Below are 72,089 nucleotides of genomic sequence, written 5' to 3' on the forward strand. Positions count from 1 at the left end.
CCCAGGCTCACATCAGCTTTGCATCCCCAGCCCCACATCATTCCATTGACCCTCATTTCACCTAGGAGCCTCCTGCAGCCTCAGGGGTCTTCACCTCCTCTAACCTTTACCAGTGCTGCAGAGAGGAGAAGCAGGGACCAGGCTGACCCATTGTTCACAGTAGAGGGGAGTAGCATAACCCTGAGCTACTCTTTCTGCTCAGTGCTGCCCTCTCCCCTTCAATAAGAATGGTGTCAATTGCTTCCTCTCCAACCTCTACCTGAAAACAGCTCTGGCCTCTGATGGGAGGGGTGATGTGATGTTGCACTCTATTTGATTTTATTAAAATATGCTAATGAGTGTAAATATAATGTAACTGGAATATGCTTCATGCAAAAGGTCTCTTGTAAGTATCATTACAAAGTTTATAATCTACTGAGTGTGGTCATCCTATTTGTATGAATGTATTAGTCCTGTATCTGAAATTTGAAATATGAAATATAACTCTGAGGTCCTATTGTAGTTATGCAAAGTGTGGGCCATTAATGGTGGTTTGGAATCTTAATGGCTCCAATTAACCAGGACAATTACCTGTAGATGGCTCTGTTTTACTTGTAAGTCTTCCTGTATATCTGTGGGCTGGCAAGTGGGTAATGAACATGTGATCATGTCACCTGAACTGGAATCCATCTTTAACCTGGTGCTTTTCCATTGAGAAGAGGGGTGGGAACCCAGAGGGATAAAGGATTCTCGCCTTGTCCAAAAGATATATAAGTGGGTAGACCAGAACAAAGGGGGTGGCGATCATGAGAAATCCCCTAGCTACCACCTGAGCTGGAACAAGGGCTGTACTAGGGGAAGGATTGTGCCCAGACTAGGAAGGCATCCAATCTGTGAAAGAAACTTATTGAAACATCTCTGTGAGGGTGAGATTTTATCTGTATTCAGTTTTATTACTGTACTAGACTTAGACTTGCATATTTTATTTTATTTTGCTTGGTAATTCACTTTGTTTTGTTTGTTACTACTTGGAACCACTTAAATCCTATTTTCTGTATTTAATAAAATCACTTTTTACTTATTAATTAACCCAGAGTATGTATTAATACCTGGGGGGGGGGAAGGAGACAAACAGCCGTGCATATCTCTCTATCGGTGTTATAGAGGGCGAAAAATTTATGAGTTTACCCTGTATAAGCTTTATACAGGGTAAAATGGATTTATTGGGGGGTTTGGATCCCATTGGGAGTTGAGCATCTGAGTGTTAAAAGACGGGAACACTTCTTAAGTTGCTTTCAGTTAAGTCTGCAGCTTTGGGGTGTGTGGTTCAGATCCTGGGTCTGTGTTGGAGCAGACGGGCATGTCTGGCTCACCAAGAGAGGGTGCTGCAGTCCCAAGCTGGCAGCGAAAGCAGGGGCAGAAGTAGTCTTTGCATATCAGTTGGCAGCCCCAAGGGGGTTTCTGTGATCCAGCCCGTCACAGGGGACAACTCTGTCTGACACCTGCAGCAGCCCTGGGTGGCTGCTATTTCCAAGGAGGTGGGCAAGTGGGGAAGGCAGCCAATCAGAGGGATTGCTCCTAGGCAGGGTTTGAAATGCATGAGAGCTGGAAACTTGAGTCATTCCCAGACTAGCTCCAGCTGGGGCCAAAATTGTGTCACTGGCCATGAAATCCCAGGCGTTGGGTGCTGTGCTAGGAGCTCTGCAGTGGTGGAGCAGCAGCCCCTGCTGCAGATCCCAGGATGGCATGACTGAGGGTGGCAGCACCTACAGGAGGAGCAGGAGACATCTCCCTCTAGGACTGGAGTGATGTGGGTGCAAGGGGGGAGGAGGGGTAGCACTATTGCATAGGCTCCAAGGGAGATGGGGCCCAAGCAGGAGAGAAGAGAGAGACAGACCAATAGCTAAACGTGCTGCATGACAATAGCTACCAAGGATTATTAGATGTGGCTGCATTTCCCTTTCTGACATGGTGCCATGGGCAGGAAAAGGCTATTGCAGTAAAATGCTACTGGGGCAGAATCTCCTTGCTGTTGGGTGGAGGCTGAGCAGAGGCTCTTGCTGATGTGACCATTCTGGGTGGTCCCTGGAGGCCAGATAGAGCTTGGATGCAATGATCTCTGCTCTCTAGGTCTCTGGTTTTCCTACTGGTTTCTTCACTATGTGAACAGTCATTAAAAAAAATAATTAAAGTTTCTTGCCCCGTAGCAGTAAAGGAAACCTTCCAAATGTGGCACCTAGCGGTGCTGTCTGTCTGGGTCTGCACAGACAGCTTGAATCAATCACTCTGAGATGGGGTCTCTAGCCGAATAAGGCATTAAATGTGAACCTGGTGACTATAGAAATTTGTCTATAGTTAACAATGGCACCTCTGATCATTCCAGCAGAAACGTCCAGCCCATTGGAGTTGTGGGGAAAGTCCTAATTGTTACCAAATTATAAAGAAAAAGCAAAGTAAAGAAGAGACCAGGTGCAGATCTCCAATAATGAGAAGATTTATTGAAGAGAACTAATACATGTTCAGGATATGGACCTGGAGAAAAGCTTCATGGAAGGAAGCATCAAGCCTAAGTTCAGGTAAAAATGACACACGTTGTCATGGATGCCTGTGATTAGAAGGGTGAAGTGCAATGAAATGGTCTTTTTGTGACTGAACAGAGGAATCACTTGTTCATCGTTCACCACAGTCCTGGAGAAAAAAGCAAAGCAGAAACATCAGTGAGAACAAGGCAAACACATAATTCATAGGTTCTAGGAGAGAATGGATTCAGTCTTGAATACTGTGTACAGATATGGTCGCCACATCTCAAAAAAAAGATATATTGGAATTAGAAAAGGTTCAGAAAAGGGCAACACAAATTCTTAGGGGTATGAAGCGTTTGCCATATGAGGAGAGATTAATAAGATTGGGACTTTTCAGCTTGGAAAAAAAAAAAAAAGCTAAGGGGGGATATCAGAGGTCTATAAAATCATGACTGGTGTGCAGAAAGTAAATAAGGAAGTGTTATTTACTCCTTCTCACAACACAAGAACTAGAGGTCACCAAATGAAATTAATAGGCAGCAGGCTTAAAACAAACAAAAAGAAGTATTTTTTCATACAACGCACAGTCAACCTGTGGAACTCCTTGCCAGAGGATATTGTGAAGGCCAAGACATAACAGGGTTCAAAAAAGGAATTAGATAAATTCATGGAGGATAGGGCCTTCAATGGCTATTAGCCAGGATGGGCAGGTATGGTGTCCCTAACCTCTGTTTGCCAAAAGCTGGGAATAGGCGACAGGGGATGGATCACTCGATGATTACCTGTTCTCTTCATTCCCTCTGGGGCACCTGGCATTGGCCACTGTCAGAAGACAGGATACTGGGCTAGATGGACCTTCGGTCTGACCCAGTAGGGCCATTCTTATGTTCTTAATCTCTTGAACTCTGGGTTAGTGGCCCAGCTCACTTGTGCTGCACAACTATACTGAGGGCAGAATTGTGAAGCTGTACCAAGGAACCCAGCTGTTGGATACATCTGCAGCCCCAACAGCCCAACCCTGCAGGCAGCAGCCAACCTGGAGTAAGAATGCTCCGTTTCCAAAAATTGAACCGGGCCTCACATGTGAGCCGAGATGTCTCCCACCGAACCACCAATACTCCAGCTCCAAGAATGAAGTTAGTATGAGCCAGCTTTCTCTTCAGAAAGCATTTCATTGATTCACTGGCTAGAAATGGAATTTTCAGGAGTCCCAGCTCCCTGTGAAATGGCCAGGTGGGTACCTGGAAAAGGCAGGCTTTGAAGGGCTGATCTCAGTGAAACAGCTAATACGAAAAGCACTGCATTTTGGAAGATGGTAGCGCTTATATAATACTCTTCAGCCATTTTCCATCTATCTGATTGTATGCACTTGGGCTCCAATGCTGCAGAGGGCAGAGTTCTCCCTGGGAACTGCTGAGTGCCCCCAACTCCCATCAATTTTGGGAACTTGACATCCGGCAGGATTGGGCTCTTAAATGAAAACAACCTTGTCTCCCTACTCTTTGATCAGGCTGGTGGAGACTAGATACCCTAACCTACAGGAATTTCTATCCACCTGTTTACCCCACCTCCGTTCATCTACTCAGTGCAGCTCCCCACTTACCTCACCTTTCTTCTTGCTCTCCACTCACCACATTCTCTTTGTATCTGCTCAGTGTCTCCAGCTCTCACTTACCTTTCCCAGGCTATTAGATGCTTTCAGGGGTAGTCTCATTGCAGAGTAACTTGTATTCTGCAACAGCATTCTCGTCTGGAAGAGATGGGAACATTCCCATTGCAGTAAGAAGTCATTCCATCTCTGATGCCCATCACACAAACCCTCCCCTCCCTGTGGAGTATCCCTGATCCATAGAAGCTCAAAATGGATCTACTTGAAATCTTCCCAGTTCTAGTCCATCACCTATTCCAGAGCAGGCTTATCATGCACATTCAGCACCTATGGCCTGAGCCAAAGCTCACTGAAGTAAACAGGTGTCTCTCCATTGACTTGAGTAGGTTTGGCTCAAACCCCTATTGAGTTCCAAGGCCCCATCAGCCTCCCAATTGTAACGGCCCTCCATCAGTTTTAATAAATGCAGTGACACTCCCCGCCTCCCGGTGTGTGGTCTAAACAAAGCCCTCCTACCTGTTTCATAGTAATCGTAGATCAGCACTGAAGCTGGTTTGATGTTGGACACAGGAAGGTCTTGTTCAACTGAGAAAGAGAAACTGATAGTCTTCCGTGAGACCTGGGAACAGGGGTGGGGGGGACAGAGATGGGCATCAGCTTTTATTCATAGAACACTGACTCCTCTGTAGAGGGTCAACCCCAGAGACTGCTGAGCTATGGTGGGTTCCCAACACACACATCTCCTGTGTGTATGATGCACTCCAGCCCTGGCACCCATCAGTCATTTTAGAAACAGTCTTAGAAAGTTTTTTAAAAAACGTTATTGGTTCTAATTTTCCTCTCCTTCCTGTATGGCTGGGATCCTCAGTCATCATGAGTCCCACTACACAGGGCTGAGAGGAAGCAAAACCAACATCTAAAAATGACCTTTCTAAATCCCAAATGGTCATGGCATTGAAATCTAATGCCGTGCAGTCCCTCCAAGTATAGCAGGGAGGGTGTGCATCCCACGGAGAAGCTGGGAATCTCCCCTTTCCAATGGTGTAAACGCTCCCATTACTAGTCCTGCAGGGCCTCAAGGGAATCAACTTTAAAGATGCAGCATGTTTTTCTGACTAGAAAAAGCTGCTTCTGGGGCAGGACTGTGTCCTGCTAGCTCCAGTCCTCAGACAGGTGCAATCTGATTGGAGGGAAGGGGGAAATTCTCTACGCAGCAATTATGAGGAGGAGAAGGGACATCAACATTTCCAGACCAGATAAAACTAGTGCTCCAGCTAGTGCAGTATCCTGCCTGTGCTGGTGGCCAGAACCAGCTGCTTTAGGGGAAACCCCCTAGTGGAGGTGTGTGCCCACTGGGGAGGTTGCTCCCTGGCCCCCAGCAGTCAGTGGCTGAAAGGAGGAAACATTTTTAGTGTGTTTTATTTGGAATAAAAGAACAGGAGGCTGCTGGAAGCTGCTGAGGGGTTTGGAATGTTAGAATAGTTTCAGGGTAGATGGATTAATGGGCAAAGGTGCATGATCAATGCAGTTTATCACATACGTAGCCACTCCACATATGTGTATCTTCTATGCAAAATTAAAACCTGCTAAACCCAAACCAAAGAATTGATTTTCCAGAACTCACATTCTCCAGATAGAGGAGGACGTGGTTTTGCTTGGTTTCTACCTGCATCACATTCTGATCCTCACGGAGCTTTAGGCGAGGAAATGGGGGAAACATTCAAATGTTAATAATCACTGAAAGCAAGACACCCCAGAATCTGCAGTAAATGACTGAGCCAAAGTGTTATCTAATGGCTAGCATGGGTCAATCAAAATAATCACTTGATAGAGACCCATGTGTTCAGTGGCTTTGTCGGGAAATGCACATATCTAGACAGTTATACAAGAGACAGTCAGTTTGGAATTCCAGTTGGTTAATCTAATCCAGTGATCCTCAACCTTGTCCATGTTAGGACACCTCCCTCCCCTGAATCTCACTCCCATTTAGCCAGGCTCTATCTGGGAGCTCCCTCCAATTTAGCAATACAGGAAACAGGGTAGTTGTGACACCCTGACCCCTGTTCAGGACTCCTGGAGGGTGTGACCCCCCAGACTGAGAATCCATAATCTAGTCAAGTGCTACAGACACATTAAAATCCCTAGGAAAGTAGTTTTTTCAGTGCTAACCAGGCCCCTCTTTTTATCCAGTCCATATTGTAATATTCTGTAACCCCCTCCTTTCCCTGAGATGGCTTATTCATGTAACTGCCATTCCTTACCTTCTGCAGGGATGAACTGACAGGTACGAAGCCGGAGAGCATCTTGACGTCAATAATGGCCATGTTGGAGATATTGCGGTTCCCGGCATAACTGAAATGAGAGTGACTGGGTCATTCTGGACCATGAATGTGGAGGAAACACAACACCTTCGGCTCCAGAGTGCACACAGCCTGCAAAGGCCTTTTTGAATTGCATGTAATTGCTAATCATTTATTAACATGGAAGAGGTGCAGAAATGACCAAAGATAAATGTCCAAGAAGGGGACAAGTATCTCCAGGGAGGGACAGTTGTCTAGAAAGAGGGGGTATCCCTGGGGTTTGGGATAAGTGTCTAGCAAACCAAGGCGATTAATACCCGGGGGAATTTTATACAGACCATCTAACAGCCCTTTAATATTTGTAATCTGTTCTTTCAAAAGCCATCGCTTCTTAACCAGCCAGTTCTTGTCATCCAGGCAACTGAAAGGAGGTTACCTGGTTGAGAGGACGATGTCAAACTTTGCCCGGAAACTGTCTGCACAGGAAGCATTTGCCGTCTGCACTGAGAGAGAGAACCCAGAAGTCTTCTTGGGAAGAAGGATGTTGTATCTCAGTGTTGTCTGGAACAGATGAAAAATGGTCATGAAAATTAGAAATCAATTTGAGCTATTGACCCACCTGTTGTGGTGCCTAACAACCCCTTTTTTGCTCCATGGACTGGAGAAATCCTGACTGAATGCACCAACTCCCCAAGCTCTCCATCAATAACATTAAAAACCTTCCCTTCCCCACAACTGAACAATGTAAGGAATAAGTGTGCCACCAAGTGGCCAGTCAGAAGTGTGGGGAAAAAAAACCATGTCAATCCCCATTAGCTTTTTTACCTGCCTAGGGACTTATAGGGTTCATCACCAATGTATCTGCATCTTATAAATTCTGTGAAGTAGGGAAATGCTATCACTGTGACTGAGTAGGATATGTCTGGATCAGATTATGAATTCTATTGCACACTATGTGTTGAACACTAGTCCGGACTTGTGCAAGGGTAGCCTGTTGTACTGCATTCCAGACAGCTGCCCCAGCTCCTTGCTGAAGGACCATTGCTGAGAGTCATCTGGGGCTACTGATTCTGAATGACTGAACTATTGGTCCAACCCCATGGAACAATGGTTTCTCTACGCTGGACGTACAAGGGTAGGGGGCAAGCATGACTGGGGAATCTGGAGCATCTCAGTTCGAGCATATGGCTCAGAGTCATGGCCCTATTTAAGAGAAAGATTCTGCTCTGTGTAGGGGCCCATCCACTGCAACATGTAAGAAGGGCTTGAAAGAGAGGGCAGGAGAGACTCTGCTTAGCCTGAAACTCTGACAAACCAGGGATGAGATCCGACTAGGGACAGTGCATCTCAGGGCTTCTGTTATTTTCAAAGATCTGTAACTCTTGAATGCTTTAAAAGTAAAGCCATGATGGTTAAGTAACATCTTTGCTAAGCCTGTGTTCCTTACTTTCCTGCCAGAGACCCAGTAGAAGCCCAGAGAGCCTCAGCCTAGCTGGGACTCTGACAGAGTACAAGTAAGCACTTGGGAGGCGTGAGAGGTTTCAGGATCTAGGACAGCTGGACGGCAGCACCCCATGTCCCAACAGATCTGAGCTTCTGAATGTGCTGCGGAGTCTCACAGCTAGAAACAGTGACTAGACTCTACCCAGATCCAATTGGCTTGGCTTGGGCCCACGCACAACAGGCTGATGACTATACAGGGTACTGCACCAGGTTGTAATAATACCCATTTTACAGGTGGGAACTGAGGCACATAGAAATTAAGTGACTTGCCCAAAGTCACATAGACAGCTTTGCCAAAGCCAGGAATTCAACCCAAATCCCCCAAATCCAGTGCATTAATCACATCATCATCCTTCCTCTCATTGATTGTGTTGTCTGGAGATGGCAAAGTAGGGTTCAAAGTTTGTTCGCCTTTAGTCTGACGTTTGTCTAGGAGGATCCTTTCACCATGACTAGCACATTATATGGGTTAAGATTCAAGGTGCAGCCACTCAGCAGGAACAAAAGGGGCAGTACTATTCCAAAATGCTTCTGTTGTTAACCTCTTGGCAGCTGCTATTTTAATGGATGAAATGTTTCTAAAGAGAGGTGCACAGAGTTTTGGCCTCTCAGAGTTAGCCATTATAAACTGTAGCAGCTCTTTGGGTTTTGACCTCATAATGCTTGTGCTCCCAGTTCTGGCTGCATCATATGGCATTTTTCCCACCCATTTGATGCTGCACTGCTTCATTAGAGCTTTTCCTGTGGATGATCCTTGTTGCAGTGATTTACTCAAGGTCACTCTGTGAGTCAGTGGAAGAGACAGGAAGAGGACCCAGCTCTTCTGCCTCCCATTCCTGTGTTGCAGTCTGAAGACCACAGCTTAAGGACTGAATTCTGATGTGTTTTCTGCTGGGAAGATGGGCTCCTCTGGGAGGATGCAAATCAGAAAAGCCCGGAGTGAAGGATGTGAGAGCTGGGGACAAGACATGGTCAGTCAAAGGGAACTGGCTCTGGGATAAACTGCCAGAGGAGATCAGGTGAATCTAGAGCCTGACCATCTTTAGGAAATCCTGAAAAACCTTCCTCTTCGAAAAAAGAAATCTTTCCACTATAGCAACAGTGACACTCTCAACACGGATAGCCCTCATCTACCAAACAAATGCCTACCAAAAAAAAATCCCTGAAAATACCTAACACGTTTACCTATCCAACCACTCAAACTAAAATATTCCAGGCAGATTTTTACCCCAGATAGGAAGATTGCTATTGATTTGACATAGAAGCAGTTGGATACTACAAAGACGGGCAGCAGTATAAAGCCCTATGACTGACAGATAGACAAACCATACTCCTTCAACTGGAACTCAAGTTTTACAAATAAAGAGGAGGATGTTTGCATCTGACACATCTCCAGTTACTAGTCATCACCCGAGAAAAAAACTAATCACGTGTGATACAGAGAAAAAAAACACCAAGGGCCAATTCTTTCTTTCTTTCTGAACTGGACTTTAAGAAGTTGATATATTTGTCCAAAAAGAGTCTTAAGAAAAGAAACAACTGGAGAGGTGGGGGAGCGGGGAAGAGAGAGACACACACTGGACAGCAGAGACGGACACAAAAGAAGAAAGGCTGTATTATGTGCTGAAGAAGCCACACACTAAAGGGTAGGGTGAGCACTTACCTGCACAAAGACACATCCATTGCCATTCACTTCCAGGGTATAATTCCCCGGGACATCAGGCAGGGAACTCTGCTGCAACAGTAGCCTGTTCTGGCTATTCACCTCAAAGACCTTCTCAAAAGGCTTGCTGGAGCTGATTTTAACTGTGTTTTGGCCAATCTCAGAGTAGGTTGCTGCACCATAATCAGCCAGTGCTTGAAGAGCAATAACCGTATCCTGAAAAAGTGTAGAATAATTGTGAAGTACAGACACTCTGTGTTGGGATACTGCATTGGGTTATTAAACACATGGTTTCAATACAGACCACAGTCATTTCATGGCTCAGAAGATTTCAGTGCAGATGACCTCTAGCCAGAGGTGAAAGTAAGCTGGTACGCCCTGGTAGGGTGTACCAGCAAGAGCCGGTGCGCTGTACTGGGGTGGATTGGCTTCCCCAGGTGCAATTTAAAAGGGCCTGCAGCTCCCAGCAGCAGCTGGAGCCCCTGGCCCTTTAAATTGCTGCCAGAGCCGTGCTGCCAGAGCCCTGGGGTAGTGGCGGCGAGGCTGGGGAGGTGATTTAAAGGGCCTGGGGAAGTGGCTGAGCCCTGGGACCTTTAAATCGTCCCCGGAGCCCTGCCGCTGCTTCCCCAGGGCTCTGGCAGGCTCCGGGGACAATTTAAAGGGCCTGGGGCAGTAGCGGCGGCTGGAGCCCTGCTGCCAGAGCCCTGGGGAAGCGGCAGTGGTGCTCCCGGGACGATTTAAAGGGCCCAGGGCTCCAGCTGCCGCTACCGCCCTGGGCCCTTTAAACCGCTGCCAGAGGCCCCGGCTGCTGCTGTTACCCCGGGGAGGAGGAAGGAGGCACTTGCCGGTATAGGGTGGGCCGGGGCTGGCTCTGACCTCCCCCAGCCCCGTCCCTTCCGCCCGAGGCCCCGCCCCTTCCAGGAGCCAGAGCCGGCCCCAGCCAGCCCCATATCAGTGAGTCCCAAGACTTACTTTCACCCCTGCCTCTAGCCCAAACCCATCCCAGTTCGTCTTGGAAACGGAGTCCTGTAGAGCATTAGGGCACACCTCCAGAACGCTTCACTGCACCAGGTGCGCCTGATAGCAAATCATACACACATCAGTAATATGCTGAGAACCAGGGACGAATGGAATTCTCTGAACTCCTACCCATGTGAAGATCTAACTGTACCCGTTGCTATTCAGTTGCTGCCATGTGACTTTCACCCTTGCACATTTAGAACCAGATTGTCTTCTGGACAGCAGAACTCAACTCTGACGTTCTGCTCCCCCCACAGATGACATTTACTCACCTCACACACACACACTGCAACAGGCTTGAGTGCATTAGCACTATGTATGTAGAGCTTGAGGCTAGGGGAACAGATCATCAAACCCCTAACCAGCTGGCAGGGTGTGGGGAAGCCTGCCATCCCTTCATAGCTGCTACTCCAGCTTTTGGAATAGGGCCTGGACTATCTGTGGGAGAAAGTGGCCAATGGATCTCTTTAATCACAGTCCCATTGGCTCTCTCTCAATCTCTAATGCAGCTGGCTTATGTGAGCAGCTGCCTGAGATTTCCTGGGTGTGAGATTAGAGGGCAGAAAGTAGCTGCTGTACCTGAGTGGAAGAGAAGCCCCCATTGGAATTCTGCTGTCTGATGATCCACTTCACAATCTGGGAGGCGAATGTTAGGTCCTTTGGAGCTCGTTTGGGTTTGTGGAGCACTGCCAGCAGCCCATAGCTAGTCATCTCAACCTCAGCAGAGGGGGCACGGGAATAGAAAGAGGGGAACGTTTCTGCAGGAGGCTTTACCTCCCGCTCCCAGTGCACTGAGCCACCTGAGAACAGAAAGGAGATTGTGAAGAACCAGAACAGCAGCTTAGTAATTAGTAGTGTGTGCTGCCATGCAGAAGATCCAGTCCCAGTCTCTTTGGGTATGTCTTCTTTTGGCGGCATGCAGAGTACAAAGATGGCTAGCTCCCCTAGCATAGAGATAAATAGCGGTGCAGGCAGAGAGGCACTGGTTACGCGAGCAGAGTACAGACACACTTGAAAGCTATGGGTACGTACCTGCGTACTTACCCTACACGGCTTTCTACTTGCCCAAGCCGTGCCTCCCACAATGCAGTGTTCCACTGCCTCTCTCCCTGAAGTGGGGAAACACTCCAGCAGCAAAGACACAGGCAGTGGGGAAAGGTTCTGGCAGGGGCGAGGCAGCAAAGAAAGGCTCTTCCAGCTACCTGTTGCTGGTGCTTTTCCTCATCATAAGTGAATGGATCTGGCTGCAGGGAGCAGCGCCCCCTACCCCCACTTCCCCAACCTCACCATGAGAGCCTTTCACTGACACATGTAACTACACACTACAGTGTGGATGCAGCCTTCTTTTCACTGTGATATGCAGCTGCACACACACACACACACTACACAAACACCAGCAGTAGTGTATAGTGTAGACCCAGCATTTCTTTCTGCAGAAAGGGCCGTGGAGAACAAACTCAGTGCTGTGCACTCCAGTAGGGGGCATAAACGTTTATTTCTCAGTCCTCTGGCCAGATCTGTTTATGTACACTGGTGTAACTCCAGAGAAACTCCACTGAACATAGGAACATAAGAAAGGCCATACTGGGTCAGACCAATGGTCCATCTAGCCCAGTATCCTGTCTTTTGACACTGTCCAGGGCCAGATGCTTCAGAGGGAATGAACAGAGCAGAACAACTATTGACTGATCCATCATCCCCTGTCATCCAGTCCCAGCTTCTAGCAGTCAGAGGTTTAGGGACACTCAGAGTATAGGGTTGGGTCCTTGCCATCTTGGCTGATAGCCATCAATGAACCTCTCCTCCTCCTTTTTCGTACCGTTATACTTTTGGCTTCTACAACATCCCCTGGTAACACATTCCACAGGTTGACTGTGTTTTGTCTATAAATACTTCCCTCTGTTTTTTTAAACCTGCTGCCTATTAATTTCTTTGGGTGATCCTTGGTTCTTGTGTTATGTGAAGGAGTAAACAACAAGAACACTTCCTTATTCACTTTCTCCACACCAGTCATGATTTTATAGTTCTCTATCAGAGCTCTCCTCAGTGGTCTCTTCTCCAAGCTGAACAGTCCCAGTCTTTAATCTTTCCTCATATGGAAGTTATTCCATACCCCTCATCATTTTTGTTGCCTTTTTCTGTCCCTTTGCCAGTTCCAATAAATCCAGTTACTCCTGATTTACAGATGTAAAGGAGGGCAAAATTTGGTTCCTGCTCCCTGGCTCTCTATAGGACTGGTAGAACTGCAAAGGCTAGGTCTGGTGGACCAGGTGCTAAATCCTGCAAGCTCCATTCCTGATTCCAGCATCGTCCTTCCCTGAGGTGAGCAGGGAGTCAAAGGAGGCTGGCTTTGGGGCTCTGAGGGAGATTGCTCTGTGCAGTCAAACTTCAACTATTCATTATCTGATAGTTGGTTAAATCTCCTGATGTTTCACTGAAGCTCTGGTCATGGAGAACAGAGGAACTGCTATGCCACACCCACCCAGTGGTCCATCTCGTCCAGTACCCTGTCTGACCGTGACCAAAGCTAGCCACCTTCAGAGGAAGGTACAAGAAAATTTCAAATTGGGCAGTTATGGAATAACCTACCCATGAAGAAGTTTTTTCCTAACCCTCCTTAGGTATGGGTACTCTTACACCCTGAAATATAACAATTTAATCCCTTTCAAACGTTGGGGATTTTTTTAAATCCTACCTAATGTAACTGTGGATATTCTCATTGTCCATATACGCTTCTGATTTTTTATGAATCCTGATAAGTTCTAGGCCTCAATGGGCTCTAGTAGCAATGAGTTCCATGTACTAATTATGTGTTCTATTAATAAGAATTTCCTTTTATCAGTTTTAAATTTTCTGCCTTTCAATGTCATTGAATGTTCCCTTAGTCAGGTATTATGAAAAAGTCAGAACAGAAGCACACAATCTACCTTCTCCATTTCATTCTTTTATTTCTCCTCTTTCTGTCTCTGCTTTAAATACTCTGGTTTTTTTCAATCTGCCTTCTAATGGAAATCATTCCATTCCTCTGGTCAGTTTTGTCTTTTATCTCTGAACCCCCTGTATTTCTGCTAGATCCTTTTTGAGACAGGGAGGACCAGAACTGAACACAATATTCCAGCAGACTACTCTGCAGGAGCAGTTACTCATCCATCTGGCCTTAGGGATATTGGGATTAGACTGCAATTATATTTGTATGCCACAAGCTGTCACTCTTTCTACAGGATAGTCACATAAAAAGATAAGACAGATAGATTGAGCGGAAAGGCTAGAACTAAAGCAAGAGAGAGAGACACTGGTCCCAGTTCTCTCCTTCCAGCTACCTTTGATTTGCATCAGTGAAAGGGAGGTCCGAATCAGGCCCAGTAAATTCTCATCGTTGATAACCAAAAAGTTTGGTGTCAAAGTATTACATAATACTGGACATCTAGTGTGCAAACAGGTGCATGCAGGAGGGGAGCTTGGGAAGCCTGGTTGAGGTAGGGAGGTGGACATGACAGTCAAGGGCTCCTTCAATATGAAGGGAGGAGGGTCAATCTGGGTTGTGTGTTAAAAACAAAACCACAGATCCTCACAGCATCCCCATTTCAACTGGCCTACCTCTGGGCCTGCCTATCTCCCTATGTATTTCTAATGAGTCAAACTCCATGACAGATAGTTACCGTGGTTTCTAGATTTGAACACAGTTAAAGGTGGCAGTATCATCTAGGTAGGCTCATCTGCCATCAGTGCCAATGTCCCAGAAAAACTAGGTGACACTCACCAACTTTCTTAGCTGATTTGTCCAGCTCCTTCAAGAAGAAGTCACATTTCCCCTCATTGCCGACCAGGCAGAAGATATAGGCCAGGAGTGCCTGGATGTAAACTTTGCTGATTTCCTCTCCAGATGCAGCCTCCAAGCAAAACAGGCCATTTCGGACCACGGGGTGCTATAAAGAAATAAATTAGATGCGTGTGTGTGTGCGCGTGTGCGTGTGTTCGTTCTGTTCCAGAATATTCCAGGCTCACTTTATCTGGCCACCATCACTGCAGAGAACATGGAACCTTCTAGGTCCAAAAGGACTGCAGGAGGGGCAGCATGAAATCTCTGAAACAGGGATTTTCAGACTAGGGAAGCATCATAAAACAGTCAAGTATCAGGGGATAGCCGTGTTAGTCTGTATCTACAAAAACAACAAGGAGTCTGGTGGCATCTTAAAGACTAACAGATTTATGCCCAGATTTAGCTTATGCCCAAATAAATCTGTTAGCCTTTAAGGTGCCACCAGACTCCTTGTTGTTACCATAAAACAGGAGTGTCTTTGGTTTCATTATTGACGTTAAAATTTGAGTATAAATGAGAGCTCATTCTATCCCCCTTCCAGCCCACTGCTTCTTCTTAGCTCTAAAATAAGTTATTAAACTTCCATTGGTAATATCACATTCTATTGTAATGGACAAACTCAACATTTTGGGTCAGATTCTGGTCTGAGTGCCTTCAGTGTCAATCCATTGACATCTGTGGTGTTGTCCTGAATTTACACTGAAGTAAATGAAGTTACCCCAACATCATGGAGATCACAATTTGACTCCATGTCTTCACTGCTGCAGAATATAGGCCAGGAGGAAGCAAGCTCCTCAGACAGAAACAGAACACCTGCTACGAAAATGTATGGAAAATACAAGTCAGGAAGTCTGACATGTTAGGGTCTAAGGCCCAACCTCTGCTCTCCCTTACGCCAACCACTGTAAAGCAAGACACAACGGGTCCCTCACTTTAATGGACTTTTACATTTTTAACTGGTTGCAGCATGTGTATCATTCATCAGAACTGGAGCTTATTCCACCTCTGCACATATTCAGAGATACATGAGATAACAGGCCCATTTAGATGTTTCATGGGTCTGCCCTGAACTTTCTCCTGGTCCTGAGTGACTCATGTTTGAGGCTGAGATATAATACAAGCACAAGAGCCTGGCGAGTTTGTAGGCACATCTAGCATTTCATTTAATCAGAAGTTACACTGAGCCATATCCTGCCCTAGACCCTATTGAGTGCAGTGGAATTCCTGCTTGAAGACTGTGGATAGTATGTAGCCCCTTTTCTTTATTAACAGCGGTGAATGCATACACATTCCATGCAGACATGTCCCTGTGGGTCATCACTTCCAGTACCCAGGCAATTTGTAACACATTCTGGGGCCAAGCCAATTGACTGAAACAAATTACAGCAGGACAATCATAGCGAAGGGATCCTTACCGAGCTGGGGTGTCCAGCCTCAAGCAAAGCCGTGGTGATGTAGGCTGTGAGTGAAAGCTCGTCGTCAACTCCTCCCTGAATAAAACACACAACAGAACTAGTCATTCCAGGGGGAGGGACCTCCTTCTCCTCCCCCTGGACTGTTTCACTGACTTACTACACCAAAGTGGTTCCCATATTGTGTTATTACCCTGTTATGCCTGGACAGGGAGTTCAGGATAACAGTTCTCAAACTGATCACCAGTGTTTGCTGGTCACATCGGACTGGCTCTGCTTCTATTGCAGGCCGAGTTCTTCTTTACAATGAAGAGCCTAGCCAGCTATGGAAGCAATTCTTAAGGAAGAAGAACGAGCCTAGCAACATCTCATAGGGGCAGCTGCTTGCCTTAGAGGATGTGGGAGAGGAGCCCCTATCTGCCAGCAAGCAAAGAACTTCAACTTTGCACATCCGTAGTGGATGGGACAGAGTGTAGGAGCTGGGAGATTGGGGAAAGAAAACAGATTTGTGAGACCAGAGATATGCTTTGGAAAATGAAACCCATTAAATTTTGACATTATTACTTGTGTATGTCTGAAGAGTTATCCCAGGGGAAGGGACAGAATTGGGGATTAAGGATGCTATTTGGTAGTGGTAAGAAAGTGCTTTCCCAGTGGCAGGACAGGAAGTTTGGCAGGGAGTAGAAATGTGTCACCTTCAAGGCATTGTTGAAGAGTTTCCCAACACTTTGGAAGCAACCATTTGTCTTCTGTTTGCTTGAGAGCCAGATCAGAGTTTGGGACTGGACACTGTCATCAATAAAGATATAGCGCTTGGCTTGTGCAAATGACTTGTATACGAATGCGGTGAGCCTGGGAGGAGAACAACACAGATATGAGCAGTCACTTGGAGTCTACAGCGTCAAAATGCAATGCAGGTCCCTTCCCCTCCTACACACAGACCAGGAGGGGAATGAGCGACAGATGATGGGATAGAACATTTTCTTTAATCTGTCTGTAAAATGTTGGCTTTGTGTGCATGTGTATGATCATGTCACCTCAAGTGGGTGAATCTACAGAGAAGAAAAAGGGACCTGCTGCCAGTAGCAGCTAAGAGAGTTCTCCTTTAGCATCACTGGTAGAGATGGCTGTACTTAGAGCTGTAGAACTAAAGTTCTAGTCCATGCTCTTTATGTGTGTGATTGATTTATTTAGTGTGTGTCTTTCATCTGCAGCTCATGTATTCATTACCAGCCTAGGCCTCAGCCAGCTTCTCAGCTCTCACCATGTGTTTCCTTCCTTATCTCTGGTCCCAAAGACACTGTAGGATCCATCCGGGTGTTTGTATGACAGCTGCTTCTGGTACCCTGAAAACACACAAGGAGGAGGAAATGTTCCCTGATTAACACCAACAAAATCCCATTTTAATTTGCCATCAAATAAATCCAGAACCCCAATTAAAGGAATCAAATGCGGATGAGTCTGAGGGACTGAGGGGAGCAGAAGAACATTGACTTGGCATCAAAGCCTGGGGGAAAGGAGCAAGGGGAGCGTACTAAGGACTGAAAACAAAAAACAGCCATGTGGAAGGGGCAGGAAGACAAGACATAAAAGGAGTGAACCTCAAACAAGGTGAAAAGCTGGGTGGGGAGGGGATAGAAGAGGCAGGATGATGCTAGTTACAATTTCAAGCAGAACTACCAATTGTTTTGCAGGAGCAAGCAGGTCAGCAGGGTATTACAAGGCAGCTACATGGTTCAGTGTGCTTAGTTAAATGAAAAATGTAGAGTTACCAGGGTAACTTTGTAGTGCATGCTATCAATGGAGGCAGGAGGGTGTCACAAGTTAAGGAGAGGCCCCTCACCACTGACTAAGTATCCAATGGCCTTGGATTTGGTCTCCTCACTCAGCTGCCCCGTCTTATTCAAATAATCCAGGACATAGATGTTGGGGGCAAACAGGACCATGTTCTGCTCCCCGCAGCCAAAGGGCATCTGGAGGAGCTGCTGCAGGTTCTGCATGGCTGTGCCCAGGATATCACCTGGGAATAGAGACATAGGGAGTGAGTTTCACTCAGAGCCAACATCAGAATCTGCAAAGTTAATATGTACTACAGAACAGTAACATCAGTACAATAGTCAGGGCCCCTCAAGACCCTGGCAGAGATTCTAGAATTAACCCCTGGCTGCAGAGATTCTACCACTGCTTTTCTCAGTAATCCTTGAGTCCCGAGCACAGGAGGACAGATTTGTTCTGTTCTAAAGTAGAAGACAGCAAAAAACCCCAAACAAGAAACCCCCACACCTCATGCCCTTTTGCCCGCCACACCTGCACTTTGCCAGATAATCTGCACCAGAAATATCTTGAACACGGCAAATGCCTGCAAAGCTTCAAACAGCTGGTTTTTATTTAAGAACAAAAAGAACACACCACCAAGAAAGGTTTCTTCCTTATCCCAAGAAAGTTACAGTTGTCAGTACAGCCTGGGCAAAAGAGCCCTGGGCAGGTTTAAGAACTTCCAACCCAACAGCGCTAGAAATGGGCACTTCAGAGCGCAAGTTTCCAAACTGTGGTCTCCGCAGCCCTTGCTGATTGTCCATAAAGAGCTGGCTGGTCACATGCCACAAGCATTTTCTCTTTATTTCCAGCTGTTAAAATGCATTAAGAGAAAGCTGAAATGCATCAAGTACTTTCCCAGTGTTACCTCGCCATGTGAGAAACTGCTGTAGCTGCCACAGGGAGGGCATGAGATGGAGAAGCGTATCTCGGCGATCAGGAATCAGGTAAGGGGGAAAAGTGTCCAGGAGGCCGTCTCTGTACTAAAATATTACCCCCACTATGAAAAACTTTGGGAACCCTGCTTCATAACACTTCAGGGGAAGGATTTCTTAGTTCCTCTATGGGACACCCATCAATTGTTTCTGAGGCTTGGTACACCCCAACGTATCAGGCTTTAACTGCAATGCAATTATTTAGTTCCAAATGGTATTTGGGTGAAATATTTAGTGGTTTCTAAAATTGTATTAATTTCAATTTGTTCTCCTTCCGTGGCCTGGATAACTGAACTCACAGAGGGATACAAAAGAATTTTAATAAAGCTTTAAAAAAAACCCTTTGCTACAACATTGCTAAAATAGTATTTCTAGAAAGTCTGGCACATACAGAGCACATGATGGGGTGCGGTGACATAATGGGTTTATTGGCATGATTTTGGGAGGACCAGCATAACTCAGTAAGGGCTCTGTCACTTGTGAGTCATGTAGCTTGGGATATAGGATGGTGGGGCACCAAGGTTTTATTGGCATGGGTGCATTAGGCATGAGTGGCAAAGAATTGGGTCAACCCAAACAAGTGCCAATAAACACTTTATACCAAAAGAAAGGAGTATCCCCACCATTCAGAACCTGGGTTCTGGCAAAGAGGGTGTCTTCTATCACTGCAAAGCTGGATGTTTACTTTCAAAGAGGCAGGAAGAAGCCTTGTTGCTCAGAAGTTTGCCTTTCCTGAGATGCAAGAATCTCAACACAAAACTGAATAGATTTACCAGTGACAGAGCAAAAGGCTCTGGCTGATCCTTCCACCAGGTTTTCAGGCAGTTTCAGAGACAGCTGTTCCGTGGCTGCAGCATCTGTGGGGACAATATTAGATTAATTTTGATCATAGCAACTAAGCACTTCTTGTAAAAATGAAAATGAATGAACATCAGAAGACACCCACAATGGGGAACAGCAGATGGAAACTGCTGCTGTTGCCCCCATGAGCTTAACAATAGGCTGCAGTGAAGGAGACAAAGTAAAATGAATACAGTGAAAGCTAGACAAAACAGGGCAAATCCTCAGCTGATGTAAGTTACCACAGTCCACAGAAGTCAACGTATCTAGGCAAGGCCAGTGCTCACAGGCTGCGATGGCACTTGTCGTGGCCAGGAACCCAGGTTGAAGGACCCTCCTTGGCAAGACACTTGATGTGGGGAGTTGGTGTGGGTCAGTGTCCTATTTTCTGCTCCCTCCATTAGCAAGTGGTCTTCCACAGCCTCCACAGCAGCTTGGCTACTGACCACGCTTCATGGCAAAATCCAATCTAAGGCTCCCCTGTCTCTCTCCCACTCCTAGCCCTACCTTACATCCTCACTGGGAGAAGGAAACTAAAACATTAAACTCTGAGGGGAAGACATCAATCAAATATGCCTTCAGGGGGGCCAGCACATGCCTGAAATGGCCCAGTGAACTACGTATCTTAGGTAGCTATATGGCCCCCTGCACTATTAGAAAGTGCTGTTATGCCACTAAATGAACTGAGACACAGAGACACTAGGGATAGGTCTACCCTGCACACTAAACTCGGCTCCATGGGACTGTGCTAGAACATCCACCCTGCGTTGTAAGCCTGGGATTACAGTTGGCAGACCTGGGTCTCAGCACTGTGCTAACGCATCCATCCTGCACTACTCTGACCTGGGTTTGCCGCTTGACCTGTGCACTGCACGCTGCAAATGGACCCAAGTCACAGCAGGACTCAGGCTCTGACCCACCCCTGAGCAGGGTTCTAGGAGCCAGGTCTGAGTGCTTGCTGTACCCAAGTCAGACTGATTTGCATGTGAACAGAAGGGGGGCTTGGGCCCAAATCTGAGTCAGAGCCTGGGCTTAGTATGCAGTGTAGACATACCCTAAGTGACCTGCCAAAGCTCACACACAGGAGGTTAGTGGCACAGCAAGGTATTGAACCCTCATTACCCCACTGCCAGACTAGCACTCTAACTCCTGGACTATCCTTCCTCACACATCTAGGTACCACCTGTACAGTGCCTCAGTGAAAGGGGGATAGGTCAGGGAATTACAAAATTATTAATTTGTGCTGAGGGAAAGAGCTTTGGTCCCAGTCAACAAGTACAGAATTTGGAGAGATGCCCTTACCCTTTGTGCAGATGAGGGAGCTCTGGGTCACCTCCTTTTCGATGCCTTCAGGCTGGTCGGTGGAGGGGAGAGAGGAAAACACATACAGCATGTCAGAATGAACATCACAAAAGAAAATGGTCCAATGACAGTAATGAAAAGCCATCCCAGTATCCATACTGTCAAGTAACCAGGGTATTATACCCAGACTCTAGAGGCCAGACACAGCCATGATGTGGCTGCAACTTCAGGGGAGCTCTAGACAATTGGTTCTGGGTCTGTGGAGTCTTTCCCATTCTCCCTCCCCCTATTACACAAGGGGGTGGGGGAAACTTACTGTATTTCTCTTCCATCTGCTTCAGTCCTCCCCTCTCTTTACTTCCCCCAACGTAACTCAGTAAGGGCTTTGTCACTTGTGAGTAATATAGCTTGATATATAGGGTAGTGGGGTGCAAAGGTTTTATTGGCAGTCCCTGAATGTCCCAGTTTAAGATGACATACAGGATAGTAATATTCCTGCCAGCCAGGGGACAGCTGTCCTAGACGCAGGGCTAGTGATTGAACATGGTGCTGGATGCCCTATTAATACCATTGCTTGCTAGTTAGATAGAGTCAGATGTAGTTTTTGGCTAGGAAATGCTGAGCAGAGCTCTGACAGGCCTGTGAGAGATTTATTTTAACTCTTCTGGTGGATTTGCATTCTGTGGACCATACCTATGCTGGTCCCAGTCTCAGCTCTGCCGAAGTGCAGAATGCAAACATAGTGAATGCATGCACAGGGTATTTTGGTAATGGAGAAGGAGTCCTGTCCTACAAAGTGGCTACATCAGCATGGCCAGTCTGACCCCAGGCTGGCTAATGCAGCAGACAGGACAAACTCTCCAGCACTGCAGTTAGAAGTAGGGAGAGGTTTCAGGATGGGCTGGCTCACACACTCTGACCTCCATCATGTTCTCCAAACACTCGCCACTGCCATCAAGAATGTTGTTGGGAGGGCATCATTTGTAAACTGAACACCCAGCCCTATCCCAGCTGGCTGACACTGGACCCAAGCCTGGTGCGCTTTAGGGCACTTCAAATACTCTGACGTGCTTTCACGCATACTTGCTGTACTCTTCATGGGAGGGAGGGATGTTCAGACACAGAGCCAGAGCTTTCCACTGTACCTCAACCAACAGGGTTCTGATCAGGGTGTCCTTCCACCCTATCTCCGGCTTCCCAGATGTTCTGTTCCCACACTTCCCACCACTCTTCTTGGTCTCAGCAGTAACACTGAACGTCACATCACCTGGAGTAACACCCAATAAAGAGAAAAGGGTACCTCCATTGCCCAGCGTGATGGCTGTTAGCAGATTTCTTCTGGCAATTGACCTCTACATGTGACAAAGCTGCAGTATGGGACTCTGTGGGTCAGCTGGTGTGATGACTGTTTAGTCACCAGTGTTTCACCACCCTCCTAGTGAAAACGTTTTTCCTAATATCCAACCTAAACCTCCCCCAATGCAACTGGATACCATTACTCCTTGTTCTGTCATCAGCTACCATTGAGAACAGTCTAGATCCATCCTCTTTGGAACCCCCTTTCAGGTAGTTGAAAGCAGCTATCAAATCCCCCCTCATTCTTCTCTTCCACAGACTAAACAATCCCAGTTCCCTCAGCCTCTCCTCATAAGTCATGTGTTCCAGTCCCCTAATCATCTAGGGAGGTGGTGGAATCTCCTTCCTTAGATATTTTTAAGGTCAGGCTTGACAAAGCCCTGGCTGGGATGATTTAGTTGGGGATTGGTCCTGCTTTGAGCAGGGGGTTGGACTAGATCTCCTGAGGTCCCTTCCAATCTGGATATCCTATGATTCTATGATCAGCCATGGGGTGATGGAGCTCTGAGCTCTATACATGGAAAGAGCAAGGCAATGCAGCTTTCTGTAGAGCACCTCCCAGGCAAATGAATTTGGGGCAATGTAGGTTCAAGCTCTATGGACTCAGGAGATGGACTGGTTAGGGATGGGCTTTTGGTGACACATGAATAGACCAGCATCAGTCACAGGACAGAAAGTTGTGCAGAAACTTACCGAGTTTTTTGGAGATAATGTTCCAGACATAGGTTTTCCTCTCACTGGCGCACACACATCCATCATCTCTCTTTGGGGACAGGAGCTGAGCCTGGTAATCCTGGGAATTGGCCAGCAAAATACCAACCTGAAAGCAAGAGAGAAATACTGATGTGGCGCAGGCTATGTCTGACAGAAACAGGGTGAGCATTACAGGAACTCCCTTCTACCAGTCTCCAGTGGGTATCCAATGCCAACACTATGGGGCAGAACCGGGACAGGGGATGCTGTGGTATTGGATGGGCCACTCTTCAGAGGACACCTTAAACAGAGCTCCCTTCTGCCTGTCTCTAATAGCCATCCATAGGGACATGAAATATACCATGGCAGTAAATAACCTAATATACTGACCAGCACCCATGCTCTCACTTGGTACAAAAGGGGTTAATGCCTTCCAGGTGATCTGCATATGAAACCACTGCCTGGGCTCTTTTTTGCTGCTTTACGGGTTATATTGAAGGCCACCAAGGGTTGTTACTTTTTCTTCCAAACATTTTTCTGATTTCTAGATTTCTATGTTTTGTTGCAGGACTATTAGGAAAACTGGAAAGGGATTATGACATCACAAGAGATGGAAAGGAAAAGGATTTAAAACTCTGGGGTCTTTTTGTTTGTTAACATCTATTTAACATACTGATTGTTAAGAGTCTAAGGAGAAAAGTATTTTTCCGATTATTCAAACACACCTCTTTAATTAAAGTCTAAGAAAGTTCCCACTGTAGTTCTCCAGTTATCCTTTGAGACCTCCACCAAAAAGGAGGATAAAATGAGACTTGATGATTTAATATTAAAATCAAGCAGAAAAAAAAAACAGGGAGGAAAAGTCTAGCTTTTTAGATACAATGCAAAAAAGCAGGGTACAAATATTTTTCACAGGTCCCCTTTAAGCTGTGTGTAAGCTATTGAGGAGTGTGGGTGCACCCCACTGTTATTGGATGGGTTCTGCCTGAGGGTGGTGAGGTAGGCAGAATTCCCCTATGGGTAACTGGAAAGAACACATTCAAACACAGCTCTTACACCTCCTGTCCTGAAGGGCAGAAAGCTCTGCCCCACGCTGCTGACTGGGGCACAAGAAGTGCAGGCTATTTACCCCAGCCATCAGAAGTTGTACAGAGCCTCTGCCTAGGCAAATACTCCACGGATACAAGCACTGTGATTCTGATGCTCTCTGTACCTTGCACCCCAGACAGGAGTCAGGATCTGACCAGGCTCAACTCCTCACCTGCAAGCCCCTTTGTTTGCACTTTGGGAGGCCCAGGTCCTGCCTGGACTTTCAGCCTCTGTAGCCCCACTAAAGTCAACAGAGCTGTAAAGAACCCTGAAGCATGAATGATGCTACATACACACCCACATTTCTGGTCTTTTCAACTCCCAGCAGAGGTTTGCTTAGATCCCACTCCCAGAACACAATTCAGCAAGCTCTGTCTCTGCTCTGTAGTGGCCCACAAGGATTGGCACAACCAGGCTGATTTGCCGTAGATAGGTCTTAACAAATTTGCCACATTGCTGCTTGTTTTAGCCACGCAGACAGGTGTCCTGGAAAGGATGTGGTATCTTCCAGGTTGTGGGGGACACATTTAATCGAGAGAGAAGAAGAGGACATACCTTGATGCACATGTCCAGGTAGTTGAAGATGTTGGCTCTAAGGAGGAAGTCTTCCCCCCGGATGATGGAGTAGGGCAGGGTCAGGTCAACAAAGAAAGGCTGGAAGGCTGTCAGAGAGGTGGGTGCAGAGATACCAAATCCAGACTCCCTTTCCAAACAGAAGACGCTGGCTTTCCATTCAGTGATGGTGTCAGGGATGGTGAACACAATGTTGGCCTTGCCAGTGGAACTAGAGGGAATGAGGCAGAGTGTGTATGTGGCACTCAGTAGAGACAACAGAGTGAGCACTGCCCATGTTCTGCTTGGAGAATTCCCCTTGTTGTCTGAGTGCCCAAAATTCATCACTCAAATCCTCTGAAGAGAAGCCCCTAGAAAATTCTCCTGCATGCCACTTGCCTGAGGTAACAGAACAATTGGTGGCAGAGCATGGAACAAGACCTTAAGTTCTTGACTCTACCTTAGCAACAAGGCACTCGTTCCTTTCGCTAGCCAAATCTGACATGCTGGGTGCATTATTTCGGAACATGAACTGACAGCCTTGAACAATATCACCATGCGGGGTGGGGGGGGGGAGGGAAGGCAGCTATCTATAGGAAGTGTTTCATGCCTTGAAAGGCAACAGGAAGGTCAATAGTGGGGCCTTTAAAAGAAGATGAGAAGACAGAATAAGCAGTACTCACTCTACTGAAACGAGATCCCAAATCCATGTCTCAGGGAAGAATTTTCGAACAGTCTCAATCATGACTCTGCCTCGAGAAGCATCTGCAGAAACAGTCTCTGTTAAGGGAGAATGGGGAACTTGGTCAAACCCAGTGCATTTAGCAAAGGTGCAATGGCAGAGTGGCCTTTGCATATACATTATGGATCAAACTGATGCCACCGTGTTTATCCCCAAAACTGGCAAAGCAGGGGCAATGGCAAGCAAATCACTGTCCCCATCCCCATGTTTCTCAAACTTGTTCAGGAGAGAAAACCTCTAGGACTAAGCAGGGGATTCAACCGTTGTTCTCTATTGAGCTACAGTTGTGGTGGGGAGTTTTTGAATGTGTCCACCTATATCCCCCAGAACTGAATTGAGACCCACCAGCTCACTTCATCAGGCCACCCAATGGCGAGCTGGGTTAGAGATGGGCGGGAAACAGTTTTCCCATCCCTCAGATATTTTCAAGAGATCAACTTTTTTTTTTTTTTAAACTTTTTTTTATTAAAGGTCAAAGTTAGAATGAAATGTTCACCTACTAAATCATACACTACTTATCCCTTATTCACGATCAGGTTAATGTTCAAAGGCCAGGACAAAGATTCATCTCAAACTGGGATAAAAAGTTGAATTCTCAAAAAATATTTATGGTCCTGAACCAATTATATTTCCAGTTCAACTGAAACGATTCATTTAAATATTGCAAAATGTCTCATTTCAGTTTTGACCCTTTTTTCTCTCCTTTTTCAGTACACCTATCTTAAATTTTGCAACAGAAAGTAATTTCAAATTGGGAAAAACAGATTTAAAAAAAATGATTAAATGAAACATTTTGACAATTTCAAAATGTTTCATTTCAATGTTGTTTTCAAGTCAGGAGATCTGTTGAATCTGAACCTGTTTCACAAATGGTTTCATTGAAAAAATTACCAACCAGCTTTAGAGATGGGAGTACCTTTGGACAACGTGGTAAGCCTTTGCATTTATGTAGCCGCTTCTATCTGAGGACTACAGATCTCTGCACATACATTAACCAGTCCCTACAACACTCCCATGAAGTATGTATTGCAAACCCAATTTGACAGACACAAAGGAGGCTGTTTGACTTGTCCATGGTCACCCAGGGAATCAATGGAAAAACTGGTTTCAGAGTAACAGCCGTGTTAGTCTGTATTCACAAAAAGAAAAGGAGTACTTGTGGCACCTTAGAGACTAACCAATTTATTTGAGCATAAGCTTTCGTGAGCTATAGCTCACTTCATCAGATGCATACTGTGGAAAGTGTAGCATATCTTTTTATCCACACAAAGCATGAAAAAATACCTCCCCCCACCCCACTCTCCTGCTGGTAATAGCTTATCTAAAGTGATCACTCTCCTTACAATGTGTATGATGATCAAGTTGGGCCATTTCCAGCACAAATCCAGGGGAGGGGAGGGTGGGGGGGAGAAAACCTGGATTTGTGCTGGAAATGGCCCAACTTGATCATCATACACATTGTAAGGAGAGTGATCACTTTAGATAAGCTATTACCAGCAGGAGAGTGGGGTGGGGGGAGGTATTTTTTCATGCTTTGTGTGGATAAAAAAATATGCTACACTTTCCACAGTATGCATCTGATGAAGTGAGCTGTAGCTCACGAAAGCTTATGCTCAAATAAATTGGTTAGTCTCTAAAGGTGCCACAAGTACTCCTTTTCTTAATGGAAAAACTGGAAGTAAAACCCAGGTGGGACCCTAAACACCCCTGAATTCACACTCTGCAATTCACACTACTGCAATGATGTTTGTTCAAAATATATCTTATAAGGTATCACTTGAAAAGTAATAGCACACTGGTCATTTATATCATTGTAAAATGCAGGCGTTAAACTTATTTGTGAAATTATGAATTGAATCTGTATAATGTTACTAGAAGATGTGTAAGGAAACAGCCTAGCCTAGGTAAAGGTGATAAACAGATCTGCCCTAGACCAAGGAATGTGTGTTTACCTCAACTTAAATATTAGCCATGAATAAAACTATCAAGCAAACCAGCAGGAGCTGTCTTGAGCTTGAATTTGAGAGACGGAGAATTATCATGGCTCCTGCATCCCAGGGAGACACAAGAGACTGAATACACCTTCCTAACTTTGAGAACAGAGACAATTCTTGGAGAATATAAGGGACAGAAAGAGACTTCATATTTATCTTAGACCTAAAAAGACAGGGGAAACCAGCACCTTGTACTTCTATGGAAGGTCCTGACTGAGAGACAATCAACCGAGCTGGACTAAGAGTAGTTGGTGGGCGAAATCATCTTAAACAAAGACTGTGCCTTGTTAGTTAAGATTTAGACTTTTAGGTTCATGTTTTCACTATCATTTGCTTTTAGCCATCTCTACGTTTATTTCTTTTACTTGGCATCACTTAACCCACTTCCAGTTGTTAATAAACTTGTTTTAATTTAAGCCAGCCCCATGCCGTGTCTGAACTGAAGTAATTGTTAACTCCAGTTAATGTGGCAAGCTCTTAGTACTGTCTCTTTAAAGGAAGAAACAAACCTTATTATATCTCCGAGTAGTCCAGCAGAGGGCTGGTCACTTCAGAGCACATGTTTTTGAGGAAATTCGGGACTGGGGATGTGCTGTGGTCACTTGGCTAGTAGTAACCAAGGCTGGTGGATACCAGAGTCTGACTGTAGTATAACAAGCAGGCTGCTGAAGTCCGAGCTGCTGAACCAGGTTTGCTCAACACACAGACACCAGTGCATGCTTGTCTGCTAGCTGGGAGCATCCAGACAGGGAAATCACGGCAGCAGAGCACTTTTAGGCACCCAGAGGTACAGGGCAGATCAATGTCTCACTAGTGTCGCTTGCACCCCATAACGTGACACCAGATCTCCTGACTCTCAGCTCTGTGCCCTAATCCCAGTGCCATGCTGCCTCTCAGTACAAACTGGTCATACTAGAACCAAGAGCCAGCCGGTCCAACACATCTGTATTACATCCCCCAAAATATCTGCTATCAGCCTGGATTGGAAGCAGTAGCTTAGAGTTGACAGTCTTCCACTGGCATTACCTGAAACCCTGAATGCTTTGGTTCCACACTGGACTGGGATTTCAGGTAGAGCTGTGTGTATCTGTGACTGCTAACATGCACACAGGCTTGTACGTCCACTCCACACAGTGCCCCTTCTCCCCACAAGTGTTCCTAATCTCACAGATCCATGTAGGAAGAAAACAACCTCATCTTTTTTTCTGCCACCCGCTATTACCTGACAATTTGGCAGTAGTCATAGGTGTGGACAAACTTCCACCAAAGCCAGGACGGCCAAGGAAATCAGGGCGTGGTCTGACACTTCCACACACCACGGGCTGCCGCAGCCGAGAGTTGGTAAAAACCTTCATGCCCATCTCCTTCAAAATCAAAATGAAAAGTACATCAACCACCTCTGCTTCCTAGTACAGCTTTATTCCACTCTGCCCTCCTTCCCCATCCACAGCCTTCTAGTTACAAGAGAGTGGATAATACCACAAGTGAACAGTGCCCATCTAAACTCCAGGCTCTTCTTAGTGGCACTATTTCTCCCACTGCCCCATCCTAGGGCCAGCTTCTCTCTCTTCTCCCCTGTGGGTGTCTATGGCATTTTCTGTGCCAACGTCAATGGGAGTTCCATGCATGTTAGAGATGCAGAATATGCCAAAGGAATCCATTCAGAGTATGCACTACAAACACACAACACTCAGGACAGAGGAATTTGGTGGTGAATCTCTAATGTACGACAGCGACACCTGCTGTACAGTCAGGAACTACATTAATGGAGCTCTGAAAGGGGCCTCACTTCAGCATCTAGAGATGCAAGAGATCCATCACGGCCCATCTAGCCCTTTACATGAGGGCCAGTGTAGGACTCTTCCTTACTGTATATTAGGAAATGTAACTGGGTTTCAATCACTTCCCTTGGGAGACCTGTCCACTGCCTCTCAGATAAAAAAAATCTGAGTCTACAGCTAGAAAATAAATTGAGCCATCTCATCTCACCCCTCTGTTACTGGAGGACAGCCCTCATGTTGTGAGGCTCAGCTGCTCCAAGGGGAGGCTGGATATATGACAGCAGGAAATAAGATTGCACCACAGTGCAGGATTGACTCTGGCCCTATCCCCCGTCCCAGACTACAGACTTCATAATAGAGCTGGGGGTAAAACCTTTTAAGGTTTCAAAATTCTTCCCATTCCACAATGGGACAAAACTAACATATTTCAAAGGTTTTTTGTGTGAAAAAAAAACGAGGGAGAAAGAACTCCATTCCAGAATCCCCAACAGCTTAGGGGTTAGCATCCTCCCCTGGGATGTGGGAAACCTGGGCTTGAGTCAGGGCTCTGAATCAGTGTCAGTCTCTCTCTCTTTCTGGTGCAATGAATATTTAATCACTTAGACTAAGTGAAACAGCTTCAACAGGAGAAACTCTTCCTATAAATGGCCAACAGCCTTGTGGTAGGAGCACTCAGTGGGTATACGCAGACGTAGGTTCCAGACCCTCCTCTGAATTAGGCAGAACATGGACTTCAAAGTGCATCTTCTACACTCCAGATGGGTGCTGTAACCATTGGACTATTGGCTACTCTGAGGTGGGCCTCTCTTTCTGGTTTTGACCAGAAATTCCATCCTGGACCTGATCAACCTTACTGACAACAGTTTTGTCAAAACCAATCCTTTCCGCTGAAAAGTTTCAGTTTTACAAATTGGCATTTTCTAATGAAAAAGTTTCATCGAAAAATTCCTGACCAGCTCTACTTCAGCACTCAAACTGCTTTCCGTACCAATAAGGGTAAGTGCAGGAGGACATGTCAGCGGAAGAAGTTATATACCCGACACCAGGTGCCAGCTGCATTTCATGATTTGCAAGGGAGAAAACCAGGGAGGGCACTTAAATTTCACCTTCATCACCCCCACCCCCTTCCCTGCTCTCCTCTTCCATTGCTAACCAGGTGACAGTTCATTGTGGGCTAATTTAAAGAAATTCCAGCATGCTTGCCTTGAAATATTGATAGACATCTGGGGCGAAGTCAGAGGACACAGGCATGTAATACAAGCCATTGTGAAAGATGTTGTCAGCCGGGACACATGGCTCTTTGCTGTCATCTTCCAGGTTCAGCCCGTTGAAGTAATAACCATATAACTCTTGCAACGGAAGTAGGTTGTACACCTGTGAGAGGGGAAACAAACACAGACCCTGTATGTGGGGAGAGATCTGTACAGGGACATGCACCAGGTAATGGCTGCTGCTAGGGGTGGGATACCAGTCTGGGTCTCTCATCCTTTGCCTCATCCTCTCCTGAACTCTTCAGTCTACCTTGCTCTGTTGTGATGTGTGGTGTCCATGAAAGAGCACAGACCCGCAGGCAATATTGGCCTGTATTAGGACTGTCACACTGCTGGCTCATGATCCTCCATTGCAGCCTTCAGAAAGTTTTTTTGTTAACTCTTAGAGCACTGCCTAATCCTAACACATTACACACCTTCCTACCTGGGTGGTTCCTAAAGTTCAGAAGGGGGTGATTAATAGTTGTTGTGGCAAGAGGGTTCCTGATGGTGGGGAGGCTGAGATTCTTGCCTAGAGCAAGCCTTGATTGGCTCTTACTTTCTCCCTGCTACTGGGAACCTCGCTCCTGCCCATAGTGCAGTGTTCTTCATTGCAAGGCCCGTGAGCCAGTGGTGGCTCCCATCGACACTAAGTGCGGCTCACTAAGTTCCCTCTAAGCTGTGTGGCCACAATGCAGGCTATAAATAGCCATGCAGCAGCTCTAAAGGGTCACACAGCAGGGACATGGAGAGGAGAGAGGTAGGGGAGCAAGTTGAGGCTTGCAGGGCTTCTGTGGGCCTCTCCCCTGGCCCTGGAGCTCATTGCTGCCAGAGGTGAGTGAGAGGTCCCTTCCCGCAGAGCTCCATGCTGCCTGCTGACAGGGAGAGAGAGGTCCCTTCCCCCAGAGCTAGCTGCTGCTGGCAGGGGGAGGGCTGAGGGGAGGGGGCCTTTGGCCCCAGCACCGGGGCAACCTGCCTGCACCCCAAACTCCTCAGCCCTGGCCCCACCTGCACCTCCAGCCAAAGCCCTCACCCCCCGCCCCTACATCCCAACACTCTGCCCCAGCCCTGAGCCCCCTCCCACATCCCAAAACCCTCTGCCCCAGCCCCACCCCAGAGCCCACAACTCCAGCCCAAGAGGTGAAAAGAAAACAGAGGAACAAATTGACCAATGAACATTTGGACTGCCTTACTAGGATTGCGGTGACAGATTACAAATACTGCATGAACAAAGTCAAGGAGGAACAGGCATGCTTTCGCTCATTCCATTTTTAAAGTAAATTTTGCATTATTTTGCTCTTAAAAAGTTTACTCATATAGGTGCCTTTTTAATTCCATATATTTTCCTGCTTATTATTTTATAAAAGGAGTATCGTTTTATTGTACAAGTAGACTTTGTTTCAGTTACACGAGTGGCTCTGTAACATTACATCATTAAGGAGTAGTAAGCAATCTGTTAATTTAGTAGTTGATGTGGCTCTCACACTGAAGGTTTTTTGCCGAAGTGGCCCCCACTTCAACAATAGTGAAGATCACTGCCATAGTGTGATCTGCCTCCACCTTCTGCTGCTCAGGCTGCAGCTTAGCAGGAGGGAGGGGACATGCACTGGGAGGGCAGGTAGAGGCAGAGACAATCTGACGTAGAATTGTAGAATCATAGAAATGTTGGGCTGGAACAGACCTCAAGAGGTCATCTAGTCCATTTCTTGTGCTGGGGCAGGGGCCAAGTAAATCTAGACCATCCCTGGCAGGTGTTTGTTCAACTTGTTCTTAAAAACTTCCAGTAATGGGGATTCCACAACCTCCCTTGGAAGCCTGTTTCAGAGCTTAACTCCCCTTATTGTTAGATTTTTTTTCTTAATATCTAACCTAAGTCTCCCTTGCTGCATGTTGAGACCATTACTTCTTGGCTTACCTTCACTGGACATGGAGAACAATTGATCCTCATCCTCTTTATAACAGTCCCCTTAACATATCAGAAGACTGTTATCAGGTCCCCTCTCAGTCTTCTATTCTCAACACTAAACATGCCCAGTTTATTTAACCTTTCCTCATCAGTCAGGTTTTCTAAACCTTGTATCATTGTTTTCCCGCTCCAGATTTGGACACAGTATTCCAGATGAGGACTCACAATTGTTGAGTAGAGCAAGACATTTACCTCCTGTATCTTGCATACAACACTCCTGTTAATACACCTCAGAATGATATTAGCCTTTTTTCGCAGCTGCATCACAGTGTTGACTGATACTCAATTTGCGATCAGCGAGAACCTCCAAATCCTTTTCAGCAGTATGACCACCTAGCCGGTTGTTCCCCATTTTGTAGTTGTGCATTTGATATTTCCTTCCTAACTGAAGTGCTTTGTACTTGTCTTTATTGAATTTCAGCTTCCTGATTTCAAGCCACTTCTCTAATTTGTCAATATTGTTTTGAATTCTAATCCTGTCCTCCAAGGTGCTTGCAACCTCTCCCAGTTTGGTGTCATCCGCAAATTTTATAAGCTTAAAAACACTCCATTATCCAAGTCATTAATGAAAATATTGACTAATACTTGACCCAGGGATAACCTCTGTGGGACCCCTCTGCATACCCCCTCCCAGTTTGACAGCAAATCATTGATAACTAATCCTTTAGATGTCTTTCAAACCAGTTGTACACTCACTTTATAGTAATTTCATTTAGATCACATTTCCCTAGTTTGCTTATAAGAATGTCATGTAGGACTTGTCAAAAGTTTTGGTGAAAGTAAGCTATATCACATCTACTGCTTCCCCCCATCCAGTAGGCCAGGGACCTTGTCAAAGTAGTAAATTAGGTTGATTTGTTCTTAGCAAATCCATGCTGGCTATTCCTTATAAACCTATCATCCTCTAGATGGTTACAAACCGATTGTTTAATAATTTGTTCCAGTATCTTTCCAAGTATCAAAGTATAATTTCCCAGGTCCTCTTTGTTCCCCTTTGTAAAGATAAGTACTATATTTGCCCTTCTCCAGTCCTCTGCATCCTTCTCTGTCCTCCATGAGTTCTCAAAGATAATTGCTAATGGTTCTAAGATTGTTTCAGTTAGTTTCTTCAATACCCTAGGATGAATTTCATCAGGCCCTGCCATCTTGAATATAACTTATTAAAGAATATTTAAGTATGTTTCCCAGAGTGGCCGGTGGAGGAGGGAGGGAGCAGGAGGCTCTGCCCATGAGGGGATGGTGTGGTCTTTTGCCTCTTATAGAGTGTTTTTAATAGGGGAGAGAAATAAGGGATCAAACCACAGAACCAGGAAAGACCAGGCATGGGGATGAAGGCAGCAGAGCTGCAGGGGATGGGAGAAGAGTGAGGAGAGATAGGAGCCAAGTGAATTTGAAAGGAAGCAGCACATTAGCCTGGACAGTGCTGGGTAGAGGACTTACAGTCTCAGCAGACAGCTCTCGCTCAGGCCTCAGGAGGAGCACGCTCTCATCCACAGCCCGGAGGGCGCAGTGGGAGTTGGCTGAAGCTTCAAGGTGGAGGCTGACATTAGAGGCTGGGAGCCCCTGCTTCTTGGAGAACTGCAGCTGGACCTGGAATTGAGCAGAGGTGTCAGATGGGTTAAATCCTGCCCCTCAAGGGACTGCTGTGTGTGAGTATAGGTCCTGTGGCAAGATGGATGGGCCTCTACCCATTGCCACAACCTCATTCTTCTCCCTGCAGGATGGAGGCCTCCTCATCAGACAGAATCTCCTAGGAGTCCCTGTCCCAGGGCCAGATGTGACCATGAAAGCCCTGCAAAGGCTCCTGTGTGTTCTTCTCTACATCTCTGGCAATCCACACAGTGCCTGCCATCCAGCGTATCCCAACTCGTACCTCTTGCCATTTTTTTTTTTTTTTTTTTTTTTAAAAAGGAGTCTTCAGGACAAGAGCCCTGGAAAGCCAGAGTAGTTAGAGGAATAATGTAAGCACTTACTGTTCTATATTCGCAAAAATAAAAGGAGTACTTGTGGCACCTTAGAGACTAATAAATTTATTTGAGCATAAGCTTTTGTGAGCTACAGCTCACTTCATTGGATGCATTCAGTGGAAAATACAGTGGGGACATATACATACAGAACATGAAACAATGGGTGTTACCATACAGCACTGTAACTGCTGGTAATATCTCACCTTAAGTGATCACTCTCGTTACAGTGTGTATGGTAACACCCATTGTTTCATGTTCTCTATGTATATAAATGTCCCCACTGTATTTTCCACTGCATGCATCCGATGAAGTGAGCTGTAGCTCACGAAAGCTCATGCTCAAATAAATTGGTTAGTCTCTAGGGTGCCACAAGTCCTCCTTTTCTTTTTGCTAATACAGACTAACACGGCTGCTACTCTGAAACCTGTTCTATATTGTATTCCCATGGGATTTATTTATGTATCTGCAATAAACACCTTGTGTCTGCTGCGAACAAACCACGGCTTTATTTTTTTCCTCCAAGAATAGACATACCCAGCTTCAGTTTATGGACTTTGGGTAATGTAGTCCAGCAGGAAATTTCCTGTATTAAATCACACTGTAATTAGAATTGCAAACAAAATCTTATTAGCCAAATTGTTCTCTCAGTTATACTGGGATGAATTAAGTGTAACTCACATCAGAAGCAATGTAAGATAAAACACAATTTGGCCCTAATGTGCAAATATCACTGCACTACAATTTCCTTTAAACTGAAATCCTGAAAAAAAACAAACAAATAAAAAAAACACAGATGAGCTGTGAAAGTTTATAACATCCAAACTGATCTATAATTAGAATTATCACAGCCATTTTAAAACTCTACTCCCCAATAAATTCCCAGGTGACGTAAATCTCTCTCTCTCTCTCTCAGCTGAGGGAATCACTGATATTTTTGGTTTGGTGGCTGAACCAAACAATGAAAAAAATTGATTAGTTTTCAACAAAAACAGATTTGTTTTTTTCCCCTCACTGAAACAAAACAAAAACAATCTGAGGGAGTCAAATGAAATGTTTTGAGTTGACATTCAAAACATTTCCGAATGAATCTAATTAAAAACATACGTACCATTTTGATGCTTCCGAAATTTGTTTCTAGTCAAAAAACTATTCACCAAATTCAACCTGAATTCACAAATAATGTCAGTGCTCTGAAAAATGCATTTTTTTGGGCAAATGTACTATTTGCTGAAAAATATTCACTCAGCTGTAACTACATAGAAATATAGCATGGCATTAAAATATACTGAGTACCTTGGGATTTATCCAACAGAGTAACACATGTTCCCTACCTTGAAGAATTGACTATTGGATAAACAAGACATGGGGTAAGAGTTGAGGACAGAGAAGTGCCGATCAGTTTAGGAAGGATTCCTTGAAGAAGTGGATTTTAAGAAGGAATGGCCACTTGGGGGGCAGGAAATGAGAGCCAGGTGTAAGCAGGGTGGGGCAGTATAGCAAAGGTATGAGGCTGAGAGGAAAAGGAGATCAATAGCACAGTAAGAGAAGATCAGAAACAGCACAGGGAATGAGAGGGTAAGACTGGAGCAGAGATTTAGAGGGGGTGGGGGGAGAAATAAAGGTCTCCTGTAGGAGGAAAAAAATATACAGTCATAGAAACATCTTACATTCACTCACCTTGTTCTTGAAGCACTTCTCAATCTGGAATCTGGTACTGTCAGCCACTAGCTCCCTGGCAGGGTGCACGGTGTAGACCAGCATCCGAGCAGCAGGAGCCAGCTTCTCACTGACAGTGAGTGGGATGGAGAAAGTGCCTTTTAGAGATGCTGGGAGAAAGGGACAAGTCAAAAGAAAAATCACAGAGAACTGTTTTAGAAGCTGCCATCCTAGCTGGCATGTATGTAAAATGGTAAGGGGGTTGAGATGGTATAGCGAGGAAATACTGTGGAGATGGACTGATGTGGTGGTGGGTTTGGATTCAGATCCAGATTCCACCAAAAGTTAAAATTAGAGTTTGAAGGCATATCCAACATCCAGTCAGATTCCAGATCAGAATTCAGATCCAACATCCCAATGGCAGACATCTCACAAGATATGTGCTATTCCCTTAGCCACACTCTGCATCTCCTCGGGAAATCCATTTGCTCCAGTTTTCTTCTGGGAGGTCCTCCACAGGCCATTACTTCCCCAGGGGTGACATAGGCTGCTTTCTCCTACTGCCTCTGTGGAGAGTTTGATGGGTTGGGCAGCCATCCTTAATTCAACAGGGGTCTTCTAGGTGGTGATTACCAGCCTGACTGCACCCCCCCCCCTACACACACACACACACACACACACACGGGGAGAGGTGCTGTGCTAGTTCCCTCGTTCTCATTATCTTTGCATCAAAACCCATCATACTTACCACCACTGGTGTTGACTTGCTGTTTGCCACTGAGGACAATCTTGCCCTTCGCCATCACCTGTGCACAGAAAGGCACCATGAGATGGGAGACAGGAGGGAAGGGGGGCGGGGGGACAACCCAGTCAGAGAACAGGACGTTTGCAATTAGGATTGTTTTAACTCTTTGGCTCAATATGAAGTCAGGTATAGCATGTCCAAGGGTAGATAGGTCCGATTCCCCACACACAGACATCGTCCTGCCAAACCACCCCAGTCCTGTCCCTACTTTTGTAGTCCTGTTTGCCAGGTTGTGCAGCAATGTGAATCAAGGAAGAGTTCAGCCTAGAAAGCATCTCTGCTATCCATAACTCAGTAGATCAATCACTTGAGATATCGGTACTTGGGGTTTTGCTGGGCCAATCCCAGACTGAGTACTTTTAGGGGCACAGAGAAGCCACCTGACACTTACCACATAGTAGAATTTCACACTAGTGATCTTCTCATACCCGTTTTTGTTCAGGACATAGTACACTGTGATTGACCTCTGCTGGCCACAGCTCAGCTCCCCCGGCTCCAATTTGATTTTCACAAAGCTGTTAGTCCGGGAGTAGAAGCGCTGGACGGAGTAATAGGCCTCAGGATAGTAGGGTACCAACCAACCAACAGCGTTGCAGTTGTCGTTGGTTTTATATATTGCCTGACAAGAAAAGGGGAAGGGGAGAAAAGAACAAACTGATGTTTCACTGGGGAGGCAGTGGAAACAGCAAGTCACGGCCACAAATAAGAGACTGAAATTCACAAGCCATTGATAAGGCATTTTATCTAAAGCTAACTGCCCAGGTAGTGTGAGTGACAGCAGACCATCTCTAGCAACCTGGAGAGAGGTGACAGAAAAAGCAGAGATGTGCCAAAAGGAAAACAAACCTGTGAAAGTCACAATCATTTTGTAGACAAGATACAAAGAAAAAGAAAAAAAAAGAAAAAGGTAAAAAGTCTAAATCAAAATCAATTCCCTTTTTTCTTCCCATCCCAACAGTTTGCCTCACGGCTCCTGGCCAGCATGTCCTCTCTTACCAAAGTCAGCTAATGCTTGAAATATTGCAGAGCACACAAAAGCTGCTGTATTTACTTTTAAATATCTCAGTTATTGCAATGATAATAACTCACTGCTTTAGAAGGTGCTTTGTGATCATTGGGGCATGAAAGGAACCAGAGAAAGTACAGTCCATCACCAGAATACAATCTTCATCCCATCCCAACTGTTGGGGATTGGTCCTGCTTTTAACAGGGGGTTGGACTAGATGACCTCCTGAGGTCCCTTCCTACCTGATATTCTATGATCCTCTTTGGACACGGGTTCTAGCCAACAGGTGAAGAGTAGCACGCCCTCTCCCCAACATAGTGCCTCTCATGGGAATACAACCCTTCCCCACTAGCTCTTCAGGTACTTACCCTCAGGCTAAACTGAGGATTGAACATTTCAGAAGTGTCAATTGAAAACTGAACAGTGCCATTCCCATCCGTGGTGTAGTTGCCCACATTCTTTTCATTGAGGAACAGCTGGACAACCTCATTAGCGATGGGTGAGTCATCCTCATTTACCAGTTTGACCTAAAGGAAAGTGGAATGTCATAGTCTCAGAGAGGTAGAAGACCAGTGTTCAGTTCCTAATCCATTTGAATATGGACATGTATGTTTTGCCTGTGTTTGTTTTCCATCCAATACAACCCTACCCCCAGAAACAAATATCCAAGTGGCCCTACCGTACCCTCCACCCAGATGTTCTTCTGTGCCCCCCTAAGGCAGTGCACCCCATAGTTTGGGGACCACTGTCCTAGGCTATAATAAAAACCACCCAGGGAGCCTGGGCAGCTGTGGGGAGCCCCAGACCCTCTACCTGTCCTGGGTGGGGACCACAGTACCCAAGAACAGCCCCTGTCCCAGGCTCCCCACTGCAGTGCAGGCTCTGTGAGCAGCTCTTACTATGGTCAGGCCAGGGGGTGGAGCTTTGGGAGAATGGGAGGAGTGGGGCCCCATAGCATGGGAGTATGTGGGGGCCCCCCCAAATGTTCTTTTTGCCCAGGGCCCCCAATATATCTTAATCCGGCTCTGGCTATGGGGAAACTTTGGGGCTGTCTGCCACTCACCACCCTCACAGTGCACTCTGCCCAATACACGCAGCTCCAGGGGGGCCTAGGAGCAAGGGCCAGAGAGCAAAGTGAGGACCAAATGCTGCCCTGCAAGGATGGGGAGTGGCAGGGCTCCCAGCTCAGGAAGAGATGACCCCCAACATCCCGGCAGCTGGAAGCTGCCTCCCGCCGTCAGTTCTGCTCCCTGCTTGGGGCAAGCTCTGCAAGCAGCGAGGAGGAACCGGAGCAGGAAGGGGGAGCACACTCGGACAGGTAGTAATAGCACTTCCAGCAGCCATGCTGGCTGCCTGCAGTGCTGCTCCTCTGCCGCCTGGAACTCTGGGATACATCTGGAGGACTTCCAGAATCTGAGTCAAGCAGGGGCTGCATGCCCACAGGAAAGCAATAGGGCTCAGACCTGAGGTCCCAGCTTAACATGGGCTCGGACCGTCCAGCCCTGCAGGTTCCTGTGACCATGGGTCTGAGCCTAGGTTGGGCAAACATTGCTCTGTAGTCATATACTGACCCTGTGCCAGTGAAATAAAATTTTTTTTAAAAAAAAAGAGAAAATAACTAACTATTTTTCCCCAATAGTATCTTACTTTATTCCCCGCTTCCTTCTTCTAGTTGAAGAAAACAGAATTGTAAAGATGGGGCATTTTCCCCACCAGAATAAAATGAAAAACAGAGATGAAAAATTGCTAAGTGAAGTATTTTTGTCCAAAATAAATAAATAAATAAATAAATGCAATTTTTGGTGAATTAAAACAAAACCTGTTTTCCAACATTAAAAAAATAAAAATAAAAAAAGCTTCAATTAGCTCCAGTTAACTGGCCATAGCCAAACCTGTGGGGTGGGGGTGGGGGAAACTTAAATCACATTGATCGTGCAGTTAAAATCATGGTTAGTTACCCTTTTTTTAAACACAAAACATTTCCCCTCAACATAGACAAGACGTCAGAACAAAGGCAGTAAATTCATGGGTAATCAGAGGTCCCTAGCGACTAGCTGAAGAACGGAGTTGTAGCCAAGGATGGACAAATGTTGTTTAAGAAAATAATTCTTTTGTTCTAAACTGTGCAGTCTAAATAGAAAGAAAGAGTGAAGCTTTGGGGAAGAAAACCTCCTTTGGTGAAAGATTTTTGGTCACATTGCTGGACCCCAATACGCAACTCCCCTACCTCACAGACCCCTTCTATCACCCAGGATACAGTAATTTGTCCTAGAGGGTCCCTCGCTGCTGGCCTACCTGTCCAAAGTAAGGAATTCCCCTTTTGTAGGATTGATCCATGTTCTCAAACCGCACACTGCCCAGCACCTGGGTTATGGAAATGTAGGCAGAGCCTGTAAGCTGCACACCTGCAAGACAGGCGCAGGGTGAAGATGAGACATTAATTAGTCTTGAATTTAACATGGTTTAAATAGAGACAAATGAACCAACTAAGTGTTTGCCTTGGAGATAGTTTGCCACTGTATTTATAAAATGGATTTTCTCTGGGAATTGAACCTTGTGCTGGGCAGCCAAAGCTTTGACCCACAGAGCAGTCTCTCTCTCCCCAACACCCTTTTCCATCACTGTACCCCAGTCTCTGACTGATTGGAAGGTGTTACCTGTTCCTTTCTCTGTCACAACTGCTTTCACATCAAGGTTCATCTGGTACCCCGAGCGATTAAGCTCAAAGATCTTGGAGCTGAAGACCTGGGAGACGCAGCCATCCTTTCCCAACTGAGAAGGGAAGGAAACAGCCAGTGAGCAGGGAAAGAGCCCAGTTCTGTGCAGGGTCAGGAGAACTGGAGATCCTCTTGCGAAAGGGGGCAAAGAGGGTGCTGGCTTACTCCCTTGAGCAAAGATAACAGTAGAGTATTCATACAAAAGACCATTATGACATAATTGTGCCTGGCTTAGCTGGTAGGTCTCTTGGTCAGCGGAAGCTGGGAACAGATTCCTCACTAAGACTTGGTCACATATCCATTGCTGACTCTCTGGGGCTATGCCGAATGCCGGGAAACACTGCACTGTTAGAGTCTGCTCTCTAGACTTTAAACAAACTCCCTGCCATTCTGCCCTGTATTGAGGAAGGCACTGCGTGTTAACACTGCAGGACAGCAATGCAGGGTGGCAGACCGTGCTGTGTTAAAGGTCCTGTCTTTTCAGGGAGAGGTTGGAAGCAGCTCTCACTCTTCCTGAAGGGAAGGAATCTTATGGTACTTTTCCCAAGAGCTGGAGAGAACCCAGTGTCTTGGTCAACATTCCTTCTCCCCATGAGACAAATTCTAATACTGCATGGAAGCTATTATTGAATGTTTAACTGGTGCACACAACCGTCCCCAATATTATTTTGATGAAGGATATTTCCTTTCTGATTCTGGAAGTACCTTTATCTAGGTTATGGCTAGTTCCTGTGGTGCCTGGAGCCCTATAGATACTGGCACTTTAGATTAGATAGATATTTAGCCAGGAACTTCCATGTACCAAGGACCCCCATCAGCCCCAAATAAATTGGGGAAATGCTCTGTGATTCTACCCCAAAGCTATCTGCCCACCCAAAGGACCCACACCCCCTCTTACAATATAGGGAAAAAGGGTCAAAACTAGTTAAAATACAATTTATGTTCAAAGATAAAGAGGGGATTGGGGAGAGGAGGCAAAGATAATAATATAAAGATCATCTCTGGTGCTTTTTTCCATAGATCTCAAAGCAGCTTACAAAAGGAGACCAGTATCATTATCCCCACCTTATGGATGGGGAAACTGAAGCATAGAGATGTGAAGTGACTTGCCCAAGGTCACCCAGCCGGCCAGTGGCAGAGCAGGGATGAGAACCCAGGTCTCCTGAGTCTCAGTCCTGTGCGCCCTGCATTAGAAGGGAGGAATGAAGGGGAGAAAGGAGAGAAGAAGAGGAGAGGGAGGCATGAAGGAAGACCGAAGGATGGGAATCTTTTCTAAATAGCTGTTGTGCATCATACATCTTTGGTAACAGACTGACAAAGTGGGTCTCTCTTGCAGTTCCCATACAAACTGAAATCTCTGCACACACTGAGTTGGACTCTCCCCTCGACAGGCTGGCCATAGGTGTACCTAGTGGAGGAGAAAACACAACAGTGAATTGGGGCTTAAGAGGCTGACCTGAGCGAACAGACAGCTACAGACCCTGGACCCACACCAGGCCTGAGAACCCAGAGATGGGAGTAATGTTGTGTGCTTTTTGTCTAGATTGCTGAATACTCCATAAAGGTTAATTACTTGTGAGCAGCGATGATATGGATTTTCATGCCAACCTCTGTACCCTGGTGACACCTCTCATTGTCTGAGGACATTGCAGCTGAGTTTCTTCCTCAGTATCTCCATTGCCCCATACTCATTTGTCCTAATGAAACACCCTGTCATTTCCTTAAACAGGGCAATCTGTGCCCCATGAAGGGGCCTCCGAGTTGCTCTTAGAGCAGCGATTCCCAACCTTTCCATGATGCAGCCCTTCCCCTCCATGTCCCCAGGCATCTGCCATCTTCATTTCTCTGTCTCATTTCTCCTTTTCATCTTGCCTTTTTTCCTTTTCACTGTATTTAACATTTTCTTCGCTTTCCCTGTTTATTGCCAGCTCCCCTCTTTTCTCTGAAGTCCTCCAGCAGCTCCTTCCCTTCCTCACTAGATGCCGCAACTTGATGCCACCTGAGGTTGAGCCGACTGCCACACCAGCACAGCAGAGATGTTAGAGCTGCTGCATTAGCCTGTTGCCACATTCATGTGAGTGGAGCTGGGTGAATAAGGGATTTTTGAGTTTGCTGGTCATTCCAAAAGAATCGGGGGTGAGAAATCTGCATTTGGTAGAACCGACAATGAAAATTTTCACTTTTTTTCTGGCAATTAAAAAGTCAACAAAAATTGTTTCAATTTCAAGAATTTACTAACATTTTAAAAAAATAAAAGGAAATTTCTAAACAAAACATTGTTTTGGAATCAAAAATAGAAATGTTTCATTTCCAAAGTGTCAAAAAAAAGTTTTAATTTTGTCATATCTTTGAGTGAATGGGGGGGAGGGGGGGAGTTTGGGTCCATTTGAAACAATTCTGCAAAACTGACATGAATTCACAAAATGTGTTGGTGTCTTTGAATTGGCATGTTTTACTAGGAAAAAGTTCAGACGGAGCTATTTTGCCAGGCTCTACTCAGCCAGGACCACAACCAGAGCAAGAAAGGAAAATGGCTGGCTGTCAAAGAGCTACTTGCCATTTGACTTGCAGACTCAGCAGCATGTTGCAGAGTGTGGGGGACATGGACTGGGGGTCCAGGATCTTTCTCTGGCCATGCTGATCCAGACCTCTGCCCTATGGGTCCCCCCTAAACTAGTTTAGCATCCCCCACATTAGTAAACATTGTTTTACAGCAGAGGTAGGCAAACTTTTTCGCCCAAGTGCCACATCGGGGTTGTGAAATGGTATGGACGGCCAGCTGGGAAGGCTGTGCCTCCTCAAGGGGCCTGGCCCCTGCCCCCTATCCACCCCCTCCCACTTCCTGTCCCGACTGCCCCCCTCAGAACCCCTGACTCATCCAACCTCCCCTGTTCCTTCTCCCCTGACTGACCCCTCACCCCTAACCACCCCCCCGGGACCCCACACCCTATCGAACCCACCCTGATCCCTGACGCCTATCCACACCCCCACCCCCTGACAGGCCCCCCAGGACCCCTAACCCATCCAACCTCCCCCCCACTCCCTTTGATGACGGTCGGGCCAGGATTTCACCTTTAGATTTGACGTAATAATCTCCTTGTGTAAGAGTTACTTAGCCCCTTTAAAGGACTGAGCCCAACTGTTCTCAGCTACACTGAATAGAATCAGCTCAGGGACCCACGGCCCGCTTGGATGCTGAATCCCTTGCTGGACTTTAACTCCATGCTACTGGCTGGCTTAGCAGAGCCTACTCCTAAAATAACCTTTGGGCAGGGGTGAGCCCATCCCAGGGGGCCCATAAGGAAGCAGATAATGTGTACAACCCACCATACACCTGTGCAAACAATAAAATTCCCATCCACCCACAAGTCAGAGGAACACAAAAAAATGGAGGCCGCTATCCTCAAAGTCAATGGCCTGATTGCTTTGTCCTCCTCCACCTCCATCCCCCTCCCCATGCTGATGAGACTGCCTTCTTGTCAGTCTCTCTGGCAAGGTCTCACCCTGCCCCCAGTCTCTCTGCAGCACTGTATCAGATACTTACACACCACAAACTTTCACTGTCAAATCAGGATTCAGGACTGAGACACTTTTTGGTGCATTGACCACAACTTCAAACTTTGGTAGCACTAGTGTGGGAGGAAAAAGGCACATTAGCTCCTAGGCGAGAAATGGACCCTCCCAATTGTTTAGTTACTACTAACACACAGCAGGCAGGAACTAGAGTGCTCTGAATTGGGTTGGTGAAAGAGACCAAGAAAATGATCTAACACTTGGGGATCATGGTGAAAATGTTCCACTAGCTATCAGTAAACCCGACATAGACAAGTAATGATTTGCTCTGGGGTGCTCCTTAAGGAAGGACAAGCCATGAAACAAGCAGCGTTTAGACTCCTCACGGTGTGCTGAGGAAGCTAGTGAATGCTGCTAGGATAAAGGTTAGTGCCAATCTTTGTAACAAGTTTCATAACCTGCCTAGGAGACGTTTTTTCCGCAGCCTGCACCTAGAGGAGATGTTTAACTTCTGTTCTTTGGCTTTTTACTATTTGTTTCTTCTCTCTAGTTCTCAGATGGCACATTTATTGAAGGCAACTAGTGTCAGAAGGTCTCTGGGAACAAAAAAGGGGAGAAACAGAAGAGAAGCGGAGTTCAGTGGCTGAAAGACACCTAGAGACATATAGCATACGCTGCAGTCACGGGATGCGAATGCAGCCCGTGTAGATCAAAGCTAGCCAGAGTAACAATAGCAGTGAAGCCTCAGCCGCGCAGAGGTAGTGGGGGAGTTGCCTGGGTTAGCCACACCCATCCAAGACCCTGGGTCCATACTCTAGCAGCTGCAGCCCCTACTGCCATGGCTTCGCTGCTCCTGTTACACAAGCAGGCTTTGATCTAGCTAGCTCAGATATGTCTACACAGGCTGCAATCACACTTCCTGAGTGCAGAATGAACAGTCCAAAAGAGGGACTCATGCAGGGCTGCAGTCTTGGCCCAAAGAGCTGGCAAACTGGGGTCAGTACCTTTGGCAGGTTGAGTATGGTGCATTAAATGTATCTCTTGTGAGAGACCTTCCCAATGCAAAATCCTTAGCTCCTAACAACACAGACTTGGGGTTGTTCAAAATGCAAACCCTGGATCTAGATGGATTTCTGGATTCTGCAAACAGACTTTGTCTTTGGAGTGGGCTGAACCAAAAGCCAGAGCAGAACACCCTGGAATTCGCAGTGTAACTGGACCACAAGTTCTTGTGCAGAAAGGAGTGCGGGCATGTTCTGTTGAGTCATCCCAGGCTCAGGCATTCAAACCTTGTATGAAAATCCAGGATAATTTCTGGTGGCTCTAGTTTGGTTGAGAATGTCCCTCTGGGCCAGAATGAATTAAGAAGACGTGGTCCTAGAGACAAAGGCATCTAGATAGTCTTATGTGTAGTGCTGGGGAGGAGCCGGTGGCCGTGGTACAGGTAGGTCCCAATGACATAGGGAAGGGTAGGAGAGACGTCCTGGAGGCCAAATTTAGGCTGCTAGGAAAGAGACTGAAATCCAGGACCTCTATGGGAGCATTCTCAGCAATGCTACCAGTTCCACACGCAAGGCCAGGTAGGCAGGCAGAGCTTCAGAGTCTCAATGTGTGGATGAGCGATGGTGTAGAGAGGAAGGGTTTAGATTTATTAGGAACCGGGAAAACTTTTGGGATAGGGGGAGTCTGTACAGGAAGGATGGGCTCCACCTAAACCAAAGTGGATCCAGACTGCTGGCACTTGACATTAAAAAGGTTGTAGAGCAGTTTTTAAACTAAGAGATGGGGGAAAGCCGATTGCTGCAGAGGCGCACGTGGATTGGACAGAGACTTCTCTTAGAGGAGAGAGTCTATTGATAGAGATTCTCTCGGTTTTAGTCAGGGGGAGGGGATGAAAGAGGATAAAGTATGGGCCAGATCAGACGAGAAACATTCACATAAAGAATCTGACACATCAGAAAAGGACAGACAAATAAACAGTGACTTGTACACAAATGCTAGAAGTCTAAATAATAAGATGGGTGAACTAGAGTGCCTCGTGTTAAAGGAGGATATTGATATAATAAGCGTCACAGAAACCTAGTGGAGTGAGGACAAAATCAATGGGACACAATCATTCCAGGGTACAAAATATATCGGAAGAACAGAAGAGGGCATAGGAGTGGGGAGGGGGAAGAGGCACTATATGTGAAAGTAAAGGTAGAATCAAATGAAATAAAAACCTTAAATGAATCCACATGTTCCATAGAATCTTTATGGATAGTAATTCCATGCTCTAATAAGAATAACACAGTTGGGATCGATTACTGACCACCTGACCAGCACAGTGATAGTGACGATGAAATGCAAAAGGGAGATTAGAGAGGCTATCAAAATAAAAAACTGGGTACATGTCGCCTCAGGACAAAATTTCTCGATACTTTAATGACCGTTTCTTGGAGCAGCTGGTACAGGAACCCACAAGGGGAGAGGCAACTCTCAATTTAGTCCTGAGTGGAACACAGGATCTGGTCCAAGAAGTAACTATAACAGGACCACTTGGAAATAATGACCATAATATAACAACATTCCTCTGGTGGAAGAACACCTCAACAGCCCAACACTGTGGCATTTAATTTCAGAAGGGGAACTATGCAAAAATGAGGAGGTTAGTTAAACAGAAATTAAAAGGTACAGTGACTAGAGTGAAATCCCTGTAAGCTGCATGGACACTTTTCAAAGACACCATAATAGAGGCTCAACTTCAATGTATACCCCAAATTAAAAAACACAGTAAAAGAACTAAAAAAGAGCCATGGTGGCTTAACAATCATGTAAAAGAAGCAGTGAGAGATAAAAAGGCATCTTTTTAAAAGTGGAAGTCAAATCCTAGTGAGGTAAATAGAAAGGAGCATAAACACTGCCAAATTAAATGTAAAAATGTAATAAGAAAAGCCAAAAAGGAGTTTGAAGAACATTAGCTTTTGAGGTTTTGGCTAGCTAACAACATTTTTTTTTTTTTTTTTAAGTACATCAGAAGCCAGAAGCCTGCTAAACAACTAGTGGGGCCCCTGGATGATCAAGATACAAAAGGAGCACTTAAAGACAATAAAGTCATCGCGGAGAAACTAAACGAATTATTTGCTTCAGTCTTCACGGCTGAGGATGTTAGGGAGATTCCCAAACCTGAGCCGTCTTTTGTAGGTGACAAATCTGAGAAGTTGTCACAAATTGAACTGTCACTAGAGGAGATTTTGGAATTAATTGAGAAACTTAACAGTAACAAGTCACCAGGACCAATGGCATTCACCCAACAGTTCTGAAAGAACTCAAATGTGAAATTGTGGAACTATTAACTATGGTTTGTAACCTGTCCTTTAAAACAGCTACTGTACCGAATGACTGGAAGATAGCTAATGTAACACCAATATTTAAGAAGGGCTCTAGAGGGGATCCTGGCAATTGTTAGGTAAGTCTAACGTCAGTACCGGGAAAATTAGTTGAAACAATAGTAAAGAATAAAATTGTCAGACACATAGAAGAACATAAATTGTTGGGCAAAAGTCAACATGGTTTCTGTAACGGGAGATCATGTCTTACTAATCTATTAGAGTTCTTTGAGGGGGTCAACAAACATGTGGACAAGGGGAATCCAGTGGACATAGTGTACTTAGATTTCCAGAAAGCCTTTGACAACGTCCCTCACCAAAGGCTCTTACATAAATTAAGTTGTCATGGGATAAGAGGGAAGATTCTTTCATGGATTGAGAACTGGTTAAAAGACAGTGAACAAAGGGTAGGAATAAATGGTAAATTTTCAGAATGGAGTGGGGTAACTAGTAGTATTCCCCAAGGGTCAGTCCTAGGACCAGTCCTATTCAACTTATTCATAAATGATCTGGAGAAAGGGGTAAACAGTGTGGTGGCAAAGTTTACAGATGATACTAAACTGCTCAAGGTAGTTAAGACCAAAAGAAGACTGTGAAGAACTTCAAAAAGGTCTCACAAAACTAAAAGATTGGGCAACAAAATGGCAAATGAAATTTAATGTGGATAAATGTAAAGTCATGTACATTGGAAAAAATAACCCCAACTATACATACAATATGATGGGGGCTAATTTAGCTACAACTAATCAGGAGAAAGATCTTGGAGTCATTGAGGATAGTTCTCTGAAGACGTCCACACAGCGTGCAGCGGCAGTCAAAAAAGCAAACGGGATGTTAGGAATCATTAAAAAAAGGATAGAGAATAAGATGGAGAATATCTTATTGCCCTTATATAAATCCATGGTATGCCCACATCTTGAATGCTGCATACAGATGTGGTCCCCTCATCTCAAAAAAAGATATGCTGGCGTTAGAAAAGGTTCAGAAAAGGGCAACTAAAATGATTAGGGGTTTGGAATGGGTCCCATATGAGGGGAGATTGAAGAGGAGAGGACTTTTCAGCTTGGAAAAGAGGAGACTAAGGGGGGATATGATAGAGGTATATAAAATCATGAGTGGTGTGGAGAAAATGAATAAGGAAAAAAGTTATTTACTTGTTCCCATAATAAAAGAACAAGGGGCCACAAAATGAAATTAATGAGTAGTAGGTTTAAAAGAAATAAAAGGAAGTTCTTCTTCACTCAGTGCACAGTCAACCTGTGGAACTCCTTGCCTGAGGAGGTTGTGAAGGCTAGGACTATAACAGGGTTTAAAAGATAACTAGATAAATTCATGGAGGTTTAGTCCATTAATGGCTATTAGCCAGCATGGGTAAGGAATGGTGTCCCTAGCCTCTGTTTATCAGAGGGTGGAGATGGGTGGCAGGAGAGAGATCACTTGATCATTACCTGTTAGGTTCACACCCTCTGAGGCACCTGGCACTGGCCACTGTAGGTGGACAGGATGCTGGGCTGGATGGACCTTTGGTCTGACCCAGTATGGCCATTCTTATGTTCAAACCTTAGGAAGAGCCATGCTTGAGGATGAAGTTTAGTCTGAAGTTTGGGTCTGCAGGTAACTCAAGAACAAGTTTGTCTTATTCTTGAGTTACTTGAAGATCCAAACTGCACAGATGAGGTGAGTCTGGACACCAGCTCAGGTCTCTAGACTCTGCTGAGGACAGGGCAGAGACTTGGTCCATTCACAGTGGGGTCAGGAGACCCACACATAACAATACACACTTTTCGGGGCATGGGGGGGGTGTTGCAATTTGGGTCTAACTATTTTTTCCCCTAGTACAAATAATAGCAACAGCAGGTGTTTACCATATTCCTCCACAGAGAATGAGTGACGAGTGCTAGATCCCGATTTCTTTTCCACAATGATTTGGTAGTTGCCCAGGATTGGCTCTTTGATTAACTGGAACGTGAGCTGGACGATTGCCATCTGAGCTGTCACGTTCAGCCACTGGAAGATCCGGTTGCCCTGAGGATCCTAGGGGACAGAGGGAGCAGGAAGATAAGCACAGACACAGCTAGTTTCTTTTTCTTAAAGAAAACCTGGTGCGTTATTGATCTCCCATCTAGCTGACATCTCCTGCTGACACAGACCTTAATGTTTTGCTACTAACACATGCGCATAAGCGGTTGTCATACCTATATGGGACACTAATCAATGTTGTATGCTGTCTATAGTAAATATCAGAGGGCAAGTGTACACTACAAGGCTACAGCAGCACAGCTGCAATGCTGCAGATGGCATGCTACAGCAGGGCTGGTGAAGATACTCTATGTCAACAGGAGAGCGCTCTCCCAGCAGCATAGTTATTCCACTTCTGCGAGAGGCAGAAGCTATGTCAGTGGGAGAGCATCTCCTGCTGACACGGCACTGGTGTGGATAGCGCTTAGCTCAATATAACCTACGTTGCTCGGGGGAGGGGTGGGGGGGAGTGTCTTTTTTCACACCCCTGAGCGACGTAAATTACATCAACTTAAGCAGTATAGAATATCAGGGTTGGAAGGGACCTCAGGAGGTCATCTAGCAGGACCAATCCCCAACTAAATCATCCCAGCCAGGGCTTTGTCAAGCCGGGCCTTAAAAACCTCTAAGGAAGGAGATTCCACCACCTCCCTCAGTAACCCATTCCAGTGCTTCACCACCCTCCTAGTGAAAATGTTTTTCCTAATATCCAACCTAAACCTCCCCCACTGCAACTTGAGACCATTGCATTACTGTAGACCAGCCCTAAGTCTTCTAGTTCTTTCCACCTGACGAATTTGGTGCATGTTGAATTTAGCCTGACTTTCCCCACACTTCCCCCCCGTTTCATAGATTTATAGATTCCAAGGCCAGAAGGGACCACTGTGATAATCTAGCCTGACTTCTGTGTAACACAGGCCATAAATTGTACCCAAAATAATTCCTAGAGCATATTTTTTAGACAAACATCCAAACTTGATTTAACAATTGTCAGTTGTGGACAATCCACCACAAGACTTCATAAATTGTTCCATTGATTAATTACTCTCACCATTATAAATTTACACCTTATTTCTAGTGTGAATTTGTCTAGCTTCAGGTTCCACCTGCTGGATCATGTTATACCTTTCTCTGCTTGACTGAAGGGCCTATTATTAAATATCTATTTCCCCATGTAGTTACTTATAGACTGTAATGAAGTCACCCCTTAATCTTCTCTTTTTGAAGCTAAATAGATTGAGCTATCTGAGGCTATCCTTTAATCATTCTTGTGGCTCTTCTCTGAGCCCTCCCCAATTTATCAACATCCTCCTTGAATTATGAGCACCAGAACTGGACGCAGTATTCCAGCAACGGTCTCACCAATGCCAAATACAGAGGTAAAATAACCTCTCTACTCCTACTCAAGATTCCCCTGTTTATACATCCAAGGATCTCATTAGCTCTTCTGGCCACAGCATTGCACTGGGAGGTCATGTTCAGTTGATTATCCAACACAAGTCCCAAATCTTTTTCAGAATCACTGCTTACCAGGATAGAATCCCCTATTGTGTATGTATGGCCTACAGTATTTGTTCCTAGAAGTATACACTTTCATTAGGTTATATTAAAATGCATATTGTTTGTTTGCATCCTGTTAACCAAGACATCCCTGTGAATTAGGGAAGTATTGCTATCCCGTTTCACTGATAGATAAACCCTACATTCTCCCACCCTGCCCTATATTCCAGAAGGTTCCAGTTTTCCATGCTGTTATGAAGAAGGGGTGGGAGAGGGAAGAAAGGGTGAAGAAGGGGGAATCTATCTCATCACACACACAAACCCTTCCCCCCCACCCTGCCCCTCCATTGTCCTAGTTTTCCCCAACTGGAAGGAGAGGGGAGGAGGGAAGAGACAGGGTCAGGAGGGCACTCTACAATCCTATCCCCCTTATTTGGGCTCCCATAGCCTTTTGTTATATTTCATTTTACATTGGTTAAAAGAAAGACTTTCTAGCAATTGCCTTGTGCTTGTTAGTGAACAATGTCAAACTCTGTAATGTTTAAATTTCACTGTATGCAACAACTAATGGCTGCACTTCACAGTACAAGTGAAATCTTGCAGGCACGTCTGCTTGGAAGGGAACTGAAACTTTCTCACTTATTAACAAAAGCACAACATGACATATAATGTCTAAAACACTTCATGGTCCAAAGCAGCTAGTAATTGCATCCACTATCTCCAGTTGTTCCTTGCTTTTCAGCAGGGCAAGTTGTGCAAACTATAAACCAACGCAATTGGAACTCTTGATAGGAAGGAGGGGAAACAGAAAGACCATAGGAACAGGACAATTTTAAGTATTATTGGGCTGAACTCTGCTTGTAAAGCTGGACTTGCTCCACTGGATTCCATAGAAATACTGGTATCAGAGGGGTAGCTGTGTTAGTCTGGTTCTGTAAAAGCGGCAAAGAGTCCTCTGGCAACCTATAGACTAACAGACATACTGGAGCATAAGCTTTCGTGGGTGAATACCCACTTCGTCAGATGCATGTGCATTTCTACTAGTGGATCTGAGAGCAGAATGTGGCCAGTTAAGTATATCACACACACACACACTCAGGATTTCACCTTTATATGTGACACATTTTAAAAAGCAAGTCTCTTACCTGAATGGTGATCAAGGGATACTGAAAGAGAGACCAGGAAAAGAGATTGTAAGTGTTTGAGGAAACAATAATAGTTGTTTCAGCATTGAATAAATAACAATTTTAAAAACTATTTTAGATATTAAGGGCCCAAATCTACAGTGAGTATTCAAGCAAGATTTTCACTGAGTTCAGTAGGAATTTTACCTGAGTAAGAACCACAAGGTTTGACCCTAAATGCTGAAGATAACATTTTTAAAAAGAGGAGATGAGGGCATAAGACACCCTGGGAGAGATTCTGATCTCACTCATACTGGTGCAAACCAGGAGCAGTACAGTTACTGTTTTCAATGCTGTACCTAAGATCAGAATCAGGCATCCTATCGGTCTCATCCATCCATACTCTCAGATTATCTAGTACCTTTCAACAGGGCAAAGACCTGCTCTCTCCTGCACAGATAGGGGGTGAGAATAAGGTGCAGGAAGCCTATTTTCCTCAGCCGAGAAGCTAGCCAGGACCCCTCCATGTGTTGCAGTAAGTATCATATCCCCAAGACAGATAGTCTGTTGTTAGCAGTATCTAGATTCTCTCCCCTTGCAGATGGCGAGTGAGCCTGTAGCCACTGGCGGCACATGCTAAATGGGAACAGTAGGAGTGGGCCAAGTGAAATTGCTTGTTGGAGCAGTAAAGATCACCTCGCATTGCAAGGCACAGACTCTCCTTGAAGCCCTTTGCCCAGCAGTAGCAGGAGGGCTCTTGTGCCAGGCACACATCTGCCTACACGCTAGTGCCGCTCTGTGTGGCTGCTGCATGTAAGGGCCGGACTTTGTACGTGCAGTGTTAAGGTTCCAGTTCAAACTAATATTTCTTCTTCGGTTTCTGCAGAAATTCAGCTCCAATTCTGTCCCAGATAAGTGTGTATTTAGATGTTGGACTGGGGCTGATGAGGTGACACCCACCAATTTACCATCCAGGTGGGGCTCCTGGATAATTCCGGTCTCTGGTCACACTCACCGTCTCCTGAACAGGCCTAAAATGGGTATCGAGAGCGACAACTCGAAACAGCACTGAAAAGACATGGGCAAGAGATCAACGTTAGCTCGCCTCTATCTTCTGAGCTCCAGTTTGGTCCATAGCCCCTTCAAAACCACTTCAGCTGGTTTTCCAGCACTCCCCCTTTGAAAAAGGAACAGGTAAATCACAGATAGGATCTGTACCCACAGCGAAGAGGGTTCCAGCTCCATCCTCTCATGCGAGAGACTTTCCGTGGTATACCCTTCCATGGGACTGAATTCCCTGAGCTGGCCTAACAGCAGGGAATGCTTTTCTCTAGAGATTTGTCTAGCCTACTGAAGGAAAGGGAGTGTGGTCCGAAGGAATAGGAACTGGGTTGGGAGCCAGATAACCTGAGTTTTGTTACTGAGTCCCTGTGTGGCTTTAGGCAAATCCCCTTTTCATCTCCATTTCTCCACTGTAAAATGTGCCCACCTCCCCCATAGGGGTGTGTCAGCATTAATCTAGTTAATGTCTGCACAGGGCTTTGAGCACATAAAAGTGCAAGTGTTAAGAAGCAGCCATTTTGGATTAGAGCAGTTTGCTCGATTCAGAAGTGATTCCCCAGTGTCTGCACAGCAGGTAATTCTGTGTGAGGACCTTCCCTCACAGCCTCTCCTACTGGGTACTTGCCATGTCCTTGAAGCTGGAAAGCCCAGCCATTGTCACAGATATGGAACTATAGCTAGAAAGCCATTGGGAAGTGCTCTAACCATCTATTCATGGCTACGAGTCCTTGGAGCCATAATGAGGCAGCAGCAGTGAGAGCAGGGGACAAAGGCAGTGACTGTGAAAAAGGAGTGAATAAAGACTGGGGAGTGAGTTGGGATTTTGACAGTCACCCACCAGATGCTGTCCTGTGTCTGAGGGTGGCTTCCTCAGCTCCGCTGCAGACATTAGCAATGATTTTACTGTAAGGTGCTGAGCAGTCAGCCCAAATCCACAACATTGTCTGTTCTGACTTGCATTTTGCAGAGCAGTTCGCTCTCTCACTCTAGCTCTGGATATTGGTTCCCAGAGGAAATGACATTAAGTAAAGCAGTATCTACATTCACCTGTCTGTCCTGGCTTGTAGATGGGTTTGTCTGTCTGGACAAAGACGACGCTCTCCACATTCTGAATTGCCACCGACCTCCTCTCTGCCAGCCTGACTGTGGCGCCTTTGGCAGAGAAAGTGATGAAAGCCAAGGGGGAAAAGGTGGCATGAGGAGCCTGGGAGGGATGCAAAATATAAGGGGGAGAATGTTCAGCTTAGACCATTCTCTCCTGGAGCGGTCTACCTGCAGCATGGAGTGTACTATAGATTCACCCCACACCTCTGTTTCACTGCCAGCTCTGTCTCTTTCTCAGATCTTTACTGCTTGTCTCTTCCCATATCCCTCTCTTCTCTCACAGTGCAGCTCTCCCCTGCCTCCTTTCCCCCTCTCCATTTCGCATTCCTTCCAGCTCTTATTTCTCCCTTAGTCTCCCTCCTCTGCTTTACCCTTTCCTCTTCCATCACTAACTCTGTAAGATCACTTGTTTGATCGTGCACATTTTCCATGATTACTTTTTCTTTCTTTATTAGAATGTAAATTAAAGTCTGTACCGTGAATCTGATGCACTGGAAGAAGTAATTTCCTCTCACAGGCTGCTCAAAAATAGTGGTGTTGGAACCACTATACTCCAGGACGACACTCACAGACACCGACTCTTTGAGGTTGTGGAGCTGCAGGCAGGCCTGATCCGGAGAGCTACTCTGCAGCACTGACGGCACCATCAGGACATACTGTCTACGGAAATCAAACACCACAAATTAATTCAAGGGACAAGGGGGCAGACAGGAAGGAACAACCTGTTTGGCTGAGGCCAGACAATGGTTATTGAGAAGTAAAGGACATTTTCATTATAGGTTCAGATATAACATAGGACCCCAGACAGCTCTGCTAATTGCCAGCAATCCCTCACAGCCACTTTGCTATTCCTGGACTTCCCACACAACTCTGCCGATGCCCCTCAATCCTGCTCTGCAGCCCCCCCATGTTATGAATCCTGGAAGCCCATACCTATCACACCACACCTGGCTATTACTGTTCCCTTTCCTATGCATGTAAGCTCATACATTTTAAATTTTGTGGTAGTTTAGCAAGGTGTAAAAAGTGTGTTTTGTGCTCACATGTGAAGCACTCATCCCATTTCATAGAATCATAGAATATCAGGGTTGGAATAGACCTCGGGAGGTCATCTAGTCCCACCCCCTACTCAAAGCAGGACCAAGCCCAACTAAATCATCCCAGCTAAGTTAGAATTCACCCTAGGCTTCCAGATATAAAAGGTGGGGGCAGCAGCAGTATTTCTAACTGTGCCTCCAAACCCTTCAATAAATGAAGGATTCCCAGCAAACACATATCATTAGTAAAGAACATGGTATTTCTTACAGTTCAGGAGCATATGCAGCTGTTAGGTGAACAGCGAGGGCACTCAGAAAAAACTTCAGCAGCATCTTTGTCCACAGAAACAAGGGAAATGCAGAGATATAATCACCCAAGGGACAGCACGTTCTCTGAGATTTTAATAGCCCTTGGACATTCCTTGCTCAGAGTTGCACACTGAAAGAGCCTGTTCCTCCACTCCTCCCTGACTCCCTTTCTCCCACCTCAGTTGCTGATGGCTTTATAAGCCCAGCAAGGGGTGGGGATCCTAGTCCATCCCACACTTTCCAAGACCCTCCCCAGAACCTATCACAACCCACTCCAGCTCCCTGCCCTCCAAGTTGCATCACTTGTTGTAATTTTCTTATCATCGATGCAAAATGTCTTCCGTGACTTGGCTTGCTTCTAACACTGATGCTTGGCACAGGGAAGCAGGAAATGACCCAAAGCAGAATGAGCCTGTTAAACTAGTTTAAGGCTTGGGTTCCCCCCTGCCCCTTGATTCTGGAGGAATTCACCTACCAGGTTGACAAACTGCTTGCAGTGGATTAACTTTACATGCATATTTTGATGCTTGATCTTTGCTGAAATCACATTCCTGGAGTAGAAAGTGAACAGAGTAGAGCACGTCTCCCTCGCTTCACCACCATCTTGACTTTTGAATATGACGACGATGATGATGAGACTGAAGAATAGGGAAACCAGAGCTAGAAACATATCTAGGTCACTCACACCTAGTCTCTATCCCTGTTGTAGACAATGCTGGATGTCTGCTGCAGTCTATTCTCCAAGGCTTTATCTATTACTCAAACAATGTGCTTCCACCAAGTCCCTAGATATCTGCTAGCACTCCTGGATCTCAGTTTTTGCCCAGTCAGGATACAAGTAATGTCAATGGAAGTTACTCAGATCCTGAAAGAGGAAAATAGGGTCCCTGCTCTTTAACTGGAATCCCCTCCTTTTGTTTTGAAAGAGGACACAAAGCCCAACTCTCCCCACCTCACCACACAAAAACAAGAGGCAACACTGGAAAATAGTTGTTTGATGTTTATGATTCCTGTACTCCAGAGTTATCTTAACAATTGGATTAAACATCATCCTCTTGGAGCCACATTGGCATGGTTTTATCCCTGACCAGCTCTAGTGCCAATAAATAAAGCTGCAGAAGACCTGTCTGCTCCCTGCAGCCAGTGCAGGATTGTGCTGTTTCAGAAACAGATCAAGCAGCTCATCCTCAACATTTCACTTTACACAAATTTCTTAGCAAAAGGGTTATTTTCATATTAACAAATTACAAAAATACACACTTTTGTGTTTTTAGTGCAAAGTCTCTTTTGCAGTTGAATGGCCCCATTGTTGCATAAAAACACACCGCATTTCACTGAAAATATTTATGGAAATATTTGTGGAAATTGCCCCAGGTGGGAGTTTTGCTGTTACGTAATACAAGGCCAAGAGGCAGCAGCTGATGTTCAGTCCTTTTCCCTGTCAAACTTTGGAAAGGGAATGGCAGCAAGGGTGGAGTTTTTACTGACCCAGAAGCTTAGAATTACTTTGTGGAGTCAGTTTGCAGCAGACGCAGAATTTCAACATTCCTAGCAGCAGAGTAACAGGAAGATTCAGTCTAAAGCCTGAGCTCCTTATAGCTTCCTTTTCCATCATACAATGCTGTATTGTTTCTGATTCCTCTGTTTTCTTGACAAGTTTGGTGTTGGTTGTTAATGTTTGAGTGTTTACTCTTTGTTAAATATGAGTGTTTACCTCTTTGTTAACCTTCATGTAACCCTCTTAGGGTGTGTCTTCACTGCAGCATTAACCCAGGTGTGGGTGGTCACACTGCAAAGCCCTACAGCATGCCTGTGTGCTCAGTGGTGCTGCACTCACCCACCTGCATCACTAGGACTCCTAGGGGCACATCCCAGGGTTCTTTGCACTGCAATGAGCTGAACCACTCTATGACTGTTTCTCAGTGAATTGTGGGTGAACTTGTCTGTCCTATCTGGGCACACAGAAGGAAGGCATTGGAGGACTATCAGCACTGGAGTGGTTTAACCTGTGTCCTCACTACAGAATGGGTAGGTTACCAGCCCGAGTAATATTAGCCTATAGTCCCAGATAGGTCAGATAGCCTGGGTTTAAGGCAACAGTGAACTTGGGTGAGAGGGTTTTGTGTGCAGATGGGGTGTGGGGTTAGGGGAAACACCAAATTCAGAGCTCAGGCTAACTCTGCAGTGAAGACATCCCCATAATCACAGAATCATAGGACTGAAAGGGACCTTGAGAAGTCATCTAGTCCAGTCCCCTGCACTCATGGCAGGTCTAAGTATTATCTAGACTATCCCTGACGGATGTTTGTCTAACCTGCTCTTAAAAATCTCCAAGGATGGAGATTGAACAACCTGCCGAGGCAATTTATTCCAGTGCTTAACCACCCTGATAGTTAGGAAGTTTTTCCTAATGTCCAGCTTAAACCTCCCTTGCTGCAATTCAAGCCCATTGCTTCTTGTCCTATCCTTAGAGGTTGAGGAGAATAATTTTTCTCTCCCCTTCTTGTAACAACTTTTTCTGTACTTGAGAACTGTTATTATGTCTCCCCTCTTCTCTTTTGCAGACTAAACAAACCCATTTTTTTCAGTCTTCCCTCATAGGTCATGTTTTCTAGACCTTTAATCATGTTTGTTGCTCTTCTCTGGACTTTCTCCAACCTGTCCACATAATTCCTGAAATGTGGTGCCCAGAACTGGACACAATGCTCTAGCTGAGGCCTAATCAGCGCAGAGTAGAGCGGAAGAATTACTTCTTGTGTCTTGCTTACAACACTCCTGCTAATACATCCCAGACTGTTGACTCATATTTAGCTTATAATACACTATGACCCCCAGATCCCTTTCCTCAGTGCTCCTTTCTAGGCAGTCATTTCCCATTTTGTATTTGGTCAATTTTGTATTTGATTATTCCTTCCTAAGTGGAGTACTTTGCACTTGTCCTTATTGAAGTTCCTCCTATTTACTTCAGGCCCTTTCTCCAGTTTATCAAGATCATTTTGAATTCTAACCCTGTCCTCCAAAGTACTTGCAACCCCTCCCAGCCTGGGTATCATCCTTAAACTTTAAAAGAGTAGTGTATCTCCAAATCATTTATGAAGTCTCTGTTGTGCACCCACCTTATAGTAGATTTGTCTAGGCCAACGGTTCTCAAACTTTGTTGCACTGTGGACCCTTCTGACAACAAAAGTTACTACATGACCCCAGAATGGGGGACCGAAGACTGAGCCCGCCTAAGCCTCATTGCCCAAACTCCGCTGCCCCAGGTGGGAGGGTGGGGGGGAGCTGAAGCCCAAGAGCTTCTGCCCTGGGTGGGGGGCATGTACGCTTAGCCCTGGGCAGTGGGGCTCAGGCTTCAGCTTCAGCTCCGGGAGATGGGGCTCAGGCTCCAGCCCTGGACCCTAGCAAGTGTAACACATGACCCACTTGGGGGTCCTGACCCACAGTTTGAGAACCTCTGTTCTAGGCTATATTTCTCTAGCTTGTTTATGAGGTTATGTCAGACAGTATCAAAAGCCTTACTAACGTCAAGATATACCACATCTACTGCTTCCCCGCATCCACAAGGTTTCTTACCCTGTCAAAGAAGGATATCAGGTTGGTTTGACATGACTTGTTCTTGACAAATCCATGTTGACTGTTAGTTATAACCTTATTTGTTTCTAGGAGCTTACAAATTGATTATTTGCACCTTTATCTTTCTGGGTACTGAAGTTAAGATGACTGGTCTATAATTCCCTGGGTTGTCCTTATTCCCCACTTTATAATTTGGTACTATATTTACCCTTTTTCAGTCCTCTGGGATCTCTTTTCTATGCTTTTGGATAGTTTGCTCTTGTGATTTTAATAATGTCTCTTTAAAAAACTGCCAACTTTCCGGAACTCTTTTTTACCCTTAGACTTTCTTCCCCTGGGATCTTACATACCAATTCTCTCAGTTTGTTAATTGTCACATCTGCCACATACACCACTTACTTTCCTAGTTCTCACTTGATCTAAGTCTTTCATAGGAATTCATTGACTACAGGCTAGGCTCTGGAAGCTTTCTTTATCCAGTACAGCGTTTATTACCTGGCTATTCAAATGTGCTCCATTACACTGGATTCCTTCCCTGGGAGAGCAGATGTCTTCCTGGGATACATTATTACATAACATGTTAGTAAGCTTTGATTTCTTAAAAGGGCAATCCTGGGCTTTGTGGCCAGTCTGACTATAATAATAGCAATTGGTAACTTCTGTTTCTCTCCTGGATTTGCTGTTTGCCTTTAAATGTATTACTCCCTTTGCCTTTGGTCTATCCCTGGCCCACAGTCTTGGTTCCCTTATTCAAGAGGAACCTGAACAGACTTCAGTGGTGGTGTTTCTCAGTCGATTTCCAAATAAGTTTCTGCCAACCTTACCACCAGTCTGTATGGGCCTCTGTCTCCACAGAGAATCATAGAATATTAGGGTTGAAAGAGACCTCAGGAGGTCATCTAGTCCAACCCCCTGCTCAAAGCAGGACAAACACCCACTAAATCATCACAGCCAGGGCTTTGTCAGGTCCCTACTCTGTAGTGGTGCGTGGGATTCTTCCACCCTAAGTGCAGCACTCTGCACTTGTCCTTGTTGAACCTCATCAGTTTTCTTTTGGTCCAATCCTCCAATTGTCTAGGTCACTCTGGACTCTAGCCCTACCCTCCATCATATCTACCTTTCCCCCCAGCTTAGTGTCATCTGCAAACTTGCTGAGGGTGCAATTCATCCCATCATCCAGATCATTAATAAGACCTGCCCCAGCTCATAAGTCATTGGCACAGCCATGAATAGAAACTAGGCTGCCTGATTCCACTAGTCCTGTATTTACAGAGCACAATTGCCCCAGCCCCTCTGCACGTAGCCCTGTGCCCCTTCCAAAGAAGCAATAATGTTAGCTGTATATTGAAACATGCTGCTGTAGCCCCTAATTTTTATTTTGCACTAAAGAAATTCCATCTCTGACCCACACTAGCCCCGGTGTTATTTTGAGACCACTCTAAGCTGTGGCTATGCTTATTATAGTGAGCAGGATTTTTTTTTTTATCAGTTCACAATCTTCTTTGCTCACAGAACTCCTAGAGAGCTTTGTCTGGGCCTGCATGCCTTAAGAACAATTAAAGAACCCTTGTAAATTAAAGAACTGGAGACCCTATCAGCCAAACAGGACTTTCCATGTTAGTGCCAAGGTTAAGCATTGTTCCGCAGACACCTGGGTCAAAGCAAGCATTTCGACCTGCCCGTTGTCTAAACAAATTGTTACACTCTCTTTATCTGCCTAAACAAGGTTTTATAGGAAGCAGTAGGAGTGAAAGTTTCAGATCACTTCAGTGCATTCCAATTAATTTCCATGCCTCTAATGATGAAGTATTAATCCTCCTTGGAATGCAGCAATGATCACATTTAGCCAAAAGGTGTTAGGCCCAGATTTTTAAAGGTATTTAGGCATTGCTGTGATGCTTAGCACCTAATTGATTTAAGAGCCTAAGTATCATTTTCAAATGGGATTTAGGCACTTAAGTTCCAAAATCCATTAACAGCCAATATTGATATACTATACTAGAGCAGTGCTTCGAGTCTGGATGCAGCTTATACTGGTAAAGCTGTATTTTTACCAGTATAGCTCGTTCTCTTTCCCCTGAGTGACCAGGAAGAAGAGGTTGATGAGGCTTTTTTTAAACAACTTAACAAAATCATCCAAAGCGCAGGACTTGGTGGTGATGGGGAGACTTCTACTACTCAGACATCTGTTCGGAAAATAACACAGCAGGACACAGATTATCCAGCAAGTTCTTGAATGTATTGCAGACAATATTTTTATTTCAGAAGGTGGAGAAACCTACTAGGGAGAGGCTGCTCTAGATTTGATTTTGACAAATAGGGAGGAACTGGTTGATAATTTGAAAGTGGAAGACAGCGTGGGTGAAAGTGATCAGGAAATGGTAGAGTTCATGATTTTAAGGAATGGTAAGAGGGAGAACAGCAAAATAAAGACAATGGATTTCGAGAAGGGAGTGTAGCAAGGCACCCCTTCTGCCTCGCTGGACTTAGCACTCCCTCCTCTGGCAGGGACAGGGTCTGGGGTAAATCCTAAATAGAATATCAGGGTGGAAGAGACCTCAGGAGGTCATCTAGTCCAGCCTCCTGCTCAAAGCAGGACCAACACTCACTAAATCATCCCAGCCAGGGCTTTGTCAAGCCTGACCTTAAAAACCTCCAGGGAAGGAGATTCCACCACCTCCCTAAGTAACCCATTCCAGTCCTTCACCACCCACCTAGTGAAAAAGTTTTTCCTAATATCCAACTGTGACGGGGCAAGGCCAGATGGCTATGGAAAAGTAGTGCGAGATAGATATATTAGCTCCAGGCTAAACAAATCCTTGGTACCAGGATAAGTGAAATGGCAGCTGCTCCAGGTCAATTAAGACACCTGGGGCCAATTAAGAACTTTCCAGAAGGCAGGGAGAATGCTAGGTTGATTGGGACACCTGAAGCCAATCAGGGGCTGTCTGAAACTAGTTAAAAGCCACCCAGTCAGTCAGTTGGGTGTGCATGTCAGGAGCAGTGGAAGGAAGTTCTGCTGTTGGAGAGGCTGAATAGTACACACCATATCAGGCACAAGGAAGGAGGCCCTGAGGTAAGGGTGAAGTGGAGCTTGAGGAAGTGAGGGCTGCTGTGGGGGAAGTAGCCCAGGGAATTGTACATGTTATGTTTCTAAAAGGTCAGCTATCATAGCTGATACTATTAGGGTCCCTGGGCTGGAGCCCGGAATAGAGGGTGGGCCCAGGCTCCCCACCACCACCACCACCTTTGCCCCCTGATTAATCACTGAGACTGGGAGACAACAGAGACTGTGCAAGGAAGGATAACTTCTCCTCACCTCCCTCGCTGGCTTATGAAGAAAATGGTCAGTAGACTATGACCCTTGTCTCTAGAGAGAGAAAGATTATGTGCAGGGTCACGGTGAGCCTCTGAGGCTAACGAAATCCTCCAGGAAACGTGGGACCCACAGAGGCAAGGACAGAGCTTTGTCACAATTGGTGTCAGCAGTGGGATTTTGTTCACAGCATGGCGGAAGAAAGAGGTTTAAGAAAAAAAAGTGCACTGGGGTTTTGGATTTTTTTTTTTTGTTTTGGTTTGTTTGTTTGCTTTGTACCACAATGGAGGAGGTGGTAAGAGCTCTGGTACAAGCCACGGCAGCCCAGCAGGAGGCCACCCAGTTTCAGGCAATGACACAACAGGAGTCTATGCGGCTACAGCAGGAAACCAATCAATTATTGATGAGCCAGGTGACCCAAGATCGTGCCCTCTTGAGAGAGGTGGTGGACCAGTTGAAGATCCTCACCACCCAAGCCCGGGGGTCCGACGGGACGCAAACCCTGAGGGGCACTGGTTGTGTGCCAAAGATGACATCAGGAGATGATGTAGAGGCATATCTCCTCTCATTTGAAAGGACTGCTCAGCATGAGGCGTGGCCCCAGGAGCAGTGGGCCAGCATTCTCGCCCCTTTTTTGTTTGGAGAGGCCCAGAAGGCCTACTTTGACTTGCCTGCCACAGATGCCACTGACTGTACCCATCTGAAGGCAGAGATCCTAGTACGATCAGGGGTAATGGCAGCGGTAAGGGCCCAGAGATTCCATGAGTGGAAATACCAGGAGAAGAAATCCCCGAGGTCCCAGCTATTTGACCTCATACACCTCGCGCGGAAGTGGTTACAGCCCGAGGTGTGCAGGCCAGAGGAGATTTTGGAGACCCTGGTCATAGACCATTACATGCGGGGACTGCCGCCAGATCTCCACAAATGGGTAGGCCAGAACGATCCGTCCACATACGATGAGATGACCACATTTGTAGAAAGACGGATGACAGCCAGGGAACTGACCCGACTACCCAAGGAAGGCCCCTTTCGAAGCAAGCACCCGACCACAACCCTGGAAGGTTGGGCAGCCAAACCCCCGGGGAGTCCTAGGTGGAAGAAGGGAGGAGCCGAAAACCAGCGGGGACCCCAGAAGGAAGGGATTGGCCTGAGTGGGGGGAACCCCGGGACTAAACCCCCTAACCCCCGGGATAGGGGAGTGATTAAAAGCAATGATAGATGTTATGCATATGGGGAGTGGGGACACATAGCAGCACAATGTCCCAGCACCGAGGAGCCTATTCAACTTGGGGGATTGGGAGGTCCTATGCTCCCTTATCCACCTCGCGGGGGTCGCATTAGCCCGGCATAATTACACGAGCAAGTGAGGATATCATCCGACTTGATGCCGATCCAAAAGATCGAGGCAGCCAACATGATTAATCGCAACCGAGATGTGTTCTATACAAAACCAGGGCAGACGACTGAGACCTATCACTATATCCGCACGATCCCCGGAGCCAAGGTAACATTGAGACCCTACCGAATCCCAGCAGCCAAAAGAGAAGAAATCAAGGCCGAAGTAAAGAAAATGTTAGAATGAGGGGTTATTGAAGAATCTTACAGTCAGTGGTCCAGTTCAATTGTTCTAGTCCCTAAACCTGATGGTAGCATGAGATTCTGTAACGACTTTCAACGATTGAATGAAATATCCCAGTTTGATGCATACCCCATACCACGCATCGATGAACTGGTTGACCGACTGGGTAGTGCCCGATTCTTGACTACACTGGATCCGACAAAAGGGTACTGGCAGATTCCTCTGACCAAAGAAGCTAAAGAAAAGACAGCATTCTCCACCCTGGATGGGCTATTCCAGTACACCGTCCTCCTTTTTGGGCTACTGGGGCCCCAGCCACATTCCAGCACCTCATGGATAAGCTGCTGTGCCCCCATACTAGTTATGCAGCTGCATAGCTAGACGATGTTATCATCCATACGCCAGACTGGGGAACACACTTGGAGAAAGTTGAGGCAGTACTTCGCACCTTAAGGCGGGCTGGCCTCACTGCTAATCCTGCTAAATGCGCCATAGGGCTAGCAGAGGCTAGGTACCTGGGATATATTGTGGGAAGGGGCATAGTGAAGCCCCAAACGAATAAGCTAGAGGCAATTCAAAACTGGCCCCGGCCGACCCGAAAGAAGCAGGCCCGTGCGTTCCTAGGCGTGGTAGGCTACTACCAATGTTTTATTCCCCACTTTGCCACTAGGGCAAGTCCCCTAATGGACCTGGTGAGGGCCTGAGGTCCAGACATGGTAAAGTGGACTGACACAGCAGAGGGGGCATTTACAGACCTTTGGACGGTCCTCTGTAATAACCCCGTACTCATAGTCCCGGACTTTAACAGGAAATTTATTTTACAAACAGACACTTCCGAGTTGGGGTTGGGGGCAGTTCTGTCGCAAATGGTGGGAGAAGAGGAACACCCGATCCTCTACCTAAGCAGAAAGCTTCTCCCAAGAGAACAGAAATACACAGTAGTCGAGAGAGAATGCCTTGCTGTCAAATGGGCTATGGAGACACTGCATTATTACCTCTTAGGCTGGTGATTTACTCTTGTGACAGACCATGCACCCCTCCAGTGGATGCAGCGGAATAAGGAAAAGAATGCAAGGGTCACCAGGTGGTTCTTATCCCTCCAACCATTCCAGTTCCGCATACGGCACAGGGCTGGATGCCACCATGGCAACGCTGATGGTCTGTCACGAGCATACTGCCTGGCGTCACAAGATGCCCAACTCTATGGTGTTGAACGGGGGTGGGATATGTGAGGGGGCAAGGCCAGATGGCTATGGAAAAGTAGTGGGATCCTCTGTCGCTGGCCCCGGGGTGTCAGTCCTTCCCCTAAATAGGCACTGGGTTTGCGTGTCTTCCCTATGGGGAGGAGCGCAGTCTCTCACACTGGAAAAGCATATATACCTGCTGCCACTAGCCTTGCAGCAGTTTGTCTCTTCCCCCTCCCCTTCTCTCTCACCAGGAAAAGCATACTCAGAGAGTAGTTATCAAAGGTTCACAATCAAGCTGGAGGGGCATGTTGAGCAGAGTCCTGCAGGGATCTGTCCTGGGTCCAGTTGTATTCAATATCTTCATAAATGATTTGGAGAGATACTACACTTTTAAAGTTTGAGGGTGATACCCAGGCTGGGAGGGGATGCAAGTACTTTGGAGGAAAGGATTCGAATTCAAAATGATCTTGACAAACTGGAGAAATGGCCTGAAGTAAATAGGAGGAACTTCAATGAGCACAAGTGCAAAGTACTCTACTTAGGAAGGAATATCAATTGACCAAATACAAAATGGGAAATGACTGCCTAGTAAGGAGAACTGCGGAAGGGGATCTTGAGGTCATAGTGAATCACAAACTAAATAAGAGTCTACAATGTAATACTGTTGCAAAAAAAAGCAATCATTCTGGGATGTATTAGCAGGAGTGTTGTAAGCAAGACACAAGAAGTAATTCTTCCGCTCTATTCACGAATGATAAGGCCTCAACTGGAGTATTGTGTCCAGTTCTGGGCACTATTCTCTGGGAAAGATGAGAAACTCCAGAGAGCAACAAAAATGATTAAAGGTCTTGGATGACTTATGAGGAAAGATTTGAAAAAAAAGGGCTTTGTTTTGTCTTGAGAAGATTGAGGGAGGATGTGATAGCAATCTTCAAGTACATAAAAGACTGTCATGAAGAAGAGGGTGATAAATTGTTCTCCCTATCGACTTAGGACAGGACAAGACATGATGGGTTTAAATCACAGCAAGGGAGATTTAGGTTAGATGTTAGGAAAAACTTCCTAATAGTAAGAGTAATTAAGCACTGGAAGAAATTTCCTAGGGAGGTAGTGGAATCTGTTGTTGTAGGTTTTTAAGAACAGGTAAGACAAACACCTGTCAGGATTGGTCTAGTTATTACTTAGTCCTGCCTTAAGTGCATGGGACTGAACTAGATGACCTACTGAGGTCCCTTCCATCCCTACACTTCTATTATTCTATGAATCGACTAGCCAGAAGGTTTTACTGGCCTGACATACATCAACAGATATGTGACTACATCAGAGTGCCTGAGTGCCAGAAAGTAGTTCCCTAAAGGAAAAGTGATCAGACACCCCATATTTCACCACCAAAAATAGACCTATCTTTCTCTCAAATAGCCATGAACAGAGTGGGTCTTTTGGAGCAAAGGAATTCAGCATAGAATTGAGTGACTATATACTCAATATCCAGAAGCATTTCCCCTGAGAGGCATAAAGAGCCACCAGCTTGTAGTGGCTTTGGTCCAGTTATTTTTTTTTTTCGGTTTGGACTGCCAAAGGAGATCATAACTGACCCGGGGACAAATTTTATATCTAAGGTCATGAAACAGTTATATCAGGAACTAGGTATGAAAAGTATAAAAAACATCCTGTACCATCCTCAGATACATAATTGTTTTCTATATGAATTTTGTTAACAGCAGAGGATCAGAATTGGACAAAAGGCTGCAACGGCCGTTATTTGCCTTCAGGGAAGTGCCTCAGGCAGCAACAGGCTTTTCAGCATTTGAACTTCTCTATGGCCAGCAGGTGCAGGAGGAGAAGGGCAAACCACTGTGAGGGAGTGGAAAGCTCCTTTGTCACAAGACCCACAGTAGCATACAGCTTTTAAAATAGATCTGGCTGAGTAATGGTTTACTGGTAATTCCCCCTCATAATAATGATGATGATAATACTATTAATAAATATTGGGTCAAGTGAAATTTGCGCTTCGATTTTGAGCAGTATTTTTAAATTTGATTGTTTTTTAAATACAACTAAAGGAAATATCAAACTGAAAAATCAAAACAGGAAGCTATTTCCATGAGGGACCAAATATGCTTCTGTAGAAAAGGATTTTCTGGCCATAAAAAGGGAAGTGAAGAGCCTTAAGAACTATCTGGATTGAAGACCCTTTGTCCTAGAAAATGTCCGTAAAAGTCTACATGACTGCAGGGTATAAAGGACCATAATTCCAGCAAAGCAAGGTGGTACCATTCAACATAAACCAGGTATAGACATTTACTGGCAGACTACTTAACTTGGCTTACCCGAAGACTAACCCTAAAGGAGATGGGGGAGACAATGTGACAGAGTAGACTGTCACTGGATGAAAAAAAATCAAAAGACTCACTCTCAGAAAAACAGCTGTAGATAGTGGATTACCCCAGGAAACTAGAACTAAAGTATGTTCCAGCTAGTGCTAATTTACCACTAATCCTCACAGCGGCTGCTGGGCATGGGTAGGTTCTGGGCTCAGCGTTGCAATGCCAAACTGATTAAGGGATCTAAATCTCATTTTCAAAAGGGATTTAGGCAATTAGGAGCCTAAATTTCATCAACAGTTGATTGGATTTACACTCTTAAGGGCCTAAATCCCTTTTGAAAATCAGATTTGAGCTGCTAAATCAGTTAAGCATTATAACACTGAGGTGGGCAGTACTAACACTGAGGTGGGCAGTACTGAGGTGGGCAGTACTAACTATCTTTAAAAATCTGGGCCTAAGTTATTAAGGCTATGTTTATACTACAGACTTCTGCCATCATAACTGTGTTGATCAGGAGTGTGAAGTGGTGTGATTTTTGTGCTGGCAGAAATCCTTAGTGTAAATGTAATTATACCAACGAAACTGCAGTCTTACTGGTGGAGATTGTTTTGCATAGGGGATGGGGTACGTGGAGTCAGCTATACCAGCAAAAGCGAAGCTTTGCTAGCATAAGCATGCCCACACTAGAAAGTGCTTTTCAGGTTTACTCTACTGGTATACTGTGACATTCTATACCGTAGGGCAGCATACTATAACCCCCATATTCCTGATTTTGATATAATCGTGATTTTACATATAAAGCATGCCTTGTAAGGTATCGGGGGAAAGGTTATGATCTGCTGAAAGTAATTTCTCTATCCATATATGTATATCATTAATGCATATGAAGTTATGAGAATTGTGTTGTATGGTGGTCACTAAAACATGCTGCAAGTTGGGGAATCAGAGAGATATTAGCTCCAGAGGCAACAGCAAGGAAAATAACCAAACCCTTCAACAGCCATTGTCCAGCAAGGGAGCTACAATGTGATGACTCACCTGCATGAGGCCACATCAGGGGAATTGCTCAACCTTGCTTGGAGAGACTCAGCAATGCCCCTCCCCCCCCCCCCGACATGCCTGGACTTGTGCTCCCCTAGCACATGGACTGAGAGTATAAAACAAACAGAGTGCTGTGCCCTTCTCCTGCCCGCACCTTCGCTGCAAGCAACTAAGACACTGAGAAGAAGACAAGACTCCAACACAAGAGATTGGCCCAGGTTTAAGGAACAAACCTGTATATTAAGGACTGCAATATCCAGTGGGGTGAGAAAAACTGCTTAATCTAATTGCTGCCCAGTCTAATAGGGTTGAGAGTTTAGACTGCATGCTTATATTTTCTTTTATTTTGGTAACTTCTGACTTTTTGCCTATCACTTAATATCACTTAAAATCTATCTTTATAGTTAATAAATCTGTTTGTTTATTCTACCTGAAGCAGTGCATTTGGTTTGAAGTGTAACAGAGACTCCGCTTGGGATAACAAGCCTGGTACATATCAATTACTTTGTTAAACTGACAAATTCATATAAGCTTGCAGTGTCCAGCGGGCATAACTGGACACTGCAAAACGGAGATTCCTAGGGTTGTGTCTGGGACTGGAGATATTGGCTAGTGTCATTCAGTTGCACAATCCAAACGAGCAGCTTACATGCCAGAGGCTGTGTATGAACAGCCCCAGAGTGGGGGCTCTCACAGTAGAGCAGGGTAAGGCTGGCTCCCAGAGTCGAGGATTGGAGTCACCTAGCAGATCACCGGTCCAGATAACACCAGTGGAACATCACATATACCTACCGGCAGAATGCTTCCTAGTGCAAATATGGCCTAAGTGTAATAATAGAGAACCAAAGCAGAGTGAATACCAGGGTAAAATGTTTTCAATTTTTCAATCGGGAAGTGTTGCATGACTACATCAGCTGCTTACAGGACAGCTGGGGATGGACCCACAGCTAGAGCTGGGCAGAAAACAGCTTTTCCATCCTGCAAAAATTTTGAGATATCAAAAAAATATTTCCTGTCTCAACTCAGAACACAAAGTCAAAATATTTCACAAATCAATCCCCCCAGCCCCGAGAAACTTTGGTTTGGATCAGTTGAAAGATTTTGTTTTGCTTTTGACCTCTTTTTTTTTTCCTTAACTTTTTTTAGTCTAAGATTACTAAAATTACAAAATAAAAAGACATTTTGCCACAACTCCCCCACCCTCCCAAAAAATGTCATAATGGGTTATTTTGACAATTTTGAAACTTTTTTCCAGTAATTTTTTGAGTCAGGAGATTTGCTGAAACCAACCCTGTTTCATGAATAGGTTAGTTTTTGACATATTGGGCATTTTTCAGTGCACACACACACACACACACACGATTCATCAGAAAACTCCCAGTTCTACCCGTAGTAGGGATCCTAGTGTGGCCACTTCCTGACTGCTAAGTGATGGCATTTCCAAACCCAGAGGTCAAAAAATCAGATGATATACTCAACCTATGAGATGTATTTCTAACTCTAATTGCACACCCAGCCACTTCCAGTGCATAGTGTCCCATCCTGGACATGTACATGATGTCACCAGGGCTCATGATCAAAGGAGCGGGAAACATATGGAAAAATCTCCCAGCGTAATGAGAAGCATCGATTGCTGTTCTCCATTTGCCAGTTGAAAAGTGCCATTTCAAATGCAGTTATGTCATCCTGCCCCACCCGCCTTTTCCAGTGACTAACTCAAAAGATCTACCATAGAGCTCTCCAGCATGGGAGGTTGGCAAGCCTCTGAAATCACTGTGCTCTTAGGAAAGGACTTTGCTTTTAAATCTGAAAGTGGAGACTGTGATGTTCATTTTATATTAGTTTTGGGGGAAGTTGTATGTAACTGTTACCTTAGGTGTTTGGATTCTACTGGTTCTGTGCCCCCTGGCACTGCATAACTTGCCTGGTACATTATTGTTAGGATACAGATATTCAGGCCTGTCTGTAAAGGCCTATACTCTAAGAATTTAGGTGTATTCTTATCACTTGGCTAGTTATAGAGGTATAAAAGAAAGAATCAAAATCACTGTCTGCTGATGTAAGGGCCTTCTCTTACTGTGACAGTCTGAGGCCCTGTGCTTAGGCTGAGGCCTTTGGCTAAGCAGCAGAGGCAGCCATAAGCTGGGAAGCGACCGGTCACATCCTCACATTCCAAACTAGTCACACTGAAAGAAGGTGGTACTGGGCTGTTAGGAATACAATCCTGTCCTGATAGTGCCGATCACCTCCAGAGAAAGGGAAGTGCCTAGAAAATGTAAAAGGAAACTTAGTTTGATAGCATCCTGTCTGGCAAGAACTCACTTATCAATACTGGGATGTGAAATCCTCACTTCTGTATTGTCTTGTCATTATAGTTCCCACTTTGCTATTGTTTGTCTGTATAATCTCTGTCTGGTTCTGTGATTGTTTGTCTGCTGTATAATTAATTTTGTTGGGTGTAAACTAATTAAGGTGGTGGGTATAATTGGTTACATAATCATGTTACAATATGTTAGGATTGGTTAGTTAAATTTCAGGAAAATGTTTGGTTAAGGTATAGTAAGCAGAACTCAAGTTTTACTATATAGCCTGCAGTCAATCAGGAAGTGAGTGGGTGTGGGGGGGGGGTGGAGATGGGAATAGGGGTAAGGAAATTGGAATCATGTTTTGCTAAGGGGGGAATGGGAACAGGGACTCAGGTGTAAGGCTCTGTGGTGTGAGAGCTGGGAAGGAGGAAACTAAGGAAGGAAACTGGAATCATGCTTGCTGGAAGTTCACCCCAATAAACATTGAATTGTTTGCACCTTTGGACTTCGGGTATTGTTGCTCTCTGTTCATGCGAGAAGGACCAGGGAAGTAAGTGGGTGAAGGAATAAGCCCCCTAACAATTATGTGCTTTATTGCATTGATTAGGTGCTTGCCTGTGTGCCTTGGGCTTGTTCCTACCATGCAATTATGTGTAACAATCTCTCTCGGCTCATCCACCAAATATGAAGGATGTGAATGTTTGCATACCAGTACTAAGTTCTGCAGCTGCTTACTCAGCTGTATCAAGCACTGTGCACAATCAACCCAAGCACACCACCTTGATGATCTATTGTTTATCTTTGATATTACAGTAGTGCCCAGAGACCTCAGTCAGGCTCCATTTTGGTTGCTTTTGTACAAACACAGTCCCTGCCACAGAGAACTTACCATCTAAAAGAAGGGGCATGTCCTCAGTCTGGCAGAAAAGAGACTTAGCCTTGGTCTTCACTAGGAGTTTAGGTCGAATTTAGCAGCGTTACATAGATGTAAACCTGCACCTGTCCACACGATGAAGCCCTTTTTTTCGACTTAAAGGGCTCTTAAAATCGATTTCTTTACTCCACCCCTGACAAGTGGATTAGCACTTAAATCAGCCTTGCCAGGTCGAATTTGGGGTACTGTGGACGCAATTAGATGGTATTGGCCTCCGGGAGCTATCCCAGAGTGCTCTATTGTGACCGCTCTGGACAGCACTCTCAACTCAGATGCACTGGCCAGGTAGACAGGAAAAGGCCCGCAAACTTTTGAATTTCAATTTCCTGTTTGCATGGTCACCTGCAGCTTGCCACGCTGGCCAGAGCTCATCAGCAGAGGTGACCATGATGGAGTCCCAGAATTGCAAAAGAGCTCCAGCATGGACCGAACGGGAGGTACGGGATCTGATCGCTGTATGGGGAGAGGAATCCGTGCTATCAGAACTCCGTTCCAG

General features: G+C 45.5%; 1 protein-coding gene across 1 annotated transcript; it reads right to left on the reverse strand.

Annotated features, from left to right (window-relative positions):
- Positions 1–4,189: 4,189 nt before the first annotated feature.
- Positions 4,190–55,354, reverse strand: LOC144259196 (ovostatin-like). The gene is made up of 35 exons (XM_077807379.1): positions 55,290–55,354; positions 54,461–54,644; positions 53,928–54,084; positions 52,834–52,886; positions 51,840–51,860; positions 49,041–49,209; positions 43,839–43,923; positions 41,591–41,702; positions 40,235–40,349; positions 39,873–39,982; positions 37,946–38,104; positions 36,963–37,190; positions 36,515–36,572; positions 35,788–35,936; positions 33,584–33,733; positions 30,131–30,301; positions 28,369–28,510; positions 25,094–25,190; positions 24,414–24,642; positions 22,770–22,896; positions 21,866–21,987; positions 20,721–20,772; positions 19,352–19,435; positions 17,672–17,848; positions 17,093–17,174; positions 16,524–16,680; positions 15,832–15,906; positions 14,357–14,522; positions 11,176–11,396; positions 9,577–9,792; positions 6,847–6,971; positions 6,372–6,462; positions 5,735–5,803; positions 4,627–4,729; positions 4,190–4,251 (listed from the first exon to the last, which is right to left on the reverse strand). Exons 1-35 carry the CDS (start codon positions 55,352–55,354, stop codon positions 4,190–4,192), a joined length of 4,383 nt encoding a protein of 1,460 aa, XP_077663505.1.
- Positions 55,355–72,089: the final 16,735 nt, after the last annotated feature.

The sequence above is a fragment of the Eretmochelys imbricata genome, chromosome 1 (assembly GCF_965152235.1).
Source record: "Eretmochelys imbricata isolate rEreImb1 chromosome 1, rEreImb1.hap1, whole genome shotgun sequence".
In the NCBI taxonomy this organism is placed as follows: Eukaryota; Metazoa; Chordata; order Testudines; family Cheloniidae; genus Eretmochelys; species Eretmochelys imbricata.

Coding starts and splice junctions, on each gene's coding strand:
- LOC144259196 (XM_077807379.1), bottom strand. CDS start 55,354: ATGCTGCTGAAGTTTTTTCTGAGTGCCCTCGCTGTTCACCTAACAGCT. Junction 38,105..39,872: donor GAATTCCTTACTTTGGACAG/GTAGGCCAGCAG, acceptor ACTTTCCTTTAG/GTCAAACTGGTAAATGAGGA. Junction 4,252..4,626: donor CTACGATTACTATGAAACAG/GTAGGAGGGCTT, acceptor CATCTCTTCCAG/ACGAGAATGCTGTTGCAGAA.